This window comes from Saccopteryx bilineata, chromosome 6 (genome assembly GCF_036850765.1).
Source record: "Saccopteryx bilineata isolate mSacBil1 chromosome 6, mSacBil1_pri_phased_curated, whole genome shotgun sequence".
Taxonomy (NCBI): domain Eukaryota; kingdom Metazoa; phylum Chordata; class Mammalia; order Chiroptera; family Emballonuridae; genus Saccopteryx; species Saccopteryx bilineata.
The window spans coordinates 25,347,685-25,419,773 of NC_089495.1; positions in this window are offsets into that span (position 1 = coordinate 25,347,685).

Genomic DNA, 72,089 nt, shown 5'->3' on the forward strand with positions numbered 1-72,089 from the left:
TCTGAAGCTGGAAACGGGGAGGCAGTCAGACAGACTCCCGCATGTGCTCGACCAGGATCCCCCCCAGCATGCCCACCAGGGGGCGATGCTCTGCCCATCCGGGGCATTGCTCTGTTGCAACCAGAGCCACTCTAGCATCTGAGGCAGAGGCCATGGAACCATCCCCAGCCCCCGGGCCAACTTTGCTCCAATGGAGCCTTGGCTGCGGGAGGGGAAGAGAGAGACAGAGAGGAAGGAGAGGGGGAGGGGTGCAGAAGCAGATGGGTGCTTCTCCTGTGTGCCCTGGCCAGGAATCGAACCCAGGACTTCCACACACCAGGCTGACGCTCTACCACTGAGCCAACCGGCCAGGGCCTCTTTTAATTCTTTATAGTGTGTTCTCAAGCTTTAAGGTGCTCTCAAATGTAAATTCTTTTGTAAAGTCTTCTTTATCAAAACAGCTTGGTCTGGCATAAGAACAGGTATATAGATCAATGGAACAGGACAAAGAATCCAGAAATAAACCCACACTTTTATGGACAAATGATATTTGACAAGGGAGGTAATAGCATACAATGGAGTAAAGACAGCCTCTTCAACAAATGATGTTGGGAAAATTAAACTCCAAAAAAATAAAACTAGACCACCAACTTATACCATTCACAAAAATAAACTCAAAATGGATAAAACTCTTAAATGTAAGCTGTGAAACCATAAGCATCTTAGAAGAAAACATAGGCAGTAAGCTCTCTGACATCTCTCACAGCAATATATTTGCTGATTTATCTCCACGAGCAAGAGAAATAAAGGACAGGATAAACAAATGGGACTATATCAAACTAAAAAGCTTCTGCACAGCTAAAGACAATATGAGCAAAATTAAAAGACTGCACAGTGGGAGCACATATTCGACAATACATCTGATAAGGGGTTAATAACCAAAATTTATGAAGAACTTATAAAACTCAACACCAGGAAGATAAACAATTCAATCAAAAAATGAGCAAAAGAAATGAATAGACACTTCTCCAAAGAGGATATACAGATGGCCAATAGGCATATGAAAAAATGTTCAACATCACTAATCATTAGAGAAATGCAAATTAAACCACAATGAGATATCACCTCACACCAGTCAGAATGGCGCTCATCAACAAAACAACACAGTAAGTGCTGGCGAGGATGTGGAGAAAAGGAACCCTCCTGCATTGCTGGTGGGAATGCAGACTGGTACAGCCACTATGGAAAACAGTATGGAGATTCCTCAAAAAATTAAAAATAGAACTGCCTTTTGACCCAGCTATCCCACTTTTAGGAATATACCCCAATACCATAGCACTTTTTCAAAAGGAGAAATGAACACCCATGTTTATGGTAGCATTGTTCACAATAATGAAGACCTGGGAACAGCCCAAGTGTCCTTCAGTGGACGAGTGGATTAAAAAGCAGTGGCACATACACACAATGGAATACTATGGGGCCATGAAAAAGAAGGAAATCTTACCTTTTGCAACAACAAAGTGAAATAAGCCAGGTAGAAAAAGAAAAATATCATATGACCTCACTCATTTGAGGAATCCAATGAACAATATGAACTGAGGAAAGAAATTGAGACAGAGGAGAGATCAAAGGGACCAGAGGAAAAGAGCACAGAGAGAAAGGGGATGATAGGATGGGATAAACCTGAAGGGAAGTGGGGAGGGCTCTATGGAGAGGGGGGTAAAGGAGATGTTGAGGGGAATACGGGGGAGGGGGGATGCATTCGGGGCAACACTAGAATCTATGTAAACATAATAAATTAAAATCAATTAAAAATTTTTAAAAAAAGACTTCTTTAACTCTACCAAGTAGGTGGTTACTATCCTCAGACCTAGATGACTTTCTTATTACTGATATAACCTTTCTTACATGTGGGATTGTCATTTATTGGTGACTTTTGGAAGAATAAGCCCTTCAAGGGTTTCAGTCATGTCTTAATTCACCTGTGTCTCTCAACACTTGTTATCACATCTGGTACACAGCAACTGCCCAATAATAGTTGTTAATTGAGTAAGACATACATTCCCTTATGCTTTGTTATGATCTTCCCAATTTTCTGGCAAGGGGGATAGTCTCACAAGACTTGAGGCTTTATGTTTAAGGATTTTGGTATTGAAACTTTTGTTTTACTTAATGAAATAAAAAAGCAAGATAACATTTAATGGTGAACTGGCTGATAGCCAGTGTCTAAAATTAGGCAAGTATCAACTTTATACAGTGTCTCCTACTTTCTCCCTACTGTTCAGCCATCCCAGCAGTCAAACAGATGCTTGTGCAACAGTCTAGGTGTATGCATGGTCTTAACACTTCCTGAAGTTAAGCTAGACATCAGGAATGAGAATCTGTGTATCTTTCCTAAGGCCAGCCTTATCAATATATTGTCCTGCTTGTTATGTTTCCATCAACTCATACCAGTGGGAATTTAAAGGCAAACTCTCACTGAACTACCTCACCAGAGATGAAGACTGTCATGACAAAGACACGCCTGCACTGTGCAGAATATGTGTGGTGGAAACGTGTGGGTGAATAAAACTCTGAGACCGATCAGCCTTGCTACAATGCAAGCCATTGAACAGTCCCAAATGACTGAACCATAATACAGTCAGCACTGTCAGAGTGGCACATTTCCATTTGTGTCAAGGTAGCACCAAGGGTAAATTAGCTCCCACAAGAAAGAGAATAGAAATAACTTCTTAAACACTTTTCTTAAAACCCTGAACTTGACTGCTTCGATCACAGACATCTGTTTTATTTGCTGACTTTAGTACTGATAATTTTGCATTCATTCAGTAAGAAGTCAGAATTACTTTACAAATATTCTCTTTAAAACTGACACTGCTAGATAGAAAAGTGACGTCACGGAAATGGCGCCGTGAGCAGCGCGTCCGACAGCTCTCCCCTAAATCACAACAAATTTATCAACTAGAAACAGAAAAATTTATCCTCGGAGCATTCCGGAGTTCCACACAAACTGATAGCGAAAAAACTGTTATCACTTGAATCTGAGAGACGAGGGTGTGGAGGAATCTACCACAGGGACGTTCTTTCAAACCGCAAGGAAGTGCGCCTGTGGTGAGTCAGCCCATATACTTGGGAACCGCGAGCTGCCGCGAGCAGCCGACGCGAGCCGCCGCCGCGAGCCACCGCGAGCAGCCGCGCGCGCGCGCCCGGGTCCGGTTGAGCACCACTGACGTTCCCAGCGGCCCGCACACTGCGAGTGGGGGTCGCTGGCCACCGGTGCCCGGAGCGCCCCATTCGCGCGCGTGCCTTGGGCATTCCACACGCCCAGGGCACCCTGCTGGCCCGCACACCCAGGGGGCTCCATTATCCTGCGCCTGGTGTGGTCCAGCCGCCAGCGGCCGGGCGAGCGGGAGAGGCTTGGGAGATTCTCTCCGTGGGCGGGGCACCTCACCCAGCCATTCAAGCTAACAATCAAGCGTTGGGGGAGGGGCGCACACAGGCAGCCTAAAATACCTTCGGAAGCACAGCTGCGACCCAATCACTGAAATTAGCTTAACCCATGAAATCTGCGCACCCTCGGTTCTAATTGATAAGATCTCTCTCAATTCAGCGTTCCAAGACAAGAGGCGTGATATTTTTTAGTGCCTCTCGCTAAAGGGGCGGGGGCAACTTCTGATTAATAGAGCCTCCATATTTAGGGATAAACGCTAACAAGAAGGACTTGGCAGATAATAAGGTCTATACTACACTAGTCGTAAGCAGAGACTAGTGCCTCTTCTTCCCTGCAAAAACAGGCTACAAAGTGTGGAAAGCCTGGGTTGAGAGGTCCAACTAAATGATAGGCGCTGAACAGTCACCATGACAACAATTGACTCCCACCCCCGCCTGATTACACTGGAGGCCCTGTCAGAGCCTTTCCCAAAGCCTTGCACTGAGTGGGGATAGAGTGGGGATTTCCCAGCTCTTTGAGCCTCTTACTCCCCAGGCAGACGCAGTTGCAGCCTTATAGCTGGATCACCAGGCTGCTAATTCAGAAAGGGGGGACTAGGAGAGAGAATCCAGGAAAGCAAACTCTCTCATCGTTGGACCCTGCAAACGCCAACAAGCCTTTACTTCCAGCAAGACTAAAGCCAATTATATGACATTGCCATAGAATCCCATCAACTGCAAATCCCTACCTAAGAGTGACACAGGGGCAGAGCCTGGGGTACAGAGTCACCAACTAGGAAGAGGGAGAGAAAAGAAAAAGGAAGAAGTTAACCTCTCAAAATCAAGAAAAACCCACAGACTTTACAACTTGATCCACTAATTTTTTGTTGTTGTTGTTGTTGTTTGTTTCTTCTATCTTTTTGCTTTTATTTCCTCCACCTCGGTCCTTCTATTCTCTGCCCATCTTATGCTTCCCCTTTCTTGAACTACACTACCCATGAGTGTTGCATTTTATTTTTCTTCTTCATCCTCACCCTCCTTTAAGGTTATACTCCAAAACACTTAACTCTCACTCTCTCCTCTTTTGTTTTTTTTTTGTTTTTTGTTTTTGTCTTGTTTTATTTTGTTTTTTTCTCCTCCTATTTTATTTCTTCCTTCGTTTTTCTCTTTTTCTTATTTTTTCCTTTCTATTCGTTTTTTCTTTTCTCATTTTACTTTCCTCCCATATAATCCTCAATCACGAACAAATTAGTTAATTTGGGACTCAAGGCTTTTTTTTGGCTTTATTTCTCTTTTTTGCTTTTGTTTTTATTTTTTTTTCTTGTTTGTTTATTTTTGTGGCATTTTGGGTCCTCCCAACCCAAGGTCTCCATTGTATTTAGTCTTCGCTCCACTTAATACAACAGATTTTTACTTATTATTTTTATTTTTTCTTCTTTATTATTCTTTTTTGGTCCTTTTTTCTGGTTCCCTCTTATCCCTCTCATTATATCTCTTAGTTGACCATCACATACAAGCAAATCATCTTATGCTTGTCTAAGATTTTCTTCCTTTTTTTTTTTTTTTTGCATTTAGTAGGTCCCTACTCCCTTTTTTTTGCCCCTTGAACTCTTCACCCCAAATCAGGCCCTCCATTATAGGCACGATATTTCCCTGAGGAGGGGAGAGGAGGGAAAGAGAAGAGAGAAAAAAAGGGGGAAATAATAAATTATTACTGTTTTTTTTTTGTGGGGTGTTTTACCTTTTTTTTTTTTTTACTTTTTACTCTTTATTGATTCTAATTACTGCTATCAATAAGACCACCCTCAGATGCCGATAAGAAAGAGGAAATCGAATATTATGGATACAAAAGAAAGAGAGGTAACACAAATAGATGTGGAAAAATCTATGGAGAAAAGACTTAACATATTGGAAGCCTTGGAGCTAAATGACAGAGAATTTAAAATAGAAATCTTAAAAATACTCAGAGATATACAAGAAAACACAGAAAGGCAATATAGGGAGATCAGAAAACAACTCAATGAACACAAAGAATATATTACCAAGGAAATTGAAACTATAAAAACAAATCAAACAGAAATGAAAAACTCAATTCACGAGCTGAAAAACGAGGTAACAAGCTTAGCTAACAGAACAGCCCAGATTGAAGATAGGATTAGTGAAATAGAAGACAAACAACTTGAGGCACAACAGAGAGAAGAAGAAAGAGACTCAAAAATAATAAAAAACGAGAAAGCCCTACAGGAATTGTCTGACTCCATCAGAAAGAATAACATAAGAATAATAGGTATATCAGAGGGAGAAGAGAAAGAAAATGGAATGGAGAATATACTCAAACAAATAATAGATGAGAACTTCCCAAGCCTGTGGAAGGAACTAAAGCCTCAAATTCAAGAAGCAAACAGAACACCAAGTTTTCTTAACCCCAACAAACCCACTCCAAGGCACATCATAATAAAGATGACACAAACCAATGACAAAGAAAAAATTCTCAAGGCAGCCAGGGAAAAGAAGAGTACAACATATAAAGGAAGGCCTATTAGATTCTCATCAGATTTCTCAGCAGAAACTCTACAAGCTAGAAGAGAGTGGACCCCAATATTTAAAGCCCTGAAAGAGAGGAACTTTCAGCCAAGAATACTATACCCATCAAAGCTATCCTTCAAGTATGAAGGAGATATAAAAACATTCACAAATACAGAAAAGATGAGAGAATTTATCAACAGAAAGCCCCCACTCCAGGAAATACTAAAGGGGGTTTTCCAACCAGATTCAAAGAACAAAAGAAAACAACACCACAAGTAACAGCTCCACCAAGAACACAATAAAACGAAACTTAAACTGTGACAACAAAGGAAAAAAAGGGGGGAGAGGATGGAGATTAACAGTAGCAAAGGATGATGAAGTGCAGAAATACTTATAAGATAGGGTACTACAATGAATATGGTAGGTACCCTTTTCATTACTTAATGGTAACCACCCTTAAAAAAACCACCACAAAAACACTTGACTTAAAAAAGGTAGCAACAGAGGAAAGAAGTATGGAACACAAACAAACAAAAACAAATGATAGAAAAACAAAAGAGAAGAATCAAACTAGATACAAAACTAACAGAAAGCAATTTATAAAATGGCAGTAGGGAACCCACAAGTGTCAATAATTACACTAAATGTAAATGGATTAAACTTACCAATAAAAAGACACAGAGTAGCAGAATGGATTAAAAAAGAAAATCCAACTATATGCTGCCTACAAGAAACACATCTAAGCAACAAGGATAAAAACAAATTCAAAGTGAAAGGCTGGAAAACAATACTCCAAGCAATCAACACCCAAAAAAAAGAAGGTGTAGCAATACTCATATCTAATAATGCTGACTACAAGACAGAAAAAGTACTCAGAGACAAAAATGGTCATTTCATAATGATTAAGGGGAAGTTGAATCAAGAAGACATAACAATCCTTAATATATATGCACCAAATCAAGGAGCACCAAAATATATAAGACAGCTACTTATTGACCTTAAAACAAAAACTAACAAAAATACAATCATACTTGGAGACCTCAATACACCGCTGATGGCTCTAGATCGGTCATCCAAACAGAGAATCAATAAAGATATAGTGGCCTTAAACGAAATACTAGAACACCTGGATATGATAGACATCTACAGGACACTTCATCCCAAAGCGACAGAGTATACATTTTTCTCTAGTGTACATGGAACATTCTCAAGAATTGACCATATGTTGGGCCACAAAGACAATATCAGCAAATTTAGAAAAATTGAAATTGTACCAAGCATATTTTCTGATCATAAAGCCTTGAAACTAGAATTCAACTGCAAAAAAGAGGGGGAAAAACCCACAAAAATGTGGAAACTAAACAACATACTTCTAAAAAATGAATGGGTCAAAGAAGAAATAAGCGCAGAAATCAAAAGATATATACAGACAAATGAAAATGAAAATATGACATATCAGAATCTCTGGGATGCAGCAAAAGCAGTAATAAGAGGAAAGTTCATATCACTTCAGGCCTATATGAACAAACAAGAGAGAGCCGAAGTAAACCACTTAACTTCCCACCTTAAGGAACTAGAAAAAGAAGAACAAAGACAACCCAAAACCAGCCGAAGAAAGGAGATAATAAAAATCAGAGCAGAAATAAATGAAATAGAGAACAGAAAAACTATAGAAAAAATCAATAAAACAAGGAGCTGGTTCTTTGAAAAGATCAACAAAATTGACAAACCCTTGGCAAGACTCACCAAGGAAAAAAGACACAGGACTCAAATAAATAAAATCCAAAATGAAAGAGGAGAGATTACCACAGACATCATAGATATACAAAGAATTATTGTAGAATACTATGAAAAATTATATGCCACCTAATACAACAATCTAGAAGAAATGGATAAATTCCTAGAACAATACAACCTTCCTAGACTGAATCATGAAGAAGCAGAAAGCCTAAACAGACCAATCAGCAGGGAGGAAATAGAAAAAACTATTAAAAATCTCCCCAAAAATAAAAGTCCAGGCCCAGACGGTTATACTAGTGAATTCTATCAAACATTCAAAGAAGACTTGGTTCCTATTCTACTCAAAGTCTTCCAAAAAATTGAAGAAGAAGCAATACTTCCAAACACATTTTATGAGGCCAACATAACCCTCATACCAAAACCTGGCAAGGATGGCACAAAGAAAGAAAACTACAGACCAATATCTCTAATGAATACAGATGCTAAAATACTAAACAAAATACTGGCAAACCGAATACAACAACATATTAAAAAAATAATATATCATGATCAAGTGGGATTCATCCCAGAATCTCAAGGATGGTTCAACATACGCAAAACGGTTAACGTAATACACCATATCAACAAAACAAAGAACAAAAACCACATGATCTTATCAATAGATGCAGAAAAGGCTTTTGATAAAATACAACACAATTTTATGTTTAAGACTCTCAACAAAATGGGTATAGAAGGAAAATATCTCAACATGATAAAGGCCATATATGATAAACCATCAGCCAACATCCTATTAAACGGCATAAAACTGAGGACTTTCTACCTTAAATCAGGAACAAGACAGGGTTGTCCACTCTCTCCACTCTTATTCAACGTGGTGCTAGAAGTTCTGGCCAGAGCAATCAGACAAGACAAAGAAATAAAAGGCATCCATATCAGAAAAGAAGAAGTAAAGCTATCACTTTTTGCTGATGATATGATCCTATACATCGAAAACCCGAAGGACTCCACAAAAAGATTATTAGAAACAATAAACCAATACAGTAAGGTCGCAGGATACAAAATTAACATACAAAAGTCCATAGCCTTTCTATATGCCAACAATGAAATATTAGAAAACGAACTCAAAAAAATAATCCCCTTCACGATTGCAATAAAAAAAAATAAAATACCTAGGAATAAACATAACAAAGAACGTAAAGGACCTATATAATGAAAATTACAAAGCATTGTTAAGGGAAATCGAAAAAGATACAATGAGATGGGAAAATATTCCTTGTTCTTGGATAGGAAGAATAAATATAATCAAAATGGCCATATTACCCAAAGCAATATATAAATTTAATGCAATTCCCATCAAAACCCCTATGAGATTTTTTAAAGAAATGAAACAAAAAATCATCAGATTTATATGGAACTATAAAAAACCCCGAATAGCCAAAACAATCCTAAGGAAAAAGAATGAAGCTGGGGGCATTACAATACCTGACTTTAAACTATATTATAGGGCCACGATAATCAAAACAGCATGGTATTGGCAAAAAAATAGACACTCAGACCAATGGAACAGAATAGAAAGCCCAGAAATAAAACCACATATATATGGTCAAATAATCTTTGATAAAGGGGCCAACAACACACAATGGAGAAAAGAAAGCCTCTTCAACAAATGGTGTTGGGAAAACTGGAAAGCCACATGCAAAAGAATGAAACTCGACTACAGCCTGTCCCCGTGTACTAAAATTAATTCAAAATGGATCAAAGACCTAAATATAAGACCTGAAACAATAAAGTACATAGAAGAAGACATAGGTACTAAAATCATGGACCTGGGTTTTAAAGAACATTTTATGAACTTGACTCCAATGGCAAGAGAAGTGAAGGCAAAGATAAATGAATGGGACTACATCAGAATTAAAAGTTTTTGCTCAGCAAGAGAAACTGATATCAAAATAAACAGACAGCCAACTATATGGGAACTGATATTTTCAAACGACAGCTCAGATAAGGGCCTAATATCCAAAATTTACAAAGAACTCATAAAACTCAACAACAAACAAACAAGCAATCCAATAAAAAAATGGGAAGAGGACATGAACAGACACTTCTCCCAGGAAGAGATACAAATGGCCAACAGATATATGAAAAGATGCTCAGCTTCATTAGTTATTAGAGAAATGCAAATCAAAACTACAATGAGATACCACCTCACTCCTGTTAGATTAGCTATTATCAACAAGACGGGTAATAGCAAATGTTGGAGAGGCTGTGGAGAAAAAGGAACCCTCATTCACTGTTGGTGGGACTGTAAAGTAGTACAACCATTATGGAGGAAAGTATGGTGGTTCCTCAAAAAACTGCAAATAGAACTACCTTATGACCCAGCAATCCCTCTACTGGGTATATACCCCAAAACCTCAGAAACATTGATACGTGAAGACACATGTAGCCCCATGTTCATTGCAGCACTGTTCACAGTGGCCAAGACATGGAAACAACCAAAAAGCCCTTCAATAGAAGACTGGATAAAGAAGATGTGGCACATATACACTATGGAATACTACTCAGCCATAAGAAATGATGACATCAGATCATTTACAGCAAAATGGTGGGATCTTGATAACATTATAAGGAGTGAAATAAGTAAATCAGAAAAAAACAAGAACTACATGATTCCATACATTGGTGGAACATAAAAATGAGACTAAGAGACATGGACAAGAGTGTGGTGGTTACCAAGGGTGGGGGGGAGGGAGGACATGGGAGGGAGGGAGGGAGAGAGTTAGGGGGAGGGGGAGGGGCACAGAGAACTAGATGGAGGGTGACGGAGGACAATCTGACTTTGGGCGAGGGGTTTGCAACATAATTTGATGACAAAATAACCTAGACATGTTTTCTTTGAATATATGTACCCTGATTTATTAATGTCATCCCATTACCATTAATAAAAATTTATTTAAAAAAAAAAAACTGACACTGCTGTTGGAAAATAAATGCATGGTTAATTGCATTTTGTTCATTTTTTTTTCTAGTTGGGATCATAAGCCATTGAGTTTGATTTACCTAGAAAGTACAGTGATATAATAATATGATAAAATGACTGCAAACAAGGCAGTTAATTTTCTTCACAAACATTGTAGAAATTCTACATTACAGTCTACAATACAAATTAAATATCTCTATTCAAATGCTGCCACTCCCAGAACTGAGACTCGGATAGCCTCAGTGGTAGAAGGGCTTCATTCATTCTTTGGTTTTTTAGAAATAGCCAAGAGGCCTGCAGAGCCAGATCAGCCAGTGAATGCAGTGGACAGCCGCACTGCCAAACAGAGGTTGGGGGGAGGGAATTAAAAAGTGATTTCTTTTTATTCATACTTTCTAGTTTGGCAGTAAATTAGTTCTTCACATCAAGATTCTCACAGAAGTTTGTACACTTATGCCTAAGCCATCATTAGGCAAGAGAACATGGAAATGGAATTTATTGTTTGGAAGAGCCTGTCTTGCCTGCAATGAGGACCTTGACTCATGGGGAGTCTACTCCCAGATTTTTAGAGATGCACCATTAGAAATGTGCTGCTTGGGCTGTTTGCTGTCAATCCCTGCTCCTTCCAATTATCCTGCTTTTTGCACAAAGAACTGTTTCTCAGTGTTCTGTTTCTGTTTAGGAAATGATCGTGGATACCAGCTGACTCGTTAACATACCCGTTAACAATGGCTCACACTTCCAAGCTTCCATCAGATTCACCAACGTCCTTTCTTCCTTCCCAAGCTTAATTGCCATCTCTACCTAGTCCTACACAAATGTTTGTAGTTCCCATCAGGGCCAAGCTTCCAATTAGATGAGGTGACCCATTATGTAGTGTGGTGTCAGGCAGGTCCAGTGAGGGTTACAGTCCTCAGATATACACTTGGAGGCAGCCTACTACTTTTTCTTTTTCTGTTTTTTCAGGTGAGGGGAGAGGAGATAGTGAGGTGGACAAGCATCCTGATTGAGATTCACCCGGAAACCCCGTCTCGGACTGATGCTCAGTACTGAGGCATTTTAGTGCCTGAGGATGACACGCCAGACCAACCGAACTATATTCAATGCCCAGGGCCATGCTTGAACCAGTCCAGCCACTGGTTACAAGAGGGAAAGAGGGAGAGAAGGGGGAGAGGATAGCTGCTTCTCTTATGTGCCCTGACCAGGAATCAAACTTGGGACGTCCATATGCCAGGCCAACACTCTTATCCCCTGAACCACCAGCCAGGGCCCAACCTGCTATTTCATTATTACCATTTCTGTCTTCAGTTTCAGATTTTTGATGTTGTTAACGGCTGCTCCTTCCCTAAGGGATATGTCTGTCACACTGTTAGCAATTTGCATTTCAGTGTGAAGAATTTTTCCAAGAGCAGGTAAAATAGACCAAGATCCATGAAGGCCTTCAGGTAAATGAAGATGCCACCACTACATACAGGGTGTGTGTGTGTGTGTGTGTGTGTGTGTGTGTGTGTGTGTGTGTTTTCAGGTTTTCCAAAACAAAACCAACTTATTTTCCAACTTACACAAAAATCCAAAGATGATTAATTTCAGTAAAATAATTCATGTAAACCAGAGTTGCAGGGCACAGTCTGTAAACAAGATTGCTCTTTTATTTATGTCTAAAGGGAGGAGTATTTGACCACAGTGCTGTCATCTGTTAATCTGTGTGTGTCTAGTAATCAGCCTGGATTTTCAAATATTATACTGAATTTCAAATATTCTGTCACATTTTCCCTATGAATATACTCCTATCTTTGAAACTACTTGTCCAGGCTGTAGGTAGAGAATATGTGGAATATGCCAAGCCTACACTTAGGATAGCCCTTGGAGTTAGATTACCTCCTCAGGGAGGCACACCACATGGGGAAGTTTGCCAGGTTATTATAAAGTCCAAGTGAAAGAAGTATTCTTTACTAGAATGTGATACAATTGGTCTATCTTTTCTTCCCCGCTTCTTCTCCTAGAGAAGAGTTCTAGGAACCCTGTGCCATGTTGTTTCCTAAAATCAAACTTCTCTGTCCTTAAACTTTATTGAGAATCATGTTCCAAAAAGGTCTGAGAGTCATTTCTATGCTGCCATCGATCTCATTTCAATCATAAACAGTCTCTCCTTCCTGAAACTCTACTGGTTTCACTCTACTTATAATTCACAGTAGGTATAACACTTCACATTCACAAATGCAGGTGTGTAAATATGTGAGTTTTAACACCAAACTTAATGTAGCTTGTAAGTGCTCATTTCCACCAATTTGCAAAAACTTGATCATATCAATTCAAAGTCATTAACTCACTTCCAACTAAACACTGCATCTTTCTGTGCCCACTGAATCAATCCTGAAGTTTCTCTACTTTTCTGCCATTGTCCCTGGATGTTATATAAATTTCAAGGTGGCTAACTTATTCTGACTTCTTTTCCTGGGATCTTCTGAGGGCTCTCTGACCCACATGCCACACTGTGTTCTCTTTGACCATTACTGAGAGGTAGTTTTGTCACCTGGTCTTGGGCATCCATTTTTGATTCTGCAACATCTGTTGTGGTTGGTTACTTGAGGCCCTAGACCAGGGGTCCCCAAACTTTTTACACAGGGGGCCAGTTCTCTGTCCCTCAGACCGTTGAAGGGCCGGACTATAAAAAAAAAAAACTATGACCAAATCCCTATGAACACCGCACATACCTTATTTTAAAGTAAAAAAACAAAACAGGAACAAATACAATATTTAAAATAAAGAACAAGTAAATTTAAATCAACAAACTGACCAGTATTTCAATGGGAACTATGCTCCTCTCACTGACCACCAATGAAAGAGGTGCCCCTTCCAGAAATGCAGTGGGGGCCAGATAAATGGCCTCAGGGGGCCGCATGCAACCCGCGGGCCGTAGTTTGGGGACCCCTGCCCTAGACTATACCCCAAAAGACATTCTGCATCTCCTCAGCCCTACAGAAAGACACTTCTTGTTCCTCCTTGGGGGTTGTGGGATTATTAGCAACACCACTGACTTTTCCACCTCACATTGGGGGGCTCACATCGATGTTCTGCCTCCCAAAAGCCTCCCTCAACTTCCGTTAGACTTGGCTGTGTTCTCCAAGGCCAGTAGTTCCCCAGGCTACACCCTGAGAGGCCAGGCAATATGCCTTCTCTTCTAGGATCTAGGGTGTCTATCAATTTTTCTCTAACCCATCTTTGACTGTGGATTCATCCTAAGGCACCAACCAGTGATCCCCGACACCCTGATTGCTCCTTCCTACTTTGGATGAACCTTTGTGTCTCGGTGGCAGGAAACTGCTCCTCTTGGATCATTATTTATACATAGTTCCCTTCTCAATGGTTAATGACAGAAATGCTCTGCTATGAGTCTGCCCTGGCTGTCAGCCTTTCAGAGATTAATATACCTTGTTATTTTTCAATCAAAAATCCAACCCATATTGGAGGAAGACTTGCATTGGAGCCATTTCAGCTATTTCCAAAAATGCTGACCTGGTGTTGGAAACCCAGTAACAATTTCTTTGTTTCTGGCTCATTCTGGCCTCCCTTAGGGTGGCACAGAGGGAAGAGAGTTTTGGTTTTCCTGGGGGCTGCCAGAAGGCGAAACATTCCCTTCCCCTCCTCACTATTGTGCCTTTTTCCAGAGTTCACTTCCATAAAAGTCATCACAAAACGAATCACTTCCTCATCTTTTTTTATTTTTTAACATGCATTGCTTGCTACATTTATTAATTTATCAAGGTCACTTAATTTAAGGATTACAGCCCTGGGGGAGACAAAATGCTTTGGACGATTAGGAGATGATTTGATTCAGATGACTGCACTAGCAGACCATTCATTAGTGAAGATTGTCTCAAGAAGAAGAAGAAAACCAGGGACTTTATAGAGTCAGGTAAAATAGCAGAGTCATGAGATCAGAGAAGAGAGTGGAGGCTCTTATCTTAGAATATGTGAGGGCAGGGTCATCCTTCCTTCTTAGCCATATCCTAGAACATAAAGAACAGTGCCTTAAATTTTAACATTGTCAGTTCCCTTTTTTATTCAAGAAGAATAGCCTTCTTCTTCATTCTATCAGATTATTCAAAAAGTATGAAAAAACACCTTTCACAGTATTTTAGTAAAGCAGATTGATGTAAACACAAACTCTTCCTGAGAATCTTATAAACTCATCAAACCTTAGCTAGCTTTGACCATGGTAGTTACAGTATCCTTTCCTTGAGCTTTCTGTAGCCACTCAGGGTTTTATCCTGCTGGATTTGTCCTATCAGTCATTCTATCTTAGATCAAAATCACTGTCTTTTTCTTTCACAGAAACACGCCCTGCACATGCTGCATACAAAGTTGCACCGTCCTGCTATGACTGCTCCTGGTGTGTGAGTGACTCCCATTTCACAGAGGAAACTAGGAAGCAGCTTATTGTGGACTGTGACACACCAATACCTTTCCACAGATAAGCTGAGCTTATGAGTGTCCACTTCACAGCTTCCTGTAGCCATACCACCACCTGACAGAATAACTTCTCAAAGTGGTAAAAATGAGCATGTTCATGGACTCAAATATACAGTCTCCCTGTAACATAGAATATCAGAAGCAAAAGTACATAATCTTAAAATTATGGTTATATATTAATGTTTTGGTATTTCATCTTATTTTGAAATAATCAATGGATATGTTAACTTAATTTAGTGTAAATCTAAAGTTTTAAGTTTCTTAAACATCTTAGAAATTAACTTCCTGCTGACATACTATAAAACATAATTACTGTTGAAATAAAGTTTGTTATTATAATGACTTCACTTGGTTAAACACGAATTTATATTTTTTATAATTTTAAACATTAAGTCTTAAGCATTATTAATACTAGTTTAATCAATCAGTAAACCTGTATTAGTTCATGCAGAACATTCCAAGTAAAATAAAAACCTGTGTATATATTAGTCTTAACCCTAATAAATCAGAGACACATTGCTGTTTTTATTAAACCAAAAATATTAAACTAGTTTTACTGCCAAAGCTTTGACTAAATTATGTGAATTTGACTTTCTGAAACATACCCATGGTTTCTGTAAACATAATTTTTAAATCTAGCACACTGGAAAGTATTTAAGACTCAATTTTCTTAATTTCTGGGAATTATAGGAATATTCAATTTATGTAAGTGCTAATTTATCATTAAGCCATCAGAATAGAGTCCCTTTAAGAAACTGTATAATCTAATTTAGTAATACCATCTTGAAATAAAGAAATATTACACACTCATACAATGAAAGGTGAAAGCCTTTCTAAATTAGATTCATAATCATGCGGGCATAGATAGATCTTATATGTAGTTTCAGTTCTAAAATTTCAACCATGAGTCAAACATGAACACCTAATTACAAAACTCGCTGGTCCACTTCAGAAAGTTGTTCTTTTCACATTGGGTATGGCTCTTTAATTTATCTGAGCTCAATCTAGACAGGCAGACAAATAAACCAAAAAGACTGACAAGCCAGATTACCTGTCTCACACCCCCAAAATGACCTCTATATATCATTTATCCCTTTACAGAGGTCACCAAATGCTCAGACCATAAAATCAAAAGAAGCCAGAACCAGAATCCAAATGACTACTCAGGAAATAGCAAAGTCAAATCCTTGCCACTCTGCCAGTGGTAAGGTTATGAGCAGGCATAAGGGGTCGACTCACTGCTGGGCTCCAGACCACAGTCAGGACCGAAGCTTAAGGAGGTCCCAGATTCCTCTAGTCCTGGATAGTATAAATGAAGATATGAAAACAGGGGGTGAGCTTGTCTAAGACATGGCACCCACACTGTGCAAGATACATGTACTGTAAAATCAAGGAGATGGTTGTATTTAGACTATTGCCACAGGGATAACATTCATGAATGAGGAACATCTCAAAGATCAGCCCGAAAGTTCAGAGTTTATAGGAACAAGTAAATGAGAGAGTCAAGAAGGACAGGAAGGCTTGTGGGATTCACAGAAGATGCCCCGAAAATTCAGGGTTTATAGGGACAAGTAAATGAAAGAATCAAGACGGACAGGAAGGCTTGTGGGATTCACAGAAGATGCCATCCTTAGCTTGGAATATGCGAGGACGGTGTGGTCCCTTGTAGTTAGCCACTTCCCAGAACAGAAGGGAGTAGGGAGATTTCTTAACTGTCAAAGCCCAGGGCTCAGATAAAGTTCAGCACTGTCACCCTCTTACCTTCTAGTGGGTCTCAAGTGGTCTGGGGTTTAGGTGTTGGGGTACGGACAAGGAGGCAGAGCTGTATAATTTGGAAATGTTATTCAGGTGATTTTGATTACTTTATCTCCCAAATGAAAATCTATTACACTGTAAATTCCTTAAGGTCAGCAATTACATAGTATATCCCTTTGGAACATTGGGAAGAAGTTATTTAATTTCTCTCAGCAACTCTCTCCTACTCAGCAAAATTAAGAGGCTGTAGACAGGGACAGTGATGTTCATTGCATATTTACCCATAAAAAGCAAAACACTGGAAATGCATGCCAGTGGGGAAATGAATAAATAAAATGCTTCCTATTCACACATGGGATATAATAGGGCAGTTTAATATATTAATTTGATTTACATACATCATCACAAAGATATTTTAATTTATGAGGCTAAAAAAAGAAACATCGAGATTGATACCAGCAGTTCATCAATTATGTAAAATTAAACTCACAATACAGAAACAATACTATATATACTATATGCGTGTGCGTGTGCGTGTGTGTGTGTGTGTGTGTGAGTGTGTGAGTCCCTTGCCACGTGGCCATTGGGTATTTGGAATGCAGCTAATCCAAATTGAGATGTTCTATAAGTATGAACTACATACTGATTTTAAGACTTGATATTTAAAAAGGAAGTAAAACTAGCTCTTTTACACTGTTTTGATGTTGATTACTTGTCAAAATTATATTTTGGATATATTTGGTAATTTAGAATATATTATCAGTATGAATTTTTCACTTGTTTCTTTTTACTTTTTAAAATGTGGCTACTAGACATTTGAAATTCCATATGTAGCTCAACTATATTTCTAGGGAACAGTGCCTGGCTAGAGGTTTATATCTCAAACTCAGCCCATTGTTTACCTGCAGGAAAAAGGGAAGAAAGTGTAAAACTTGAGATATTTAACAGGGTCTTTGTTTCAGTAAGGATTAAGTGTATTGAAGAAACACAGACTAGAAACAAATATGAACAAAGTGTTGACAGTTGCTAATTCTGAAGTGTAAAAATAGAGATAATTGTTATATCATGTTGTATCTTTGTAATGTCTCAAAAGAAAAAAAATCAGTTTTTGGACTTAACAGTCTGCAAAAACTTGCATAGCTCCCACTTCCATATTTCACTAGATAAAATGAATAGTGCACTAGAGTTTATGGAAAGTTAGTTATATCGCCTTTAAAAAAGCGATAAAAGTCACCTGCTTTTTGTGTATCTCAGTTTTCTTTTTAATGAAGTGAGTGGTTGGGGAAACATGGTATGTTCTTTACATACATATCATGGGCTGAGTATAGCAAGTGTGTGATAAATTATTGCGAAGAAGCTTGTCTTTATCAAAACAAATACTTATAGTAGCCATAACATTGAACTACTGTACTCTGTGTAACTAATCTGATGGGCTTGTTTTGGAAATTTGTTAAATTTTTTACTTAATCATGAGGAAAATAATGGGTCCTTTTTCATTTGTTTTTCTATAAATAAATTTGCATTCAACTTGCACCAGGAAAACTCAGTACAACAATAGAGTATTGTGCAAAATTTGATGATCTGTGGTATTACAATCTACAATGCTTCTGATAGTACTTAGGTGTAAATATGTATGTAGTCTCTCAGAATGCTGGGAAGGGTCCTCTCTTTGTTCTCCATAAAGTATTATGGCATGGATAAATATTTGAAAAGACATGTTAAACTAACATACATTTGACTAAGAAATACAGGACTAAATAGTATTATTGTCTAGTATTGCTTAAACATTCTCTTTCAAAACATAAGTAGATTCTCTTCATATACAATAATTTCTTTTCTTTTTATTAAATTTATTGTGCTGACACTGGTTAACAAAATTATATGTTTTAGGTGCACAATCCTACAACACATCATCTGTATACTATATTGTATATTCACCCCACAAGTTAAGTCTTCATCCATCACCATTTATGTAATGGGAATACATTCCTCCACCTCACCACACCTCCAATTTATGTGGAACCACAAAAGACCCATATAATAGCATCAGCAATCTGAGAAAGAACAAAATTGGAGAAATGACATTACCTGATATTAAACTATACCACAAGGCGATGATAATAAAAAAAGCATGGTACTAATATAAAAACAGGCATATAGATCAATGGATCAGAATAGAGAGCCCAGAAATAAACCCACACTTTTAAAGGAGACAAGAACACACAGGGAGTAAAGACAATCTATTCAATAAAAGGTGTTGGTAATATTGGACAGATACATGCAAAAAACAAACAAACCCAAAATAAACCTAGACCACCTTCTTACACAATACAAAAGAATAATTAACTTTTACAATACATTTTTTTTTAAGCTACAGCTTCATACCTAAGTGAGAGAGAGAAAAATGACTCCTACTTCTGTTGCTTTTTTGACCTTATATTTCCTAACTCATTGGTTTCTCTTGTTTTTATTTCTTCCTTTCTCTTTAATGAGTATTGGTACTGAGTTACTACTCAAAGATATTCAAATATGAAAGCTAGACAAGAGTAAAACTTTAGATAAAACCCATATTCTAATAAGTTTTATCAACATATGTTCAAAGGAGATTATACAGTAAGATCTAGAATCTATGTTTTTTGAGCAGACCATGCAGACAGCAAAGAATAACCTCTTGTTCAGAGCTCTAAAAATAATTTATCATCTTAACAGAAAATCAAATTCTAGTAAATATAATATATGACAGTAAAGAATACACAGAAAATTTTTTTCTTATGGATAAACCCATCATAATTGATCCAACTTAATAGAAATTTTAGCACATTTTATTGTTTCTTTTAGACTCAGGTATTATAAATCAAGGGAAATAAGCATATTTTTTTCTGTAACTCTTCTATACCTTTCTGTATCCATGTATGGTTTGTTTTTCACTATCCTCTGAGATTTTAAATTCTGGAAAACTATTATTATTATTATTAATTATTATTATTATTATTATTGTATTTTTCTGAAGTGAGAAGCAAGGAGGTAGAAAGACAGACTACTACAAGTGCCTGACTGGTATCCACCTGGCATGCCCACCAGAGGGCAATGCTCTGCCCATCTGGGGGGTTGATTTCATTGCAACCAGAGCCATTTTAGTGCCTGAGACAGAGGCCATGGAGCCATCCTCAACCCCAGGTCCAACTTTGCTCCAATGGAGCCTTGGCTGTGGGAAGAAAAGAGAGAGAGAGAGAGGAAGGAGAGGGGGAAGGGTGAGGAAGCAGCTGGGCACTTCTCCTGTGTGCCCTGGCTGGGAATCAAACCCAAGACTTCCACATGCCAGGCCAATGCTCTACCACTGAGCCAACCGGCCAGGGCCAAACACTTTATAATCTTGATAAACAAAAACACAGTCTATGACTTTGCCTCTATATTCATACCTCTCTGCCTCCACTGTGTGCTCAGAATAGACTCAAATCTCATAGCAATTATAACTTTCTCAAAGTAACTAATGTCTATTTCACAGAGAAAACTGGGAGGTAAACAAGTAGGAACTATCTGTCATAACAAGCCTTGTAGTAGATTTAGAAAAGTTCATGCATACACATAAAACAATTTTCTACAGCCCACCTACTTCCCTTCTACAGATTCTTGCAATTTGTTTGTTAATGTGACCCAAAGAGAGAGGTGGCTCACCTCATGTAAAATAGAAGTAAAGGTATGAAAACTTAAAATTACACTAAATCATCCGTGTTTAAAAATTTAATCATCTTAAAACTCTATATATGTCCAGTGATTATTCATTAATTAACTCAATTTAATCTTAGTCCAAGGTTTTAAATTATGTAAAAGTCTTGTATTATGCTCAAATTGATACATTCTAAAATATGACTACTGGTGGTACAAAATGTTTTTCAGAATAAAGACTCAAATCAATTGAACACAAATTAATATATATTTTCATAGTCTTAACTACTATGTAGTGTATCATTGGTTTTTCTTGATAAATATTCCAATATAAAACATTTAGAAAGTTTAGATTAACTACTTTTTTGTGAGATACAAACTTTAATCAAAATTTTAAAATGTACTTTTGTATTCCAAGCTGATTAAATTTGAGGAAACACATAGCTGATTTGTTTATTTTTTATACTCAAATTATAAAACCAAAGACTTACCTTAACTATGTGAATTTGTATTATTATATCAGAATATTCTTGAGCTAATTGTATCTGTAAATTTGTTTTTCTTAAAAGTCTAACACATCTAAAATTTTACAAGTTCAATATTTTCATTTTTTTTTCTATTTTGGAAATATTATCTCTATCAATATGAGCAGAGCCCCTTTAATTTAAGATTCATTATAATCTAGTTTATTAAACCCTTTAAAGGTAAGGAAACAGTTGATACTAAACAATAAGAATTAAAGATCTTCCTGAATTACAGATGTACACACACAGAGCTTATTGTTTATGCCATAAGTCAAAGTAAACACAAATGCAGGAATTCACTGTCCAGATCTCTAAGAGCGTTTCTCTTCCTCAGTGGACACAAAATTCTTCATTGATTTGAGCTCCACTGTTAGATAAACGGACAAACTGCCAATGGGTTGGACTCCATGTTGTTTTTAACAGTGAAAAGATGTGTGTCACTCATCTAATTTGTACTACCAGGGTTTTGTTTAACATAATTCTTTGTCTCCCATATTTTCTGAAAACTAGTAGTCATGGCTAGATATTTGATTAGGTTCAGTTTTGATTTATTGGCAGGAATTCATCATAAGTTAAATTGTGTACTTCCATCAGGATGTACCATTTCTCTCTCTCTCTCTCTCTCTATTTGATGCTATAATTGATCAGTGGGTTCAGATGTTGTTAGCCTGAAACTTTCATTATTAAGCTCCCTTTCAGCTTTTAATCTAATGATTTTAGGTTGATGATCAATGCCTAGATACATTATTTCATTAAGGATTGCAAAGTGGTGACACTCTATCATACCTCCATGATTTATTAGCTGGGCTGCTTCTATTAGGGAAAGGGGTTTTTTGAATAAAGAGGTGACATAATCAAAATTGTGCTTTAGGAGGATAAATCTGATATTGATACAAAAAATGAGTAGGAAGGTGAGATACTGGGGAAGAAGATAGAATTCAAATTCCTGGATCATCTCAGTGAGAGGTAATGGGTGCTCTGAACAAAGTGATAATGGGAAAGAGGGAAATGGCAAAAAAAAAAAAAAAAAAAAAGAAAAGCACTGTGTGAAACTGGAGCTGCCTACTGCTGACCTGTGAGAAGGGGATCAAAGAACCTGGTGTCTGGGGAGATGTTGGTGCCACTAAGGGGGAAGGAGGACTAGAGGTTTGGAGGAGAGAAAGGAGAGGATGGATATTATTGTGTCTGTTTTCATCTCTTTGTTAATAGATGCATCCTCTCCCTGCTGCACTTTCTGTTGCTCTGGGAGTCTGGATTTTAAGAGCTTCACAGTGATTGTCAAGTCCCTTAGGGACCTCCTTTATGATCTAATATTTCTCACCATCTGGACGTGGAAAGATTTTTCCTGACATTTATCTAGAACTTTTATTCTCTACTTTTTCTTTTCTGAGCTGCAAATGCAATTATTTCAAGGGTTTACAGCAAAGGCATTTTGATCTTTTTAAGTTTGAGGGACCACTGTGATGACTCAGCTAATTTGGAATTCAGAAGGTTGTCTCTGAGGGTCTTTTAAATACATAAACAAGGGCATTTTATTCTATTTCATTGCCCCTACTTAACCTTTTTTTTCTACCCCTTTAAAAGATTCTTTTCCCTCCTGCATTCTTCAATTACTGAGCTGTCACTTCCAAGCCTGGCCTCCTGCTGGAGTAACCTATATGGACAGTGTGCTGTTCTCCGGGTCTCTGCTCATAAATCACTCTCCCAGTGTCTAATCATATATGTTCCTGTTCTTTTAACTTCCTTGAGTTAATCTATATTGTTCTGGTCTCAGTGTGCCCAGGCCTGTATTCAGGATTCCAGAGCAAACTTATCAAAAACACTGAAGAGAGAGAGAGAGAGTTTTCTCCCTTTTTGATGCATTTAGTCACCATTCCATGGACCTCTGTTGCTTTGCCTGCCAATCCACTGATTCCTCAGTGTTGATCAATGTTTTTCCCTGATTCTGGGAGAGTCACATTTAACCTTGGAGTACAGAATTCAGAAATAAAGAAACATTTTACTTCTGCTTTATTCTGGTTGTACTATTCCTGGCTTAAGCCAGTAAGTTCAGAAAAACATCATTTCAGTTCATATCACAACGTAAGTAATAGACTTTCTCTTAAACACTTTATAAAATTGAATTTTTAAGTGGAACTTTTAAAAATTACAATAAAGAAGCTGGATACATAAAACATGTAGAGACTTTCTTGAAAAACAAAAAACAATGAATAGTATCAATAACTTCCTAATTAATCTCCCAAATTTTGCATCCTGAATTTTCTTTCAATGTCATGGGAGTATGGGATGCCCAGCTTTCATTTCTAAATATGTTCAAAGAAAAGAAAAAAAAATCCAAAATGGAGTAAGAGTATCAAATTATGCCTGTGAGTGGGATTTTTAAAAACTAAAAGACAGAGCATGAGATGAATTGGTCACCTGCCTTCCCTGGGACATGCCTCTTTTCTGAGAAGAGAACGTATCAATAGCTTTGTGGATGCAGTTTACCTGGTAGTCCAGTCAGTGCAGGGACCCTGTCCTCCGGGCCTGACCACCAGCAGAGAAAGGCAGTCAATGAGAAAAAGGCTTTATATTTGGAGCTGGTCCAGGACTCTGAAGTGAGTGGGACTGATGCCACATATTTCACGATTCTTCAAACTCCAAAGAAGCAATTGGTAGATCACAATATCCATCCTTTGAGAAACTCTAAAATAGACTGAGTGACCTCTGAAAAAACTGCAGCCACCTCCTCTATCTAACGTGAGTGCTCTCTAAGAGAAGCTTGACCATCCATAGTAGTTTGCACAGGAAAGCTCAACCTGTGGGACCTCTCACATAGCAGCTAGCCCCACTTGGCTTCTGGGATGGAGATGCAGCCACTGTGTTCTCTCTTTCCTGTATGAGACAATGAACATGTTGGAATGTGTCAGACCATCCACTGAAAACGGAGTCAGGTTTTCTGCACCCCGGTCCCAGTGAGGTCACCACAGAGGTGACAGGGCTGATCGGCTGGCCATCACTCTGTGCAGTGCACTGGGTGTGAAGAGCCGGCACCCTTGCTGATGTGTGGCTTGGTCTGCTACAGCTGATGAGTTGTTAATATTTTGCATATCATCCCAGAGAAAGCACTCCTTGCCAAGCTCAGAAAAAGAAATAATTCTTAAAGTTAGAGCAGCCTCTGAACGCTTCATTTCCACTTACTCAAACAGCTACTCGAGCATTATTAAATTAGATCTCAGGACTCCCACCTGATCATGTATTTGCATGGAGTTCCCAGGTTAGCTAAGCCTCGGGTTGAGTGACCCAGTTAATGATAAGCAGCTTTTTGGTTGGTAGAGGATTCATTTTTTGGCCTGGTATTGCAAACACAAAGGTAATCTTTCTGAAATATGTTCTGGGTAGCTCATTTTATACTTGCGATATCTGAGATCAAACAGGGTCATATCTGGGTTGAGGAACTCCAAGCAAGTCAAATGATTGATACGTCTTACCGCATATTTAAACCTAATGAAATCTGGTTAAAATGAACATTCCAGGCAGCTGATAAGAAAAAAAATACATCTCTTGAGGACCATATATGGAAGAGGAGGTCATGTGTTGTACAACGGATCGTCTGAGCTCCGTGCTGTGGCTGGGAATTGTGGAGGTAAGGAAACAGAGTGTATCTGTTGGGGCCATTTTTCTCTCATCTATTTTGTGAATGTCACTTCAAGTCTTCACCAGACACTCCCACAGAAGCCACGGTTATCCCTGATTTGCCATTGAAAACCCATATGAAAGTATAGCCAAACTCATAAACTATGAGTAAGAAACCTGCAATAGCTCTGAATTTCTTTATCTTGAAATGAAATTTTCAATGGAATCACTGACTGATAATTTGTTATTTTGCTTCTTATCCCATTTGCTTTTCCTGAATCAATAAGCCCCAGGAGGTTGAGTCTTAAACTCACAAAATTTCCTCTTTCTTTATTCTCAACAATATAAGGAATTTTAAAAAATGAGATGATTATGTACATAATACGGAATACAGTCATTTGGTGAGTTTGGGCATGGTGGTGTGGGATTGATATCTTACAATCCTTAAAAATGGATTAATTAATTAATTTTGCCATTCAGACTGCCACTGGACAAAAAGTCCCATGATTAAGTGGAAGGCCACTCAGGACTTGTCATGACCTATTCAGCAAAGGAGCCTGAAAATATAGCCTGGCCCCAGTAGGTACCTGTTAAAAAGACAGCCTTGAGTCTGAAAACGCCAGGCTACGTGCTAAGTTTGTTACTCATCAGTAATGAACTGTAGAGACAACTAGCTAAATTCATCTAATTTGTTGAAATTCACAGCTAGGATTTTAATTTGCAAGTAGGGTGAGTGCAGCTGTTGTGCCTTTCGGCTTGCATAAAACCTCCAGCATGATATCTTCTCTGAAACAATTTTAATAGCATTGAGTTGAAGCGGGCTTTCTGTAACTTCAGTATGCCTACATGTCTCATGCTCAATACTGTACTCATAAAAGAGTAAAAGATCTAGAAAAAAAAAAGAATCTGCTAGACCACTGGAAATACCTTCAACCCCTCCAAGTGATCATGTCAGGCCATGTTGGATTCGAATGCAGACACTCGGTTGAGTTGCTAGTAAGTGACATTGCTATGTTGGGACATAACTAACTGTCCAGGGTAGAGAGTGACAAGTTCTCCAAGCTTCAGCCAATGAAACCTAAGAAGCAGCATTCTTTTTGAAAATTGGCTCACTTATTTTAGTGCCTGTTTTTGACTTTCTTCCTAATTCCTGTGGATGTTACAGAAATCAAGCAAGTAATCACTGTTTAAGAAAAGAGGCAAGGCAAGTTGCATCTTTTTATTGCATTAAATATAAGAGATCCTTTGTGTTATGAAAGATCAAGCTTTAATTATTGCTGTTGTTTGTTTGGAATCATTTTTGAAAAACTCTCAAAATTCTGCCTGAAGGCATTCTTGGAGTTTTCCTCCTTTTGCAAATTTTTATAAAATAAATGAAAGAGTTAAGGTTTTTATGGCCATAACTGCAAAATCATAAGATAACTCATGGTTGATGTTTGTGTATCATCTGCTTATACTCTTTGTTTATGGTGTGATATTTTTGCATTTTGTTTTTTAGGTTTATATTTGTATAATTACACAGGGACACAGATGACCAGACCAGTATGACATGAAAAATGTGTTCCCCATCAGTATCCATGTGTTTTATAGGCACCTAGATCAATTTGACCACAAAACTGTTAGGTTTTGAAAAAACAGGCAGTGGTGCACCATTAGGTACAGCTGAGCATGATATGATTTTCCACGATAAACACGGTAGCAGATAATTTATACAATTAAAGCAAGTATCAGACCAAATTCTAACCCACAGATCATCATTTATTATCAAGCAAGCACATAATAATTCATAGACTGCATAGTGAGCGTGGTGACCAACTGTTGCTGGGGACTGTCCCAATTTTAGAATTGAAATCCCAAGTCCAGGAAACCCCTCAGTCCTGAGCACATCAAAACCTTTGGTCGCCAGAGAGAGCCTCTCTTCTTTCAGCTCCTCTACCCATACTCTCAGTAAAAGATTTACATGAGGCTGATGAAAGTATTCTGAAGCAAGTCAAGCTTACAGCGGACATATTGTGGGCTCTACCAGCTGGACACAGAATGATGTAGAAATTCAACTTCAAGTTCCATAATTAAGAATAAATTTGAAGAATCTTCTAGATTCCTCTTTCCTTTTCATATAAAAGTGGAATGTCTCTAAGATGTTGTAGCCTGTTCATAAATCTTGACAGCTACTCATCTCACCATGGAGAACTTATTTCTGGTATCTGTTATGCTAATTGATCAGTCATTACTTTAACCAAAGAAACCTCATGTCTAAGACTCATTGTTCTAGTTAGAATAAGCCTCAACTGTTGATCACTAGAGCAGTTGTAGCAACCTCTGGGTTTCTGGTTACGTGTTTGCTGAGCACTAACAGCATGGGTAAAACTAACACCATGCATTTTTATGACACTGTATATGATCAAATATTTTAAAGTAAAGAATAGTTATCAAAATACTTCATGCCTGAAGAAAATTGAAGGAAACCCACGGACTGAGAAACTTGTGAAAGAATGCCTTCTAAAAACAGGAAATCTGAAGAACTATTTACTAACGCTATTTTTTAAAACATCAAGGTTGTCTCTATAACAACATCAAACTGCAACATAAAGAAAGCAGAAACTCAGACCTGGCTGGTGGCTCAGTAGATAAGAGTATTGGTCCAGCATATGGACATCCTGGGTTTGATTCCTGATCAGGGCACACAGAAGAAGCAACCATCTTCTTCTTCCTTCCCTCCCTCTTCCTCTCCCACAGCCAGTGGCTCAATTGGTTCGAGCATAGGTCCCAGGTGCTGAAGATAGGTTGGTTAGCCATCTTCAGGTGCTAAAAATAGCTCAGTACTCAAGCATCATCCCCAGACAGGGCTGCTGGGTGGATCCTGGTCAGAGCACATGTGAGAGTCTGTCTCACTATCTCCCCTCCTTTCACCTAAAAAAAAAAAATGGAATTCCCTTCCTGGAAATTATAGGACTAAAGTAAATCCATGCCATTCTAACAAAAAGTCAACCTACCAGAGAAATAATTTTGGAGAATAGGGCTTGAATTCTAGGCCTTTCCATTCCTTTTGGCAACATTTTGAAGTTGGCATGGGGCAGAGCTGAGCCAAACTGCCTCATTTTTTTTTGAATTGTGCCTCTTTTGTTGTAAAGAGTAAGTACTTGAACTTTAAGACTCTTCTAGCTCTTAAAAGTATATAAAGTCTAGATCAGTGGTATTCAACCTGGTCCCTACCACCCAGTAGTGGGTGTTCTAGCTTTCATGGTGGGCGGTAGCAGAGCAACCAAAGTATAAATAAAAAGATAGATTTAACTATAGTAGGTTGTTTTGTAAAGATTTATTCTGCCAAACTTAGTGAAAATCCACATAAAGTACTTGGTAAATAATTATTATTATATGCTTTAACTTGCTGTAACTCTACTTTATAAATTTTATAAAGTAAAGTTACTTCTCTACTTTATAAATCACCATTACTGTGGAACCAAAGGGTGGTTAGAAAATTTTACTATTAACAGAGATACAAAAGTGGGCGGTAGGTATGAAAAGGTTGACTACCCCCGGTCTAGATTATAAATCTAACTATTTGAAATTCTCACTTAAGTTCAAAGGTGATAATTAGCTTTTCTTGTGTTTTGCCAGCTATAAGTGGAAATTTGACCGACATTGATGCTGCTAGTCCTTCAGCCACCATCTCTGAGTCTCCCAGAAATGGTAGATGGTTTATCTGAGGCAGAAAATATAGCTATAGATGCAGTGGTGTTCTGTAGATGCCATGGTCAGCATCTTTAAGGTGTCTGAGTCCTCTGACTCCTAGAAACGGTGAGCATATCTTGGTCGCTGAAAGGCCTTCACACAAACATTCAGAGGGTGTGTTTGCTTCATATTCCAAGACAATGCCCGAAATAGTCATTCTCCAGGAATGTGGATCTTACAGCTTTGGCATTAAATTTCTCCAAATGGAATTTGCTATACAGATAAAGCACAAAACATAGCAAGCTTTGACTCTGAGGACATTTCCTTTGATAAAACACACTCAAAAAAGAAGTCTATGGAAATAATATTATTTAGCCCTTTGTTTATGTGAGCAATGATTTCTACAACGCAAGGTGAGGCTCTCCAGACCAATCCTCTAGAATGTTTCAGCTGCATTCTCAAATGGATGTGCTGGCTTAGTCTGACATCTAAATCAAGTGTGACTGTACACTCAGGGCACAAATGAGAGGACTGGCACCAGGCTACGGCGGTCAGACCATCGGAGAATCGATACAGGCCATTTAAGCAACAGAGCTATGTTTCATTTTAGACACTCACGTTTATGCTTATTGAGAAGGGGAGCTTTAACTCCACAGTGGCAATAAACTCATTAGGAAGTGTCACCTGGAATCGCAGCGCGTGTTAAATAAACACCACCAGTGCGGAGGCAGTCTTCCCTGACTCTTTAGTACAGTAGCTGACGGGAAAGCTGTCTGAGCAGCTTGGGCTCCAAGAACAGTTTCTCTCTCATATGGACGTGTCACAGCGATCAAAATCAGTACCAGGAAAGAATGTCTCTGAGTCTGGAAGACTTTCCTTTTCTTCAGAAACTTCTCACAAAATGCCAGCTAACATCTGTAAGTAGCTTTGCTCAATGTGGTCTGAAAGCTAGGACTTGAAATGACACTTTTCATTAGGCATTTGGGAAACTTACACTGGACAAATAGATGTATAAGGAGGTTGCTGTAAAAGAGTATAATCTCTCCTTCAGAGCACATTCTCCCAAAGCGATGCTTTACAACAAAACATCAAGCTAATAGGTTGCTATAAGCCCTGGTAAAACAATGACGAATGGAGTCCGAGGAAGCAAACTGCTGGAAAGCAGGACCTAGAAAAATGTGCTTGGGCTTCCTCTGATCAATGGCTCAGCTGCGCCTGTGACATGCACCCTATCCCAGCCCTTGCTTTTCCTAGGCCGCCCTTTAGATCCACAGGGGACCAGGATCACTGCAGTGGAACCTGGCAGAGATGAGCCCAGCCTGACATAGTTCCTGTTCTACTGTTGCTTATTTCCCCAAACGACGGCCCTGAGATTCACCTGAGAACCCAAAAGGCTTTGATTTCAGCTTCTCTTGGGGTCAAAGTAAGTGAAAATGCCCCCTTCTGAGTAGGAAATCTTCAAAAATGTGATCGGTTAACCTTTAATCAATAACTTTAAAATGTAACCCAGATTATCTTCTGTGCTCTATCCTTATGGGGTGGAATTTATTTATTTAATTAAATCTATTTCTTGATTTTAGTGAGAGAAGAAGGAAGAGAGAGACAGAAACATTGATCTGTTTCTGTATGTGCCCTGACAGGGGAGCGAACCAGCAACCTCTGCGTATTGGGATGACGCCACAACTGCTGAGCCACCCAGGCATGGCTGGATGGGATTCTTTACCTGCCCCTTTCCAGACAGTTGTTCTCTTCTGCTTGTTTTCTCACACTTCCTGTTTTCCCAGAACCGTTGCTAAGTATAAAAATATGTAGCTTACAACAGAGAACAAAGTTGGTCTTGTAAACTTTTTCATGCAGTTCATGTAATGGGTCTTAGTTCTCTGGTAAGATCTGCAATGTGGCGCTCACTATGCCTTTCTAGATCATGATTTCCTAAGACAAAACAGCAAGCTGGTTCATTAGGACAGAGGCACACAGTTCTCACCCAGACTGTATTCCTACAGCCACGTGATCAGCAAGGACACCAGATGTGCACCACTGGCCCACAGGACACGAGTGCTGAGCTCTGGGCTCTCAGCCTTACCACTGCACAACCACTGGAAGCACTCTCCTGGTAATGGTATGGCTGAAAACTTTGAAATATTTAACTGTCTCCAATAATTAATTGACCTGGAACAGATCTGTGTTCAACAACAACAAAAAAAGACTGGATTTTAATGAAGCACAATGGAGCCATTTAGTAAAGTGTGGATATACGTAAAGCACTTGGAGGCACACCGGGCCCCTCCTGAGCGCCAGCTGATTATTCCCCCTCTGACCCCTCAGCAACCTCCTTCCTGTCACTATTCCTTCCCCCATCTTTTTTTTCCTCCTGCTGTTTTCCCAGGAAACAGGATCTCTAAGAAAGGACTACATTACCCAGGTCCCCTTGCCAGCCAGCTTTGGGGCCAGCCACATGTCAGGGAACTGGAAGGTAGAAAGAGAGAGAGATAGGAAGTGTCTCCCTGCCTCCTTCTGCTTACTTCTCTCCATAGGGTGGCCCTTCCTCCATGGCCGCAGTGACTTTGCTCCTTCTGTCCCTCCAGTCCAGGAAGGTGAATGCCTTCCCTCTGCAGCTGGTCCCTGAGTGCTTCAATATCCTGCATTGGTTCCCTTTACTCTGTCCCAGTCTCTGTAGGGAGTCCCTTCGTTACAATCTATTCACTTACATCAGTGGTTCTTGACTCTTCTTGCACAATATCATCACCAAGGGAGCTTTCCAAAACTACCCATGCCTGGGTCCCTACTCCCGGAAATGGATGTATCAGGCTGGGGTCCTTACCCCTGAAGATGGATGTATTAGGCCTAGGTTCCTACCCCTGGAGATGGATTCATCAGGCCTGGGTCCTTATCCCCAGAGATGGATGCATCAGGCCTGGGTCCCTACCTGTGGAGATGGTTGCATCAGGACTGGGTCCCTACCCTCAGAGATGGATGCATCAGGCCTGGGTCCCTACCCTCAGAGATGGAGGCATCAGGCCTGGGTCCCTACACCTGGAGATGGATTCATCAGGCTTGGGTCCCTAACCCCAGATATGGATGCATCAGGCCTGGGTCCCTACTCTCAGAGATGGATGCATCAGGCGTGGGATGGTGCTGACACTCATGTTGTTCCAGAGCTCTGCAGGTAATGATGCCAGCATGGAGAACACTCATTGAAACCTTCTGAGTGCATTCTGTTTCCTGAAAAAACCCTGTTACCTATTGTTTACAGAACTGCCACCGCTGCCACCCTTATTTGTATTATGCTAATTTAATAGTTCTCCCCAATTTACTGCTGATGAACCTTTTACACAGAGGGTAAGTAATGTTCTGAATAAGTCCAAAGTAATGACTTCTGTCTATTCAAGAATGGGAGTAACTGATATGTGAGAAAGATTCTCTTCCCTAAGCTTTAACCTACTCCAATATCTCAATCAAAGTGAACAGCTATTATCTACTTTCTGTGCTAACAGATTTGCCAACATTTTATAGTACAAAAAAAAAAAATGTCTCGGGCATGGAATTTGGGCTGTTGACAGACCGAGTCAGGGCACCTGGAGGGTTTGGGGGAATGTTCAGTGTTTCGCTGCGGAGCCCTCAGGGTAATCTTCTCAAGAATCAATAATTGGAGGCCAGCTAAATAGCTTGGTTCCTTCAAATATGAACCAGGTTACTTTATCAAGAAAACAGATGCTTATTGCTTTTGGGCAGAAAATAATAAGTCAGGCAGGTTTACAAGCCCCCTTTTCCATCTTGAAAGCATTTCTGTCAGCTTTTTCACCCTCAGAGAAAATTGCCCAATCAAGCCCTGAAAGGTGGATGATGAGTGGGCGCCACGCTTGGCATCTCATTTCTTCTTCCTGGCCAGGGACAGAGGGATGCTATTGACCTCCCACTTCGGGAAAAAACATTTTTGACAGCAAGGTTGTCTCTGGGGCTTTTCTTATTTTAATTTTTTTTATTTATTTATTTTTATTTTTTATTTTTTGGAGCATAGAAATCATGTAACGATATTCTAATATGGGAAACCAAGGGAACCTGGCATGAGGCTCAGGACAGTTCTAATCATGGCTTAGAAACAATGATTTGATAGCTGGCATTTATTACAAGGGAGAGAAGAATCTTCTGTCCTCCCCTAAAAAGTAATTTGGAACAGGTTAAAGGGGTCACCTACAAAACATGTTTATCCTTTTTGATCATCTGAATGTTTTAGGATGATCTTCCATACCTTTCAGGAAAATTCAGGAGAGAACAACGATGGTTATAAGAAATGGACAGAGGCCCTGGCCGGTTGGCTCAGCAGTAGAGCGTTGGCCTGGCGTGCGGGGGACCCGGGTTCGATTCCTAGCCAGGGCACACAGGAGAAGCGCCCATTTGCTTCTCCACCCCCACCCCCTCCTTCCTCTCTGTCTCTCTCTTCCCCTCCCGCAGCCAAGGCTCCATTGGAGCAAAGATGGCCCGGGCGCTGGGGATGGCTCCTTGGCCTCTGCCCCAGGCGCTAGAGTGGCTCTGGTCGCGACATGGCAACACCCAGGAGGGGCAGAGCATCGCCCCCTGGTGGGCAGAGCGTCACCCCTGGTGGGCGTGCCGGGTGGATCCTGGTCGGGCGCATGCGGGAGTCTGTCTGACTGTCTCTCCCCGTTTCCAGCTTCAGAAAAATACAAAAAAAAAAAAAAGAAATGGACAGAGTCTCGGAAAGTCTACCTCCCAAGTTCAGAGAGCACTCAGTAGAGTTCTTCGAACATGGGAGCATTCCTTGGAATGCTCTCATTTTCAAGCTTTTAAATAACTTAAAAATACATGAGGTGACTACATGAGAAAGAGAGGGTTGGTTGTAAGGTTTTGTTCACCTTTTGGGGCAGAGAACGGTCAGAACCAAAGAAGGCTGAAGAATCTTTATCCTCACTGGGGTGCGTCTGTCAACAACAAATAGAATGGGAGTCCCAGCACTGCTTGCAGATTGAACCAATGTGTGTTTTACACACGTGTAATAGTATTATTCATACAGGTATGCCACAATATAAGGTCCATAAGAATCCTTCAAGCGAGTTTTAGAGTTGCTTCAGAGTTGACTACTAATTGTCAGATATGCCGCCTGGACCCACCAGCTTGACTTTGTCAGGAGAGTGAGGTGACTTACCCAGTGTTCCCTTTCTGTGCTATTTAATCCTCTATTGCTTCATGGGCGAGTCATGCCTCCCCCCAACATCAGTAACTTCAGAAGGTGGGGAACACACAGGATTTGGAGCGAGGCACCTGGGTTTATGTCCCATGTCTGGGCTTAGTAGCCATAAAGCAAAGAACCAGTAATTTACTCTTTCTTAGCTTATTCTATTTGAAACTTAGAAAACTGATCAAAATAGTACCGCCAGTATAAGAAGAATATAAAAATCCAGTGTTCAAGGTGATTTGCAAATTAAATGTTACACATATGTTGATTTGCCAAGTGACGTACCTCTCTGTGGCTCATGGTGTAGGTCAATTTTTTACAGTTGTTCACCTGATTTTTGTGCTTTTTGCTGAGCCATCTTGTCATTTCATCTTAAGAAATTGGTTTAGCTGGGGGAGGAGGGGACGAGGATGTGAGAAAATTAGATTTGCCCCTCCATAGCACAGACAGTATTGTGCTTCTGTTGCCTCTGCTTATCTAGCTATTTTAAATTCACAAGATGGTCCTCCTTTTCATACTTTTTTCCATAATAAACTCATAATTCATGAAGGTCATTTTTAATATAATATCCCCAGTTTGGGGGATCTGATATGTAGATTCATCCACAAAGTTCTACAGAACCACTTGCATTTCCTTCTTCTCCACACCCTCTAGCTATGTAAATGGTGCTTATGCACAATAGGAAGAGTGGGCATTTCACTTGGTTATTTTTCTCTAGAGAAATATACTCCTATAGATGTTTAAATGAGCTGCAGAATACTTCCATGGGCTCAACATATTGGGCTTCAAATAAGTATACCTTTGTTTTTATTTCTCTTGGTTCTCAGTTCATGTTCTTACTGAACAAAGCACTATTTGCCCCCCACAGAAAATACTGTGTAAGATAAATTTAAGGACATTTGTGGAATGTTTAAAAAGATGAATTTCAGGAAATATAAACTCACTTTATTTACCAACAGGATAGTAACAAAACTATAAGTAAAATGATGTTACAAATAGATAAATATTGCTACTGAAACAGAATAGGTGAAATGCAAAACAATAGACAGGGATGTGAAAAATAGGTAGAAAAGAAATCGGGTAATGTTTCCCAGCATACATTAACATAGACCAAACCATAAACTGCCTGGGTCATGGGTGGGGGATGAAATACCGAAATACATAGAGAGAGAGGGTAATGAACAGAAGGTAGGGTTTACAGGTCAATCAATATCTTTCTTTCTTTTGACAAGTTCCTTGTCAAGTTGTCACATCTTTTAAATATCTATTCTTCTCATACTTAGTACCGATTCTTTTAAGGAAAATAGTAATAGTTACAAAGTTAGAAATTTTTTGAAGTTTTCTTTAAAGATTAGTCTAGAAGACAATATTGGTGGTTATAACTTATCAGTAATAATGACTATATTAAGTGATCTTACAAGAGTTCTGGGAGGGGGAAGTCCTATGGTCAGCCAGAACCTGCCATCAATAACTAGCATGGGTTTTGGGCAGCTTCTCTAACACAAAATAAAAGACAGAATTTAAGAATGAAAATTTGAATCAGGAGAATGAGCCAGGGTTAGAACATATAAAATTTGTAAAATATTGCTAGTAGTTTATATAGGATTGTATTTCAGAGAACTATAGATTATTTTACCTAATCCTCATACCAAAAGTTGCATATAGTGGATATAAATTTTTTTTTCTAGTTTAAGAAACTTGGTTGACAGTGACCTCACTAAACCTTTGAAAGTCCATTCCTTACCTTGTCTACCTACCGTTGACATTTTCTTTAGTGTTTTTAGCATTGCCTTGATTAATTGAATTTATTGGGGTGACACTGGTTAAAATAATTATGCAAGTTTGTTGTAAGAAAAGAGGTCTTGATTATTTAACTTAATAAAATATTCTGAAGTTCCATGAATGTTGTTACAAATGGCATAGTTTTATTTCATTTTATGACCAAATAGTATTCCATTTTATAGATATACCACATCTTCTTAATCCATTTATCTATCAATAGACACTTAGGCTGTTTCCATAACTTGGCTATTGTAAATAAGAGTGAAGTAGCTACCAGCAGGGAAAGGGTTGTGGGGGAGGGGAGTGGAGTAAAGAGGGACGAATATAAGGTGACAGAAAATGATTTGACTTTGGGTGATGGGCATACAACATAATCCACAGTTCAAATGCTATAGAGATGTTTTACCTGAAACTCATGTACTCTTATTGATCAATATCACCCCATTAAATTTTAATTTTCCAAATAAAAAATGATAATAATAATAATGCTGCACTGAACACAGGGCTGTATATATCTTTTAAATTTGTGTTTTTATATTCTTCAGACAAATTCAGAAGAGGAATTGCTGGATCGTATGGTATTATGTTAAGTGAAGTAAGTAGGATGGAAAAGGAAAATAAACCATATGGTTTCAAGCAAACCAAACTCATAGGTACAGACAGCAGATTGGTGGTTACCAGAGAGAAAGGGTGGTGGGGTGAGGGCTCAATGGATCAAGGGTGTCAATTATATGGTGACTTTTGGTGATGAGCACACTATAATGTATACAGATGTGGTATTATAATGCTGTACTCCTGAAAATTATATAATGTTATGAATGAATGTTACCTCAGTTAGAAAAATAAAAAAGAAAGAAAAAGAATAGAGGTCTGCAGACAGGACTGATGAAGCAGCCTTTTCCATTCCATTTCCCCACAGCGTCCTTTCAGTAAACACCTGCTCACCCTACTATCACTGTCTTTCTCTCCTTCTTTCTCTTTTTCCTTTCTGATGTGAGGAAAAGGTTAGAGAGAAAATGGTACAGGGCACATTTTATTATAACCATGAATAATAGATACATCCTAAATTTTCTCAATTAAGAAATGACACTTTTAAGAAAAAACTAACATTACCAATATTGATTAAAGAGCATACAGAAAACCTAAATATACAATAAACATGACTGAAATAGAAAAATATTGCAGTTATTAAAAATTTCTGCAGAACAGACTTGCGGGTGAAGTCTTTAAATCTTTCAAGGATAGACAATTAAATAAATATATAGACTGTCTCAAAATGGGTGTATGATGTTAAAACTTGACCAACTACCAAGCCAAAGAGAACTTTAAACCTCACCGAAGAGCACAGGTGCAAGCGATCAAAGCAAAGAGCAATATAGAATTTTCAAACATTTGAAAAGTAACATTATATGGACACTGTCCCAAATTATGAAACAGAAAAGGAACTTATATTTCCATATGTGTTTCCTAAGTTTGACTTTATCAAGTTTATTATGCAGTCCATTCTTTACGGACAAGAAGGCTGCTTTGGTGAACAAGACACTGAGGTGGAGGATGGTGGGTCATAATCGTAGTCACGTAGCAGAAAATTGAAAAAACCATGGTTCCACAGGAATACCAGTTGCAAATGGACTAAATGTTTTATATAGTTTTGCCTTACAGTTCTTAAAATTAAACTAATCCAGAAGTCTACAAAAGAAAATGTAGATATGTTTTGTCTCAGTGCTCAACAAAACTCAGTGGTCAAAATCTCTAGCACAATAATTGTTTACTTTGGGAAGCTTTTATTTGTGACTTCATTCCAATAATGAGAGGGGCTTTGTGTCCATTCTATAGCCAGTCTTGGAGACATTGTGGGAGGGTTTTCCTTCACAGTGTTGCTCTGAGAACAAAGGATAGCATGTGTGCCAACTCGCTTAAGGATGAGATTAAAAACCGGTTAAAATACAACTTTTCCTTCGTTGTAATACTGAAGTTATATTGTCTTTACAAGACATTAGGAATTGTTCTCTCTCTTTTTTAATCACTGGAAGACTGTTTATCCCAGAGTTATAGAAAAATTAAACCATAGAGGACTAAACTACAGAGCTGCTCAGTGTATTTAATAAGTAGGTAAAAATACTGTTTGACTCTCTGAGTTGGGAACAGAACATGGCAGATTTTAAGCTTAGTTTATCATAAAAGTCTTTCTTCAAGGAGGGCAACTGTTCTATAAAATATACTTTGAGAGACACTCAAAATATTCCAGTTAAAGTTAAGAAAAATAGAAACATGTCAGGTACTTAATTGTGAACATTTCTGAAATGCTGATATAATACAAAAAATAAAGAGTTTAATGATTCATGTCAAAAAAAGAGAATGTAACATTTTCATTCATAGAGTATGTGATTTTCTCCTACAGAATACAAAAGAATTAACTTAAACTATCAAAATGGGTGAAATAAATGCAAAAGAGCACTATTATAACATAGAACCTTTTATTAAAGCACTACAAAGCAAAAGTAAAAATTGAAAAGTCCTTATCTAACCCTCAGATTAGCCATTTCTTAAAAACTGTAAAAAAAAGTGAAAAATAAATAAATGAAATTTTTTTTTTATTTTTTTTTATTTTATAATTTTATTTTTTTAATGGGGTGACATCAATAAATCAGGATACATATATTCAAAGATAACAAGTCCAGGTTATCTTGTCGTTCAATTATGTTGCATACCCACCACCCAAAGTCAGATTGTCCTCTGTCACCTTCTATCTTGTTTTCTTTGTGCCCCTCCCACCCCCTATCCCTCTCCCATTCCCCCCTCCCCCCCGTAACCACCACACTCTTATCAATGTCTCTTAGTTTCACTATTATGTCCCACCTACGTATGGAATAATACAGTTCCTGTTTTTTTCTGATTTACTTATTTTGCTTCGTATCATGTTATCAAGATCCCACCATTTTGCTGTAAATGTTCCGATGTCATCATTTCTTATGGCTGAGTAGTATTCCATAGTGTATATGTGCCACATCTTCTTTATCCAGTCATCTATTGATGGGCTTTTTGGTTGTTTCCATGTCCTGGCCACTGTGAACAATGCTGCAATAAACATGGGGCTGCATGTGTCTTTACGTATCAATGTTTCTGAGTTTTGGGGATATATACCCAGTAGAGGGATTGCTGGGTCATAAGGTAGTTCTATTTTCAGTTTTTTGAGGAACCACCATACTTTCTTCCATAATGGTTGTACTACTTTACATTCCCACCAACAGTGTATGAGGGTTCCTTTTTCTCCACAGCCTCTCCAACATTTGCTATTACCTGACTTGCTAATAACAGCTAATCGAACAGGTGTGAGGTGGTATCTCATTGCCGTTTTGATTTGCATTTCTCTAATAGCTAAAGAAGATGAGCATCTTTTCATATATCTGTTGGCCATTTGTATTTCTTCCTGGGAGAAGTGTCTATTCATATCCTCTTCCCATTTTTTTATTGGATTGTTTGTTTGTTTGTTGTTGAGTTTTATGAGTTCTTTGTATATTTTGGATATTAGGCCCTTATCTGAGCTGTTGTTTGAAAATATCATTTCCCATTTAGTTGGCTTTCTGTTTATTTTGTTATCAGTTTCCCTTGCTGAGCAAAAACTTCTTAGTCTGATGTAGTCCCATTCATTAATTTTTGCCTTCACTTCTCTTGCCATTGGAGTCAAATTCATAAAATGCTCTTTAAAACCCAGGTCCATGAGTTGAGTACCTATGTCTTCTTCTATGTACTTAATTGTTTCAGGTCTTATGTTTAGATCTTTGATCCATTTTGAGTTAATTTTTGTACAGGGGGAGAGACTGTAGTCCAGTTTCATTCTTTTGCATGTGGCTTTCCAGTTTTCCCAGCACCATTTATTGAAGAGGCTTTCTTTTCTCCATTGTGTGTTGTTGGCCCCTTTATCAAAAATTATTTGACTATATATATGTGGTTCTATTTCTGGACTTTCTATTCTGTTCCATTGGTCTGAGTGTCTATTTTTCTGCCAATACCATGCTGTTTTGATTGTCGTGGCCCTATAATAGAGTTTGAAGTCAGGTATTGTTATGCCCCCAGCTTCATTCTTTTTCTTTAGGATTGCTTTGGCTATTCGGGGTTTTTTATAATTCCATATAAATCTGATGATTTTTTGCTCTATTTCTTTAAAAAATGTCATTGGAATTTTGATGGGAATTGCATTAAATTTGTATATTGCTTTGGGTAATATAGCCATCTTGATTATATTTATTCTTCCTAGCCAAGAACAAGGTATATTCTTCCATCTCATTATATCTTTTTCGATTTCCCTTAACAATGGTTTATAGTTTTCATTATATAAGTCCTTTACATTCTTTGTTATGTTTATTCCTAAGTATTTTATTTTTTTTGTTGCAATTGTGAAGGGGATTATTCTTTTGAGTTCCTTCTCAGTTGTTTCATTGTTGGCATATAGAAAGGCTATTGACTTCTGTATGTTAATTTTGTATCCTGCGACCTTACTGTATTGGCTTATTGTTTCTAGTGGTCTTTTTGTGGATTCTTTGGGGTTTTCGATGTATAGGATCATATCATCTGCAAAAAGTGATACCTTTACTTCTTCTTTTCCGATATGGATGCCTTTTATTTCTTTGTCTTGTCTGATTGCTCTGGCTAGAACCTCTAGTACCACATTAAATAAGAGTGGACAACCCTGTCTTGTTCCTGATTTAAGGGGGAAAGCCTTCAGTTTAGTGCCATTTAATATGATGTTAGCTGATGGTTTATCATATATGGCCTTTATCATGTTGAGATATTTTCCTTCTATACCCATTTTGTTGAGAGTCTTAAACATAAAATTGTGTTGTATTTTATCGAAAGCCTTTTCTGCATCTATTGATAAGATCATGTGGTTTTTGTTCTTTGTTTTGTTGATATGGTGTATTACATTAACCGTTTTACGTATGTTGAACCATCCTTGAGATTCTGGGATGAATCCTACTTGATCATGATGTATTATTTTTTTAATATGTTGTTGTATTCGATTTGCTAGTATTTTGTTTAGTATTTTAGCATCTGTATTCATTAGAGATATTGGTCTGTAGTTTTCTTTTTTTGTGCCATCCTTGCCTGGTTTTGGTATGAGGGTTATGTTGGCCTCATAAAATGTGTTTGGAAGTATTGCTTCTTCTTCAATTTTTTGGAAGACTTTGAGTAGAATAGGAACCAAGTCTTCTTTGAATGTTTGATAAAATTCGCTGGTATAGCCGTCAGGGCCTGGACTTTTATTTTTGGGGAGGTTTTTAATGGTTTTTTCTATTTCTTCTCTACTGATAGGTCTGTTTAGGCTTTCTGCTTCTTCTTGACTCAGTCTAGGAAGGTTGTATTGTTCTAGGAATTTATCCATTTCTTCTAGGTTGTTGAATTTAGTGGCATAAAGTTTTTCATAGTATTCTACAATAATTCTTTGTATATCTACGGTGTCCGTGGTGATTTCTCCTCTTTCATTTTGGATTTTGTTTATATGAGTTCTTTCTCTTTTTTCCTTGGTAAATCTTGCCAAGGGTTTGTCAATTTTGTTGATCTTTTCAAAGAACCAGCTCCTTGTTCTATTAATTTTTTCTATAGTTTTTCTGTTCTCTAATTCATTTATTTCTGCTCTGATTTTTATTATCTCCTTTCTTCGGCTGGTTTTGGGTTGTCTTTGTTCTTCTTTTTCTAGTTCCTTAAGGTGGGAAGTTAAGTGGTTCACTTGGGCTCTCTCTTGTTTGTTCATATGTGCCTGAAGCGATATGAACTTCCCTCTTATCACTGCTTTTGCTGCATCCCATAGATTCTGATATGTCGTATTGTCATTTTCATTAGTCTGTATATATCTTTTGATCTCTGCACTTATTTCTTCTTTGACCCATTCATTTTTTAAAAGTATGTTGTTTAGTTTCCACATTTTTGTGGGATTTTTTTCCTCTTTTTTGCAGTTGAATTCTAGTTTCAAGGCTTTATGATCAGAAAATATGCTTGGTACAACTTCAATTTTTCTGAATTTGCTGATATTGTTTTTGTGGCCCAACATATGGTCAATTCTTGAGAATGATCCATGTACACTGGAGAAAAATGTATACTCAGTCACTTTGGGATGAAATGTCCTGTAGATGTCTATCATATCCAGGTGCTCTAGTGTTTTGTTTAAGGCCACTATGTCTTTGTTGATTCTCTGTTTGGATGACCGATCTAGAGCCGTCAGCGGTGTATTGAGGTCTCCAAGTATGATTGTATTTTTGTCAGTTTTTGTTTTAAGATCAATAAGTAGCTGTCTTATATATTTTGGTGCTCCTTGGTTTGGTGCATATATATTAAGAATTGTTATGTCTTCTTGATTCAGTGTCCCCTTAGCCATTATGAAATGGCCATTTTTGTCTCTAAGTACTTTTCCTGTCTTGTAGTCAGCATTATCTGATATGAGTATTGCTACACCTGCTTTTTTTTTGGATGTTATTTGCTTGGAGTATTGTTTTCCAGCCTTTCACTTTGAATTTGTTTTCATCCTTGTTACATAGATGAGTTTCCTGTAGGCAGCATACAGTTGGATTTTCTTTTTTAATCCATTCTGCTACTCTGTGCCTTTTTATTGGTGAGTTTAATCCGTTTACATTTAGTGTAATTATTGATACTTGTGAGTTCCCTATTGCCATTTTATATCTTGCTTTCTGTTAGTTTTGTGTCTTGTTTGATCCTTCTCTTTCGTTTTTCTATCTTTTGTTTTTATTTGGTTGTATTCCATACATCTTTCCTCTGTTGCTATCTTTTTTATCTCATGTGCTTCTGTGGTGGTTTTTTCAATGGTGGTTACCTTTGAGTAATGAAAAGGGTCCCTACCCTGTTCATTGTAGTGAACTATTTTGTGAGTACTTTTGCACTCCATCGTCCTTTGCTACTGTTAATCTCCGTCTTCTCCCCCTCTTTCTTTTTGTTGTTGTCACAGTTTAAATTTGGTTTTATTGTGTTCTTCTTGGAGCTTTTACTTGTGGCTCTGTTTTTTTTTTTTGTTCTTTGTATCTGATTGGAGAACAACCTTTAGTAATTCCTGGAGTGGGGGTTTTCTGATGATAAATTCCCTCATCTTTTCTGTATCTGTGAATGTTTTTATTTCTCCTTCGTATTTGAAGGATAGCTTTGATGGGTATAGTATTCGTGGCTGAAAGTTCCTCTCTTTCAGGAATTTAAATATTGGGGTCCACTCTCTTCTAGCTTGTAGAGTTTCTGCTGAGAAATCTGATGATAATCTAATGGGCCTTCCTTTATATGTTGTATTCTTCTTTTCCCTGGCTGCCTTGAGAATTTTTTCTTTGCTGTTGGTTTGTGTCAATTTCATTATGATATGCCTTGGAGTAGGTTTGTTGGGGTTAAGAAAACTTGGAGTTCTGTTTGCTTCTTGAACTTGAGGCTTTAGTTCTTTCCACAGGCTTGGGAAGTTCTCATCAATTATTTGTTTAAGTATGTTCTCCATTCCATTTTCTCTCTCTTCTCCCTCTGATATACCTATTATTCTTATGTTATTCTTTTTGATGGAGTCAGATAATTCTTGTAGGGCTATCTCATTTTTTTTAATTTTTGAGTCTCTTTCTTCTTCTCTCTGTTGTGCCTCAAGTTGCTTGTCTTCTATTTCACTAATCCTCTCTTCTATCTGACCTGTTCTATTAGCTAAGCTTGTTACTTCGTTTTTCAGCTCGTGAATTGAGTTTTTCATCTCTGTTTGATTTGTTTTTATAGTTTCAATTTCCTTGGACATATATTCTTTGTGTTCATGGAGTTGTTTTCTGAGCTCCCTATATTGCCTTTCTGTGTTTTCTTGTATATCTCGGAGGATTTTTAGGATTTCTATCTTGAATTCTCTGTCATTTAGCTCCAAGGTTTCCAATATATTAAATTTTTTCTCCATAGATTTTTCCTCATCTAGCTGTGTTACCTCTCTTTCTTTTGTATCCATGATATTCGATTTTCTCTTCCTTAATGGCATCTGAGGGTGGTTTTGTTGATAGTATTAATGAGATTTAATAAAGAATAAAAAGTTAAAAAAAATAAAAAAATAACAAATCGAAAAGAGTTGTTTTTTTTTAAAAAAAATTAATAATGAAATAAAGAAAAATAAAATAAAATAAAAATTTTTTAAAAAAGGAAATTATTCCCCCCCTCTTTTTTTCCTCTCCTCTCCTCTCCCCTCTTTCTTGAGAAAATCTTGTGGTGGACTGTGAGTTATTACAAACAATGCCTGTGATGGAGGGCCTGAATTGGGGAAAAGTAATAAAGGGGCAAAAAAGAGAGAAAGAGAAAAAAAAAAAAAAAAAGGAAAAAAAAGAAAAAAGAAAAAAAAAAGAGCGTATGGACCCACAAAAAGCAAATAAGGAAAAAATTTGGGTCAAGAATAAAATGATTTGCTTTTAGGTGTTGGTTTTCTAAGAGTTATGATGAGAGGAATAAGAGGAAAATGGAAAAATGGGGGGACAAATTAAAAAAACACTATTGTATTTAGTGGAACAAGAACTAGATAATATGGAGAGCCAGGGATGGGAGCACTGCTAGTGAGTTAAAAAGGTGAAGTAAAAACCCCCCAAAATGCCACAAACATAGGTTTGAGTCCCAGATAAGATAATTTGTTTGTTATTGAGGTTTGAATGAGAGGAGATGTAAAGGAGAAAGGAAGAAACTAATATAGAGGGAGAAAAGAAAGAGAGAAAGAGAAAAAAAGAGGGAACCACTAAAAGAAGAAAAAAGAAAGGAGAGAGAGAGAGAGAGTTAAGGGTTTTGGAGTGCAACCCTCATAGAGAGAAAGGAAGAGAAGAGAAATGATAATGGGAGATGTAACACTTATGGGTAGTGTAGTTCAGGGAGAGGAGAGAGTAAGACCGGTAGAGAGTTAATCGGCCAAATTGGAGGAGGAAAAAAAAGTCTCAAGAATGAACATAAGAGAAACAAACGAACAAATATAATAAAATGGGATAGGTTATAAAGTCTGCAGATTATTCTTGATTTTGAGAGGTTATCTTCTTGCTTTTTCTTTTCTCTCCCTCTTCCTGGTCGGTGACTCTGTACCCCGGGTTCTGCCCCTTTGGCACGCTCAGGTAGAGGTTTGCAGTTGATAAGTCTCTATGGCAATGTCATGTATTGTGCTTTATTCTCGTTGGGAGTCGAGGCTCATTAGCATTTATAGGCTCCGACAGTGAGAGAGTCCGTGTTCCTGGAGCCTTTCTCCTAGTCTTTCCTTCCTCAATTAGTAGCCTGATAGTCCAGGTATGGGGTTGCTGCTGCCTCTGCCTGGATAGTAAGAGGCTCAAATTGCTGGCAACTCCCCACTCTATTTCCACTCAGCACAGGGCTCTGGGTAAGGCTCAGTCAGTCAGAGCTGCTAGCATAATCAGGCGGGCTTTCCGCCCACTCGAAGACCTCTGGCTCTGCCACTCTATCCGGTAACACAAGCGGGCGCCCACTTCCGGGGCGCTTGGAGGAAACTCTCACTCACTGTCTGCAACCAGGATATCCGGCCAGCAGTCTCACGCTCTGAGTGAAACCCCCAACCGCAGGGAAAAGTTGCAGCGTTGGAATTGAGTCTCGCTCCGTCCCCGTGTGCGGCTTTTGCAAGGCGCTGGGGCGGCCCGAGATTCCGCTTTGGCCCACACAAAGGCCCCTGACTCTGCCCCTCTGTGCAATAACACGGGCGCGCACTGCCGAGGCACTCGGAGGAATCGCTCACTCCTTATCTGCGCGCGCAAACCAGGATATGAGGCCGGCCGCGGTTCCCTCTGAGTGAAACAGCCTCCAGCACGGAAAATCTCCACCGTTGGGATTAGTTCTCACTCCCTCCCGTGCGTGGCTTTCCCAGGGCGCTGGGGCTGCCCAGAGACTCTGCCCTCAGCCCACAGAAAGGCCTCTGACCCTGCCTCTCCGTGGGGCAACACAGGCACCCACTTCCGCGGCTTAGGAAGAAATCTCTCTTCCACTAACTGCGCACCGACCAGGAGACCGGGTAAAATGGCCGCTCCGCTTGTCTTTCTTTGTTTGGGTTTGCCGCGAGTGTTAGCTTGTATTGCCCGGGTTGCCACAGGATCAGATTTTCCTCGGCTTGGATCTCTGAGCCACAGCCTGGTTCGGCCGTTTTTGCTGCAGCGGCCTGGATCTATTCACCCCCTTTGCCCGCCTCAGTTTCTATATTCACAGTTACCAGAAAAAGCCGCCCTGTTTAGGTTAGTGAGGAAGGTGGAGCATTTCTTACTCCCTATTTCCTTCGGGGTTTGGTTATATATTTAGCCAATTTTTCACTCAATCATACCTTTGGGTGTATTGCGAAGAATCTGGAAGCTCCAAGTATAGGTTTTTCTGTTTCTGGTTGAAGATCTTGTTGAGTTTTGGGGGAGATTTATCGGTATCGCTTCCTACTCCGCCATTACTCTGACGTCCATAAATGAAATTTTGATATGGTGAGGACACTTGCTAAAATAATTTTATCATGTGATTTTTTCAGATTTCATACACTCATTCATTGGATTCCATCGTGTCATGGATTTAAATCTGCCAAGTTCAACATTTCACTCTAATTTATTAAAAATCTATCTTTTCTGGCTAAGAATAAGTACTTCTTAAACGTCTTCATTTTCATCACCAGCACTACCAGTGGTTTATTTCTCCCAGAAGAGTCGTTTTTCACAAATACACTAACGTTTTATCACTTAAGAACAGCTACTGCATGAAAGAGGACAGGGCTAAGGTGAGCCACGTGTGAGGAGAAGCCAGCCAGCTCTCTTGGTGCTGTTCTTACCGGCTCCCACAGGGCGGGCTCCCAGGGAACACAATTCAAATTCATGCCATCACAACACTGCAGATTACGCTGGGACATAAACCTCTAAGTGATTACAAAGGACACAAACTGTGATATTACATCCTTGAATGCCCAGGGTCTACTGAACTACAAATAAAGACCGCAATATTTACCATCCACCATCAGGTTAGGGTCATTGTTTTTATAGAGCTCTAAAACATTTCACTCTGGGTCACCTCGATTAACTCACTTTAGCTAAAATATATTCCACATAGTGTACCTTAGTGCCACCTATTAGAAAGAGAATGTAATATCTGAAATTTGGGAGAGACTGCATACTCTAATAATGTCAGATAAGTGCCTGCAGCAATGAATAATGTATGGGCCTCTTCAAAATAATATTCTATGGCAGATTATAGATATCAGACATTAAATAATTCATCGGCTTGGTGCCCTCACATCATAAGGGTTATGAATGCCATTTAACACACAAGGAAGCACAGACACTAAGAGGTTAACTGGCCTTTTCAGGCCTCATGGGAAAACTACTAGTACACAGAGGATAACGGATAAAAATCCTTAGCTTTTAGCCCTTTTCTCTGCTACTCGGATGCTGTTTTCTATGATTAGAACATTTTCTTATTTTAGCTGGTTAAATACCCCTGACCTACTATGAGATACTGAAATCTATTCATAAGCTCAAGCCTATAGCATGAACAACATCCAGACACACATACACAAAATAAGAAGGTAGAAAATCATTTAGGGCCAATCTAAGCAATTTGGGATTATATGGAATTATATTACATGTGGAAAGAGAATCGTCCTTAGCCTTAGAAATCTTAACTAAGAACCCAAATACTGAAGTTGATTCCCAAGCTCCAGTGTGTTTAAGACACATCTGGCTGGGAGTCTTCATTACTAAAAAAGTGATTATTCCATAAACCACATCCTAAGAGGCACTGCAGGATAGCACAGCCTCACGTTTCGGATTCAGGTGGACCTGGGTCAAGAATCTCCTCTTATATTGAGTTCCCTGAGAGCAGACCACGAATTGGATTTAAGTGCCAGTTCATTTGGGAGGCCATTCCAAAAGGAAGCCAATGAAGGCAACATAAGATATTAATAAGCAGCCCATCACTGTGAGCCATGAATTCTCAGGCCCACTGAGGACCTCTGGGTGACACGCCTGTCTCAAAGCTGCCCCACCAATAAGCAAGAACACTTACATATGTATTTACTAATTCCTTTGTGTCGTTTGTTGAAACTGCTCACAGAGCTCCTACCCCCAGTACCCCCAACAACCTCTGCCATGTGGGTTTAACACGTTCTGGTGGCCAAAAATAGCTCTCAGGCACTTGCAATGGCACAGGAGAAAGACAGGAAGTAATACCAGATGAAAACATGGCAGGAAAAAAGAGACCTGAACTGACACAGGTAAAGAAAATAGACATCCGGAGCTTCAAAAATAAGAGTGAACTTTCAGAGGAAAAGCCCCAAGCAGGAAACTGTGTAATGCTTACATGGAGGAATTAATAGGTATAAACTAGGAATGATAAAAGGTTACAATAAAAGGTTACTAGAGAAAATAAAACTTACAAACCTAACATTATAAGACTACTAATTTTTTTTTGGGGGGGGGGATGTTAAATACTGACAATTTATTTCAGTGCAAAACCCTAATATTACCATTTACCCAGTTTTCTTGAACTGAGAGAGCCCTGCCTTAAAAACAGATGATAGCTAAAGCATCTGGCTATCAGATACCTCATTGCCTCATCTATACTTGTTATATTAACCCCAACAGACTAAAGATCAAAAGATGGCAAGTGGGCCAACCAATGGGGAAAGTTATCCAGAGTAGTACCGTGAGGTTGATGAAGGCGCCATGATTTCTGCTTTGGAACCAACTGAACCAGCCTGGGCCATGAAGCCCAGTGGTTCTTTGGGTGTTCATCTTTTCCACCTAAATTGGGTTTACACCCTTCTCCCACCCTTTTTCTTATCTGAGGGGGAAACACCCACTGATAGCCTTATACTCTTAATCATTATCATTTACTTCTATTTCTTTTTCACTGCTCATAGCATGACCAACTAGCTACATAATTTGCACAGTCCAATACAAAATAAAAACATTAATCTTCTTGTTCAAAAAGCAGGAGAGAAAATTGTTATTCAAGGTGCTAAGTTCCCCCCCCCCTTTTTTTCTTGGTGTACCATAAAGTTTTTGACTTGCTCTTAATGTAGTTTTAAGTGAAAAATAATAAAACTTTTGAATTATTAACATGAATGTGATCATTGATTTTTATTTTACACAAAACAAATTTAAAATGGAATTAGAAGAGCATTTAACGTATATGGGGAATGCACAAATTTACACAATTTGTGTTTCACGGCTTACACACACATATGTACTTTATTCATACCAGGACAGTGACAATGCTGCACAATTAACTCAGTTTTTAAATTTTACTTCTTGACACACACAGTCTCTACATTTGGTTTACTGATGACAAAGGAAAAGGAAGCTGGGCTGTCCTGCCATTCCTTTTATGTCATCACTGTCATGCAGGTCATTGGCTGATACAGGAAGAAACACAAATAGGAATGGATGTAATAGGTTTCCTTGGTTATCAGTGTTTCTTAGATGGTACTGTCTCCCTTCTTAGTTCAAAGCAAGTTTCAGTTCTAATGAAATGTGGTTCTAGGGGCTGTCCTCACCCTTGCTTATTCAGTCATGGGCATGAGAAGCTTACCTTGCACTCACTTTTAGTAGCTGTGGAATCCCAGGTATTGTGGGTTCCCCAGGATTGTGTGCTCATGTTGAACACTGTATACAAAGAGGGGGACAAACATTGAGGGAGTGTATATCTCTTCTTCTCATGCTCATACTTCATTGCACATCAAACTTCAATTATAAAACCCATTTCTAAGATAAAATTATTAAACATTTCAAGAAGGTTATAACAGAGCCTTCGACCAAGCACAGGGACCTTCAGAACAAGGGGCCCTGTGAGACTACAGAAGTTGATGCCATGATGTCCCTGACCACAACCTTACACAGTATAGTTGTCAAGGGTGGTTATGGAACCAAGTATCATGAGAGGTCATACAGAAGTTTCCATAAAGTTTTATTCAGTGTGTTCCTAAAAACCACTGTGTTGCTAAAGGAACATCTTTTAGCAAATAAAAAATTCTTCGGGTATTTTTATGTGGCTTTTTTAAAGTAATTGCTCTGATTTAAATTAGTTAATTTTGTTTAGAGATATTTTGTTGCTAGGAGTTTTACCAAACTTTTGGGTTACAGCGGGACAAGAATTATACTTGAGCTGACTCCCAGTTCTAAAGATTGTGGACTCAATCCCAGAGGTCAAGATCAAGGGCTGGACACTAGCTTCTTAAAACTATTAGAATTGAGAAAGTGAACTCAGCATTGAAGAAAGAAACATTAGAGTTCATTGATTTATAGTACCTAATTTTCTACTACTTTGAGCTCTCATAAGGGGAATGCATTAGAATTTAGGATGGGAGGAAATCCATAGCATATTAAAGTTGATGTTTTTAAACTGCTGGTTAAATATGAAGAAGATAATGTCTGGATAAAGGAAAGATTAAACAATCTAGATCTACTTAAGGGAATCTGGCCATAGAATCATGAATGCAGGCAGAATAGAAGCTAATCACAAACTTGGGTGTTTTGCAAATGACCTTAGATCTACTGCTAGTTCCATGACTCTATGAGAGCCATACTATCTTGTATTTCACTAAGGTTTGTCACAGCCATAATCTCTCAAGTTATTTAGCCGCTCTCAGTCATTTGGCCTGGGAATATTACAAAAGAGACCATAATACTCCCAACATCTCTGGAAGATAATAGAAAACTATCACTCAACTATATGAAGGGGGAGACTAAAATTCAAGTAGATAAGAATGATTACAAAGAAGACACAGATTTGGGCAATGAAAAAGCCCAATGTAAGTCCTGGTCTTCCTGCCCTTCAAACCCATGTTCTTCATTCAAATGTATTTTGGTCTGTATTGTAGATTATTTTATCTCTGGTCTTAAATGGATTTTTCCAAGGTCTGGGGAGTTTATGCGTGCTGTCACACATGTTTTAGCAATGCTGGTGTTAAGTTTTACATGGGTTTTATTATATTCCTTTAGTAATCTTAAAAGTAGGACAAGAATTATTAAAAGGGAAAAAGAGATTATTATCTCAGTTTAAGAGTTCCAACAGAATGGGAAAAACTTGGAAAGTGTAAAGAGTTCTATATTCCTACTAAGTGTGACTCAAAAGCCACCCTTGTTCTACACTGTCTCTATCTATAATATGATTCTCCTGGTATTTCTTTTTTTTCAGGCTTGCACAGCAGCTAATCCTTATAAAGAAAAACCACACATGAAATTTAAATTCCAACACTTTTGCTAAAATCCCTATAGGAAAACATCTTTTCCTGCCCCCATGACTATATTAAATTGACTATTAATATATGAAATAGAGTCAAAAGTATCCCTTCAATATTCACCTCGGGATAAAATCTAAGCATTAACTAAGAAATGTATAGGAAATCAGGTGTGATCAGACGTAGATTATCTGGAATATACTTTTGTGGTCTCTGCAAGTAACTCTTCATGGATAGGAACATATTATTAGTGGGGATAAACCCCTGACAACACACATATCTAATATAGCTAGCTAATTCTAGTCGAGATCATGATATGTACAATGTGTACATCGCTACTTGTAAAATCTTTCAAAGAAACACCGTGAAGAAGGTCAATTTTTTTATTTTATGCAAAAAGGGGTCAGATATTAGAAGGCTTCCCAAGTTTCTCCCTCAAGTAAAAGTAAAAGAACAAATATACCAGTGGAAAGTATTTGCGTGTGTCTGTGTATACAGCGGAGGGATTCAAATAACTTAACAACCGGTTCTCTGCCCTAATGACTATTTTAAGTATTAAAAAACGATATGCTGAAAGGTAGTTTATTATTTCATGCATTTAATACTTAAATAAGAACAATAAAAGAGAAACACAAAACTAGAGTATGTTTTATGAGTTTTAAAATATTAATAAAAAATATTAAATAATACCTGACCCCTTAAAAAACCCCAATAAAACTGTTATTTGAGATATTTTCAATGACAGCTTATCGCCCCCTCATTGTTTGGCAGTTTTTCTCTTTACGTTATATTTTTGTTTATTGAAGTAACAAATGTGAGGGAATTAAAATGTAGTATTTCATCAAATGTATAATGACTTTCATAAAATGAGTAAATAAATATTACAAGCATAGTTCCATCAAATTTTTTTCACCTAGGGATGGGATGAACATTACTACAGGTGCTTAGAATACGCTGTTGCGCAGATGAACATTAAAAAAGAGTAAGGAATGTAAGTTTGTGATTTCCATGTTGGGTGGCTGCCCAGGCACCCACCTTAGAGAGAACCTGGATTACAAGTGCCATGTTCACAACCGGTTTGTGTTCTGCCAAACCTGTGCAAACCAGCTGAATCCCATCACCGTGTGTATAAGAGAGAGAGAGACATAGAGAGAAGGCAATATTTAGTGTAAAAATTGGAGAAGGAAATTTGGAAAGCAAATTTGGTATAAAAGATGTAAATCCTACCAATGATATGCTTCATCTCACTAGAAATCAGAGAAATGGGCACGCAAACCCATAACAAGATACCGCTAGATTAGCAAAACTTTTAAAAGGTTGACAATAGCAGGTGTTAGTGAGGGCGTCAAACAATAGGAACTCTAATACATCGCTCAGCTGAGTATGTACTAGCAGAACCACTTTCAAGAACCATTTTACAATACCTGGTAAAGTTGAAAGAATACAGAATACATTTTTTTTTCTTTTTTTTTTTTTTTTTTTTACAGAGACAGAGAGAGAGTCAGAGGGATAGACAGGGACAGACAGACAGGAACGGAGAGATGAGAAGCATCAATCATTAGTTTTTTGTTGCGCGTTGAGACTTCTTAATTGTTCATTGATTGCTTTTCTCATATATGCCTTGACTGCGGGCCTTCAGACTGAATAACCCCTTGCTGGAGCCAGCGACCCTGGGTCCAAGCTGGTGAGCTTTTTGCTCAAGCCAGATGAGCCCGCGCTCAAGCTGGCGACCTCGGGGTCTCGAACCTGGGTCCTTCCACATCCTGGTCCAATGCTCTATCCACTGCGCCACCACCTGGTCAGGCGAAAGTATACATTTTTAAGCAAAATAAAAACCACCCACATATCTCTCTGCAGAAAAATAAAAAAAATAAATTAAATGCTGATTATAAGTGAAACTGACTGAAGCTGTATTTATTAATATGGATGAATCTTATATCGGTGTGAAAGAAGTAAATTACAGAAAAAGATGTACAAATTGTCTTTTTTTTTTTTTTTTGTATTTTTCTGAAGCTGGAAACGGGCAGAGACAGTCGGACAGACTCCCGCATGCGCCCGACAGGGATCCACCCAGCACGCCCACCAGGGGGTGACGCTCTGCCCACCAGGGGGCGATGCTCTGCCCCTCCGGGGCGTCGCTCTGTTGTGACCAGAGCCACTCTAACGCCTGGGGCAGAGGCCAAGGAGCCATCCTCAGCGCCCGGGGCCATCTTTGCTCCAATGGAGCCTCGGCTGCAGGAGGGGAAAAGAAAGACAGAGAGGAAGGAGAGGGGGAGGGGTGGAGAAGCAGATGGGTGCTTCTCCTGTGTGCCCTGGCTGGGAATCGAACCAGGGTCCTCCACACGCCAGGCCGATGCTCTACCACTGAGCCAACCGGCCAGGGCCCAAATTGTCTTTTATATAAAGTTTATAAGTATTCAAGTCAATACGATGCACTAAGTTTATAAATACTTGCTTGAGAATAAAAGGCATGTGATTCAGAATAGAGATTATTCTCAAGGGCCTGGGGAGGTGAGATAGACTTGGAGTAGTATAGAGAGGCTTCAAATTTGTATGTCATTTTTCAGTTCTTATGCTGCATAATCAATCATAAGGTTTTACTATATATTTGTATTATTTGTATGTCTTTCTGTATATCTTAAAGGATTTCCTATAAATATTAAAAGCCCTACTCATAACATAACAAGCACAGCACAGACCTCCTACAGCAGCAGAATAGTGAGGGACTGGCAGGTAACACTGGTTTTCAGAGAATTTCTGCACTGCATGATAAATCTCCCTAGTCAAGAAAAATGGCTTTTTACTGGGCACTCTCACATTTCCAGGAATAACTAGAGTTATCAAATACTGCTACTCTAGAAGAAAATGATGCCTTTTTAAATGTAAGAATGTATTTGGGAAGTGTTTTAGAAACAGACTACTCTTTTGACCACATCCATATAATCAAGATTACCCAAGCAAGACATTGATCATGCAAGCTGATGTTCTGCCTATAAACTAGCAAAAATATTGCTAAACCTATTTAAGGACTTAACGTAGGCCCAATTTTCCTATTTCCTGACAAAATGATGATGATGAATGGGTCACAGGTTTCCCTGGAGTGCTTTAGATTCTCTAGAGGTAGGGCTTTCTATCAAGGAACATTCTTCCCTGCCCCCTCCAAGATCAATAGGAAAAGCCAGCCTTGGCTTTCACATTAGGTGGCTCCTGGTTGCCTGTTTCCGGCTCCCAGTCTTCCCCATTATGTCAACATGGCTGTGTCTTCTGGGTGGTGTCTCCCTCCAAGGACAGAGTCCTATTTCTCATTAGTTTGCCGAATAGCCTGGTATACTAACTGTGTTTTCAGCTGAAATTCCCAACACTGGGTGAGTCACACTGAAGATCCTGCTGAAGCCAGTCTGAGCTGCTTCCTCGTGTTTACAGCCACAAAAAAAGCAAGACCTTAACATTCAGAGTCAGACCTGCACTCGAGCTACATCCACAGGACCTGTGGGTACTTGATCGGCTTAGGGTTTCTTAGAGTGCTCTCTTCTTTTAATTATAAACTATTAAAATCCACCCTAGAATTATGACTGAAAACAAGAGCCTGAAGTTATAATAAAATCAGAAGTCTTGTGTTTTTCTGTGAGGGAAGCAAGGCAGGGACATTAGAGCCACTCAACAAGCACTAAATAAATCATGTTCTCTTGCTCTGGTGCAGAGGGACCCAGCGCTTCCTCAGCTAGGCTCAGCCGATTGACCTCTTTAAAAACCTTACCAGGCGCTTCTGTCCCAGCAGGAACTGGGCAGGGATGAAATCATGAAGTGCCTGAGGACAGATCCCCTTCTCCCCATTCCCATGGCAACTGTCATTCTCACAGGAACAGAAGAGTTGTCTGGGACTTATGATTTCTCTTGGAATGCCCTCTGGGATGGAAAAGCTTTATTACCTTTCAAAGCTTCTAGTACTGAGACTCAAGGGAGCTTTCCATTGTACAGGGGTAGGAAAGGGAGTCATTGTCTCCTTATTGAGAAACACACCTTGGCCAATTGGTGGAATTTATAGGTTGGTGTATTTTGGTCAAAATAATGCAGATTTATACACATAAGTCGTCCTGCTCAGTCATGAAGTGGCCTGTCTCAGAAATTCAAGCATTCTCTGACAAGGTAATAATTGAAGCAGAGAACAGATGTGTAATAATCAAAGATGATAAAGAAAGAATATTAACTGAGTGAGATCCCTGACAACACTGAGATTATATCTGAATTTCCCACAAAGGTTGAATTGGCTCTGTTAGGATTCATGACTTATGGTAGGAACCATTCATATTATACAAACTGAATACAGGGAAAGTATAAAGAATGGAAAGAAATAGCATAAGTGGGTGGAGAGCAGGGGATATAGAACAGAGATTGGGCAGAATCTGGTTTTGTCTTTGTTACTGTTTGAGTAACTTTGGACTAGTTATTGGAACACCAAAGCTTATGTTTTCTCATATTGTCAAAAATGAAGAGACTGAACCAAATGTTTTCAAATCCTCCTCTTTATTCTTGAAATCTTGGACTCACTTCCTTGATAATATTAAGGAGAGAGAGCTATGGGGCCATATTATGAAGATAAATTCAACATTCTTAATTTCTGAAGATAAGCCTCAACTAAAGGTTTCAGGAAGAGGTAAATACTAATCAAAGTGATGAATTTCTCTTCATTAAAAAAAGAATATGTGACAAGTCCAAACTTTTACTTTTTTGATTTGGACTTTAACCAAATGACTGGTTAAATGCCAATTAGTTCTTTCTTCTTGTATTTTCTTTTTCTTTTTATTCTTGACAGCAATTTAATATTTTCTGAAGAGGGATAAGGTCTAGATACATAAGTGAAAAACTTTCAGTTAGTGAAATTCTTTCCACCTTTATTTTAACCCATGCAACATAAAACAGATCAGAATATGGGATCCTGAGAACACATTACTTGACTATTGATTCTGATATTCTCTCCTCGTGTTTCCACAGTTCATTATAAGAATTCAAGAGCAGAGAATTCTGATACCAGTTCAATAGGGTCAGGATACCTGGTATTGTATGCAGGTGATCAAGCTGTGTTTCAGGTGGCAGGTAAAAGTGCCTTTCCTGCTGTTCTCCAAAGAGCAGGGGACTTTTTCAGAGTTCCTAGTTATTAGTTCTAGCAGGGATGAGCTCATCAAGTTAAGTAAGCTCTCTACAAAGGGGCTATATAAAAATACCCTAAAATGTTTATATTCGTAGTGTGATATTCAAAGTCACGAAATCTCAGAACTGAGTCAAGCTCAGAAAGAGTCACATTCTGGTCACATAGAATAAATATGAAAATGGCTTTACTTCATATCATGCAAACCTATGATAAGAAACTCAAAGATAAAACGTCTGAAGCATATGTGACAAATGAAAAGTAATTTTCCATTTTTATTTGGTACTGTCAAGACATTTTGTCTTCATTGTACTCAATACCATATGTGATATCTGGGATGGGAAATTAAGCCATTTTGATACTGTCATTTGTATTTTATAATTAGGAATGGCATGTAATATATAGACATTTGTGCTTTTTTTAAAAGACCTTATTATAATTTTGAGCCAGACAAAACCTCAACCAGTACAGAGTTAAGTTAACTCAGCAGCTTATGAGTTAAGAAGGAAACACTCAGTGTCACAGCCATTTCTTAATTTAACAAACCTGAAATGTTTCTCCCCTGCAGTAGTGATCTGTGGGATTTCCTGGTACTTATATTTCACCTCAAAGAATTCCCATACCCCACACAAATATCAGCATTACCTCTAATATTTCCAGAGTTATAAGCCTTCTCTCTGGCCAATCTAATAAGCTTTAGAAGTCTAGATTTCTTCCAACATAAAAGCCTCACTCTCCCCGTCATCAGAACAGAAGAGACTTCATTCACTGAAGACTGCTCTCTAGCAAGAATGATACAAAGAGAATGTTCCTCCCACTTTAGAGGTTAAATAGTGCATTGTTCTTCAGTAATGAAAGATTCCTTGTATAGGTAATCAGAAAACAAAACAAACACTAAAACATTGCTGAGTGAGCCAATCTAACAAACTTAAAGAGGTTTTTTTTTTCTTTTCTTCTTTCTTTTTCTTTGTGTGCGGGGGTGTTTTTGAAAACAGCCTTTTCAGTCAGAAAACTCACCCTCCAAGTGTCCCTTTGCTCTCTCAACTGTAAGTGTCTAGTGCCCTATGCTTTCTCTTAAGCCTCATTAAGAACCTAAAATAATATTTTGGATTCAACCTGAGTTGGAAATGGTAACATGAAGCATTTACTATCTGGGAGGCCATTTGTATTTCATGGGGGAAGATAAGCTTTGTGTTAGAGAAATGACTTTTTCTGAGAATATCTAGTACAGCCCCGGGTGGAGTGATTTGTCAGAGAATGGAGCCTTCTCATTGTTCTGACAACCATAAAAGCTACCTATGCATGAGGCCAGCCCAAAGCTGGACTTCTTTTCACCACTGATATAAGGTTCAAGGTCTGACCATTATTTACTCTATAATGCATTAATTTCATCAAAGTTGGAGGGAGTGAGAAGTTGGGAAAGACAGAGACTTTGAGCAGGCAGGCGTTCCCTTGGTGTGGCAGGATTCAAAGACCCTTCCAGCCAATATCCGAAAGATACCCAGTTTAGGTTGTGAACTACTATCCTATCCGGGTATAGTGTGACCCTATCCTGGTCTGTAAAAGCTGCCCTTAAGTTAATTTTGGAAGAAAGAGGATGACCTAGTGTATTATCTGATTTCTCCCATTCCTGTTCCACGTAGAGCTGGAAGCCCCTGGAGTGACCACGGGATTAGCAACTGTAACTTTCTGACTTCTTTGCTTTAGCACTGCATTTACAATCTCATAATGTTTCTAGTAATCAAGGAATACAATACACATGGCCAACAGTGACAAAGGATGGAAACTTGTGTTTTCTAAAAAGGCAGAGCAGGAAAATCCTTTGATTCTTCGGTGTTTCCTGAAGAAAATCATTTTCCATACCTCAACCTGCTGTCAAGCCCCAAGCAAATAGAAAGATCTGATATGTTAGCCTGGCCTAGCTCTTAGCTAATGTCATGTGCGCTGTGGTCGCTGATGTGTAACCTCTCTCCTGGGACTAATTTAGAGCTAGAGCTGCCCATAAGCTCTGCTCTCAGAAGCGGATAACCAAAGATTCAGTACTTTGTGATTTTATGTCAAGAGGAGACCTGTGACAAAGAGGTCACGGTAGGGATGGTTTGTCACTTGGAGGAATAAGTGTAAAGAAGGTGTGCATATCATTTTATCCCTCAGGGAGAAGAGGCCAAGAACACACGCCTTCTCTAACTAAGAGACGCAGGCCTAGCAGCAAACCAGGTTGCTTTGGAGTGGTTAATCTTGGGGAGCAAGGGACTTCTCCAACAGTCCAAGAAAACGACATGAAAGGCAGCAGACTGGCGCTTCCTAACAGGACCAAGGTTTCCGTCCATTTCAGCAGCGTTCCTAGAATCCCCCCGGCACCACTTCCTAATTTGACCTTTCATGATTTGAGGCCTTAAAGCCACAAAACCACTACTAAAATCCCTATAATACTTTGGCACAAGGGGGTGTGCTCGGGAGAATTTTTATCCTTAAGTCTACAGTTATCTGGCTTTTGCTAGCTTAGCGTTATCCATAAAATATCTGGAACACATTTTCGATCATTCAAACTCGACTCTAAAGGTCTGGGCCTAGCCCAACCGTGAGTGCTCTTTGGGGGATCATTTCATGTATTGGAGCCTGGAAAATTAAGAATCTCTTCTTCTAAACTGAAGTTAGTAAAACAAGGTGTCCAAAAGCAGTGGCTCTTGGGATGTTCTATGATTCTACAGTCTGTAGACTTGTGCAAAATCCAAATTATTATTACATATATAGCATGCAATTATAAATCTTACCCAAACTTTTCAAATCATTATCAGATGTCCACTTATCTTTTCCTCAAGGTGCATTTTGCCATCCAGTCCATACAACTCTACATTATAATTCTTGTCCCCACTATTTATCCTGCTCTCTACACTCCTGCAGCATCGCCGGTCTGCAAATACTTTTCAGTCAGCAAATATTTGCAGCTGGACACAGGAATTAGCTCAGCTATTTTGAGGAGAAAGGGATTTGATACAGAGATCAGGGTGCTCACAGAATTGTTACAAGGGTTAGCAGAATTGGCTTTAGGCTGGCATCTAGGAGTCCTTCAAGAGTGGCCTATCAGAGGTCAAATCTCTGCCACATTCACAACACAGGATGCCAGGAAAATTGCAAGGCCTGATACCGATTTGTAGAGCTGAAATTAAGATTTTTGGAAGGCACTGCTACTACCTCTGCAATGGACTCTTCCAACCCCAATGTTAGTGATTGAATGCTGCAATGTGGCTGCAAAAAAAACTCATCTCCATAACCGGGCTTCCAGCAAAACTAGTGAAGCAGCAATCAAAAGTCTCCTGTCTTGCCCTGCCTCCAAGGCTCATGTACTGCTTCTAATTGGAAGAATCTAATTTGCATCCACTCTAGTTTTAAAGTAATCTGGGAAATGTAGTTTTTAACCTTCTACACTCTGTAGCACAGAAAAGCAGACTAGAAGCAATTAGCAGTGTAGTGTAGATGAGTGTCAATTCACCATAGCAACCATAAACATATGTTACTAACAGTTACTATTTTGTTTCTTATTCTCACATTTCCTTTAAAAATAAAACATTTTGAGAATAAAAGACCATATTTCAAACTTCTAAATGCTTTGTAGTACCTTGAAAGATTCATGATTAATAAATATTTGCAGGTCAATAGCTTCACCAAATAATCCTTATTTTTTTTGGATGTGTTTGTTAAAATAGTCAATGACTTTTCTTCATAGGTAAGGTATTTTTAGCATAGTTTATTTAATTTAATTTTTGATACCTAAAGATCTTGCAGTAACTTGAGGTTATCATTCTGAACATTTGTGATCATTGTGCAGAAAGAATGATGGAGGAGGCAGTTGAAGGGAGATTACATCCAGTCCAATGTGTACTGACTCCACACCATGGCTATTTAAAAAAAAGCGAATTGATCTGAGTAGTCTTGCTATATTTCATCTTTCTACTAAAAGCTGAATGTAGAAAAAAATCTGGGTATTTTATGTAAATGAGTATAATTCTAGATAATCTAACCTGAAGCTTTAACAGCCTAATACTAACATATTACATCCTGATACTACCATATTAAACTTCAGTTTCAGTCTTGATTATCCATACAGCAAAAGTTTTCCCAAACTCTTTTCCTGTAGTGGTAAGGAGGTTGTCTGTGGCGGTCACTGGAAGAATCCATGAACAGAAAGTCTGAGTGCTATAGACACAAGAGAGAGTGTGACTTGCTTTGGGTCACACACCTGGTAAATAAAAAATATGGATCACAAACCTGTATCTTCTGATTAGTTTAATGCTCTTTTCACTGTACAGTGGACTATATGCTTGTTTTGTTGTTGTTGTTTTGTTTGTTTGCTTGTTTGTTTTTAAATACAGTTGAGTTTCACTCCTGGAAAAGAGAAAATGGTTGAAGTCTACATCTGTATACTAATCTTTGGAGAATTCAAGAATCTCCAAATCCATTGTTATGTATATGAAGAGGCTTAACTTTTTTCTTGGAAATTCTGCAAACACACACACATGCAAACACACATGAACACTACCATCTGGTCCAAGTGGTAGTTTCAATATAGACAATAAAAAAGATGCAAGGTGAAGCAGTTACAGAAGAAAAACTCTCAACCTCCCTTCAGCTGTGTGATTCTACTGATTCTAGCCTATTCATGCAATGATTCACTCAACAAACTAGTACTAATGTCCACATAATGGATTCCCAACATTTCCTTTAACTTAAATAATTGGGATAATTTTGGTGAATTCACTTCAGTGTATGGTGATATGAGCCTCAAGAAAGATTATCAGCACTGTTCACTCTGATGAGGAAATTGGAAAAATGAGTGTCTTAAATATCATGCGTTAGTAGTAAATGTTATGTTGACATGATGAATCATTTCCAGGAATTGAAACATCATAGACCCAGTACTTCTGGGAAGAAAGAACATACAGTAGACTTGGGGAGGGGGATGGATGAAAGAGGAGACAAATCAGTTAGTGGGAAACTCCCCAGGACCAGGAAAATGAGATATACAATAATCATCTTTCTAGTTCTTGGTGAGGCTCTTAATCTTATTTTCATTAAACTTAATAATTGTTCATATCTGCAAAGATAGAGTCCATACTGATCAATGAAACACAGAACAATAATCAGATGATTCAATGACCTATAGAAAAGCAATTCCTCCAAATGTTTTATCTGCTATTTCTCAGCATGTCTAAAGTAATGAATGTTAGTAGCATAATAAGGTCTTTCTTTCTCTATCAGGAGAAAATATGATAACATATCTATATTCTAAAACATTGTGCTTACTAAACAGTATAAGTCACTAACAACATTCTAATTATTCTTCCTTTATCAATGTAAGCCAACTTCCAGGATCCAAAAGACTAATCCATAATGAAAGAATACTAACAATCTCTTTTTAAAGAACTTGTTAAGTGTGAAGTCTCTTCTGGTGTTAACTTTCACAGTTGCACACAAACAACCTTTCATTAAAGAAACAACTGTGGCTCATTAGGAGAAAACTGGGTAATAAATTAGAGGAAGAAGAAAATAACTGGCCAACAACCATTAACCAGGAAGATTCCTGGGAAGAAGATGTTAGCTAAATCAATAAATAGCATAGAGGTGGGAAGTATTGTGCATTTTCATAAAGGCGATTTTAACAACATATTGTACACTAAAAGTAGAACACTATTTTCAGCAGCTTTCTGGGGCGGAGAAGCCAGTCTTGGAAATATAGAAACTAGGTCATCAGCTAAAATCAACTGAGCATTTATTATGTTAAGAAATTTACAGAGATTATTTTATTCACTCCTTGCACCAAATCTATAAGTACTATTAATAATAAAATACACTATTTAATATTTATAATCTGCTGAGAATTATTCTAATTGCTTTGTATATATTCATTCACTCCTTGAACCTTCATAATGGCCCCATAAAATAGGTGGTAGTTTATCCCCATTTTATAGAAGAGGAAATAAAATACCAAGGTGTTGAATCAGCTGTCCAAAGTATCACAGCACCAAGCAGAAGAGTCAAAGATTTGAGCCCTAATATACTGCGCTGTTCTTTTTTTCTTTTCTTTTTTCAAAAACAACAATACTGTCGCATCTTTTTGCATTCATTGGTTTAACTGTGTTTGTTGAAGGACAGTTGGCAAGCACCGCTCTAAGAGCCAGGAAGACCTAACTTAGAGAGTTTGCATTCAGGCTGCCTCTTCTTACTAGGCCTCCTCTGAGCAGAGGTGTGAAAGAAGTGGGGAGGCTGTCATGTAAGAATCCAGGGAAAGAGTGGTCAGGTGAAGGGACAGTTCATTCAAGTCCTAAGGTGGAAGCAGTGTTTCAGAAAAAGAATTCCAGAAAGAGCCAGCTTGAGCAAAGGCTCTAAGGTAGGGTCATGTGTGGCATGTTTGAGTGGAAACAAGGAGGACACGCAGCTGGAGCAGAGTAAGAGGAGCGTGGGGTGCTCACAGGGGGCCGCATCGCCTGAGGTCCAGGAGACCAGAGGAAGCATCTCAGTTTCCACCCTGAGTAAATGGAGAGAGCCGCTGCAAGGGTTTGAACTAAAATAATAATGATGTGGTTTGACTCATTTCTTAAAAGGGTCTGACTGCTGAGTCTACAACAGACTGTATGGGACAAAGGTAAAAGCAGCAAGTTCTTGATGGTAAAGGCTGTGGTGGAGCAAGAATGAGATGGAAAATCAGGAACTCGGATTTGAATATATACCGAGCGTGACATGCTCCTTGGCCCTCTGAGTGGAACCTCAAGTAGACAGTTGATAGGACTTTGGGAGAGAGATCTGAGCTGAAGGTATAACATTTTGGAATTCTCAGCACTCAGATGGAGTTGAAAAACAAGAGTCTTGATAAAATAAGCTACTGAATGTAGCTAGAGAGAAGGCCTATGGATTAGCTGTGGCTTCTCCAACAGGAAGAAGAGAAATCAACAAAGAAAATTCAGAAGGAACCAAGAAGTGAAGGAAGAAAACTAAGTGGGTGTCTGATGTTCTGCAAGGCCAGTAAAGAACATCTAGCAAAGAGGATTTTTTAAAATTAAGCCTTGGTAAACAGGTGTTACTGCCACCACTCACTCAATCGTTCTTTATTAATATCTGATCGTTATTGCTGCCATTACAGCTAAGCTCACTCATGAACCTGCAAGTCAGCTAGGGGCTGGCCGATTTGGCTCTGTTCCACATGGTCTCTCATGATCCATGGGGCAGCCCGGGCTTGTTCTCATAGCAAAAGGCAGGTGTCCAAGAAAGCATAAGAGGAACAGAAATAGAGAAGAAATACACAGGGACTTTGAGGCCTATGCTTGGAACTGGAGCACTGTCACACTACTACTTTATATTGGCCAAAGCAAGTCACAAAGCTAACCTATATTCACAATGTAGAACATAGAGTGAACCTCTTGATGGGATAGTTGCAAATCACATTGGCAAAGGCACGGATACAGGAAGGAGTGAAATTTGGAAATGTCATTGCAATTACCCTCTGCACCAGTCCTTATCACCCTGAAGCTCCAGGTTCCATCAGGAAGGTCCCATCAAAATTTCAGGGACTGTACCTGTGATTGTGATGCTCTCCTTGTCTTGCTCATACTGATCTATCCCTGTTTGAGTGCCCACAGCTCCTGTCATTGCAACCACATGAAGCCGGGGACTGCCACATGACAAGCATGTAGTAAATGATAGTGATCAGCTTTATCCTTCATTAGTATATTACTAAGTCACCTGAATGTTCTCTCATTATTTTTAGGCAATGGCCTTGTCCGTCTCCCTAACTAGGCCGGAATCCCCTTTAGGAAAGGGAGATGTCCTGTTTATGGTGTGTACCAGTGGCCAGCACAGCGGGAGGCACATGGCAAGTGCCCGGTAAAATTTTATTAATTATTTAGGATTGACAGAAAGTCTAAGGAGAGTCTTATAGTTAGGAAATTATCGCACAGTTAAAATGTCATCAAGCTTCATGCATCTTAGAAAAACTAAAAAAAGACGCACATCTTGGAGAGAACCCTGTTATTAGCGGAAGGATTATCCTCTCTGTGGAAATTATCTAAATGTTTTCTCACGTTTTCACATCACTTTTACTGTTTAACCACTTGGAATGAAAGGTGCGAACTCAGAAGTTCTGCACGACTGAGAAAAACAGGTATTCGTCATTTTTAAGCACGTCTTAAGTTTCATCAATATTTTGCCACATCCGTTGGAACTTCATGCTGCGTGGAACTTCAAAACAGACCGTGCCCTTGCCGGTGTGAGGCTTGAACGAGAGAAAAGGAATGCACGCTCTCTCGAAATTGAAGTGAGGGGCTGTGAAGGTAGCAAATGCAAACATGCAACAGAAGGAAAGTATTAGCGAACGTGTTAAAAATTACAATAACCTTAGGACCTTACTGATTCTTGGGCTCTGTGTCTGTGTTCGAATCATAGGCTATATTGTTTCAGTATCAGGTATCACAATGTAGGAGAAAAACTTAGTGGAGTAGTGCTTGGGGGTGGGGGGAAAGGACATTAGAGGTTAAATGAAGCATCCACTGAACCATTCCCATAGACCCAGAATAGCTTGCTTCATTGAGACATTAAATTATCCATAAATAATGTATCTGTCATGGATTTCAACCTCCCTGCCTTTTTTTAAGAAATCAAATCAAATCAAAATCAGATCGTCTCAACTGAATAAAAGTCAAAGTGAAGTGGCTGACTTTTAACCATTCAAAAATGTCTCCAAGCTTCAAATTATTCTCAGTCTCACAATGGCAAGTACATGGGTTATTAACTTTGTTCTTTGTGCAACCTACTCTGCAATAAAATTAGAGTTCACACTATAGAAATTGGAACATTAGCTGTGTCCAGGAACTTTTAAATATTTCTGTAGGTTTTCAGTTTCCACTGCATTGTAAAGGTGTGGACTTCTGGCCACTCTGTAGACATGGAACTGTGCTAACGGTGCTGAACATGAGAGCTTTTTTGTTGAGATTTTAGAATTTTTAATTGTACAGAACTATATTTGGAGATTTAGACTCTATAATAAAAAAATGAATTATAGTGGCTTAAAATGGAGTATGAATTTTGTGGCCAAGTAATCAGTTCTCCTTGCCCCCTGTCCACTTATTTTTCTTGCCACAACTTGAATTCAGGAATCATATCCTGAGGCCAGGGCAGGTTATATTTCAACATTTGGAGCTGTTGTCTCCTCTGCATCTCTCCATTCTCTTCCTTTTCCAAGTCACTCTGCTTCCTGCCAATTATTCTCCCTCAAGTAACAGGTTCATCATATGTGTGTCTTGCTTTAAAACCTTCAATAGTTCAATTAGGCTTTGAGAATAAAATCCAAGAACCTTAGTTTTGTACTTGAGGCCTCTCACGGAGTCGCCCCAAACTGCCTTTCCAGGCATCCGCTTGTTCTTTCACAAGACACCTCCATTCAGACAGTTGGGTAGTCATTCTTTTCTCAATATATGTTGTAATTCTCATTCATTACAGTGAGACTCTCTATCTTTGGACACACGTGAACTTTAAATTCCTGTTTTCTCTCCATATGCCTGATTCCAGTGCTGTTTTCATAGCTCAGCTCAAATCTTCATAAATAAAATTGTCTCTGACCAGTGGGACAGAAACTGGAAGGACCTACCCAATATCATTTCTCCTCTTCTTCCTTTTAACAGAAACCTATTTTTTTTTATCCTGGCACTACATCTAGCATACAAAATATTAAAACTTTCTTTTCCAGCTCTTTATGATTTAGTTCAGGCTGATGAAATAGATATAAGTGCAAGTTTCTGGGTAGGTCATCCAGTAAAAACATTTTAAAAGAGACCAATTCAGACAAGTTTGCTTTCCCCCAATGTCCTATTATAAACATTGTGCCACGCCTGTTTTCAGCTGAATGATTATAAACATTATTATTTTCTCAAGATACATGGGAGGAGAATGCACATTTTAAAGCTTCTTAAATCATATCAAAGTTCAAGTTAAATATCTTTCAAAAGGTAATACCAATTACACTTCCTCTTACAGTATACGAAAAGTGTTGACATAATTTTGCAAACATTGGCTAATTATTATTCTTTTATGTCTTGTCTAGTTCTTTCTGGTTATACACTTTTAAAGACACTGACCTTTCCAGCTAAACATTTTTAAAGAGATTGACATTAGTAAACTTTGTAACTAGGAAAGAAGCCTCAGACTTTAAAAATGTAATACATATTTTGCAACAAAATAGTTTCAATTGTTAATCATAAAGTACATTCCAAATACCTACTTTGTGTTCACGAAGAAACCATAAGAATTTAATTCCCACATTTACCAATTAATATTAACTAAATATTTACTATCTTGTGTTTGTTTTTGTTGTGGTGGAAATATATGCATTTTACCTTCATTTAGGAAAGATAGTTTTGCTGGTTATAGAATTATTCCATTCCATTGTTGCCCCATTGTCTTGGGGCTTCTGTAGTTTCTGTCGAGACTTCAGCTATAACTCTTATTGCTGTTTCCCTCAAAATAAAGTACCATTATTTTCTGGTTGGTTTTATGTTGTTCTTTTCATCTTTTGTCCTCAGTTGTGTGACTATAATATGTAGTTTTACTTGTATTTACTGTATTCAACTTGACATTCAAGTTGGGATTCAAGGAGCTTCATAAATTTGTGGTTTCCATCAGTTTGGGGAAATCCTTGTCCATTTTCTCTTCAAATATTGCTTCTGCCCTACTTTCTCTCTCCTTCTAGAATTCCTACTTTGATAGTATCCTATATGACTCTGATGCTTCATTCTGCTGTTATTATTAAAGTTTTTTTCACTCTGCATTTCAATTTGCACTATTTCTATAATCCTATCTTCTGGGTCACTGATTCTTGCTTCCACTGAGTATTGTTACGCCCATCCAATGTTGATCTTAATTTTGGATACCATGTTCTGAGTTCTACAGTGTATACGTAGCTCTTTTTGAAAGATTGAGTTTTTCTGTTGAAATTCATCTGCTGTCCTTTGTCCATTTTTCTATTTTCTTTGACATATTTATAATAGTACTTTAAGGACTTTGTTTACCAATTCTAATATCTGAGTCATTTGTGGGTCTTGCTTCTATTGGCTAATTATTCTTTTGAATATGTGTTATATTTTCCTGCTTTGCATTCTTTAACAATATGTATAATAAAACTCTAAGTCCTGAAGGTAATGTTATTTTGTTATTTCTCTCTCTCTCTCCCTCTCTCTTTCTCTCTCTCTCTCTCTCACACACACACACACACACACACACACACGTATGCTCTTTCCTTTAAGAAGCTGATCATTCTGTGCCAGTAAGAACTGGACTGCAGTTTTCATGAATTTTAGTTTGCTTTTGGTTTCAAGACAATGGCACCTATCTTGAAATTATTAAATGCTCTTTCCTCAAGCAGAACTTTGACTTCCAAGTATGGAAAGACTGAAGGATGTTTCTCTCTATCTTTCTAGCTCATCCCAGCCTCCTCTGATTCCCAATATTCAACGAAACTCCTATAGGAGAAAATCATCATGAGGTGGGAACCAGCTGTGTGGTTGAGGCATCTCCTGCTTCCAATCTGTCATTTCCATTCTGCGCAGCTGTTAAAAGCTACAGTAGTTTCTCTTGCCCCTAACAGAATCCATCAATTATGGCAAGCTCAATTTTCTGTTTGTATCCAGATATGGAAACTTCAGTTCCCCACTGAAGGAGAGAGGACAGTGGAGAATGGCAGCCAATCTGCTCACCTAAGGAGGGGTTCTCCCCCTCTGAAATTTAGTAATTTTGATTTGTTTATACCCACAACTCACCAAGTTATCTAGGTGTTTTGAATTGTTTTTATGGGAGCATTGTTTTGTCAGAAATTTCTATAACTTAACATGACATGGAACTCCTCTTTTTTTCCATTTTAGGAGCTTTCAGAAAGCATTGTTGACCAATTAAAGCTAGATATTTCCAGAGTAGATATTAAGATCTGAGCATGTTCTTGTCTACTAACATTAGAAAAAAAACGCACATTCCACACTGATAAACATGGTTGTGCTGTCTGTTACTGTGCCCTTTAGACCTGTGACATGTAACTACGGTGGCAGAAAACAAATTAGCCTGGTTAATAGCTTCTAACAAAGGCTGGGTTTTGTTATAACTGAAAAGTAGGTGCTGCATAGATCACCTTCAGATGTTGCAGTGATCTAATATGTCCTGATTTAATTCTGCATACATTCCACTGGAGCAAGTCAAGATATTATTAATATTCACTATTCATTTTTATTGGTATTAATTTTCTTTTCTAAATGTTCCATTTGGAATAGTAAAAGTTGCAGGACTTTATTTACTAACATTTTATAAAACTCCATGTAAGATGGCCCTTAGATACCTGCCCACTCATTTAATTCAATTGGGGGGGGGCAGGGAGAGCATATTCAAAGAATGTTCCACAGAATGCTGGTTCTCATAGATGATCTGTGGAAAAGGATTTCTTAGATAAATGCATCTGGAGATAATATACAGTGAATCCTCTTTCTTGATATTGTCCATGAACATTATTAGTATTCTAGGGGGTCTGAAGAATTATGTAACAATCCTTTATACTATGCTTAAATTGGCATTTCCTCACAGTCTGTTAAGAAATCTTTCTCTTTTTAAAGTAACATCTTTTAGTGTCCTTTGAATCTAGTGTTCTGTGGAATACACTTTGGAAAATGTCTAAGAGGGTAATGAAGTTAATAAAGACTATCAACAGGCCCTGGCCGGTTGGTTCAGCGGTAGAGCGTCGGCTTGACGTGCGGGGGACCGGGGTTCCATTCCCGGCCAGGGCACATAGAAGAAGCGTCCATTTGCTTCTCCACCTCCCCCCTCCTTCTTCTCTGTTCCTCTCTGTCTCTCTCTTCTCCTCCCGCAGCCAAGGCTCCATTGGAGCAAAGATGGCCCGGGTGCTGGGGATGGCTCCTTGGCCTCTGCCCCAGGTGCTAGAGTGGCTCTGGTTGTGGCAGAGCGACACCCTGGAGGGGCAGAGCATCGCCCCCTGGTGGGCAGAGCATTGCCCCTGGTGGGCGTGCCGGTGGATCCCGGTTGGGCGCATGCGGGAGTCTGTCTGACTGTCTCTCCCCGTTTCCAGCTTCAAAAAAATACAAAAAAAAAAAAAAAAAAAAAAAACTGTCAACAAATCCTTCATCTTAACTGAGGAAAAGTCAGTTCTATTGTTATATAATATATTAACACATACACTAGACCAATGGTTCTCAAACTTTTTGAAGTTGGGGCTCATTTAAAATCCTACAAATAATTGTAGGCACACTATATACAAATTTCTAGAGAAATATGTTATAATAATTAAGTCAAATATTAAAGAAAAAAAATAAAGTCCAAGTGTGCTTTTATGATAATTAAACAAAATAAATACAACAAAATTAAATTTATTCTGAAATTAAAAAAACATTTTTATGTTACATTTTTTGAGTTATGCTTTTAAGAATTCATAAAAAAGAGTGGTTAAAAAATAAAAGAATGGCAAAAAAGTTACCTTTTTTTTTTTTTTTGTATTTTTCTGAAGCTAGAAACGGGGAGAGACAGACTCCCGCATGTGCCCAACCGGGATCTACCCAGCATGCCCACCAGGGGCGATGCTCTGCCCACCAGGGGGCAATGCTCTGCCCCTCCGGGGCGTCGCTCTGCCGCAACCAGAGCCACTCTAGCGCCTGGGGCAGAAGCCAAGGAGCCATCCCCCGTGCCCGGGCCATCTTTGCTCCAATGGAGCCTCGGCTGCGGGAGGGAAAGAGCGAGACAGAGAGGAAGGAGGGGGTGGGGGTGGAGAAGCAAATGGGCGCTTCCCGGACCTGGCCGGGAATCGAACCCGGGTCCCCCATATGCCAGGCCGACACTCTACCACTGAGCCAACCGGCCAGGGCCAAAGTTATCTTTTTATACATATAAAATATATATAGATACATTCTTAGTAAGATTTAGTAAATTTGGCAGGTCCCGGCACGAATGTGTTGAGTTTTTTCATTTTTGTGTTTATGAGAAACATGAGCCTGATGAGTCCTAACAATTTCTTCAATGTTTGGGCATATATTTGAAAGATAAACTCTCATTTCCTCATCAATACATTGAAGAATTCCTCTCTTATACTCTTAATTGTGTTGAGGGTAGAAAATCCTAATTCACATAAACAGGATATTGAAAATTGTAGTAAAATGTTCAAAGCCTTTTTAGAACACATATTCTTCTTTTATAGAAATCCAAAAGGCTTCAAGAAAAAATTCCTTATGTTTAATCATCAATCCATGATAGGTGGATATAACTGCCAGTTCTTCTTCTGTTAATGTTAAACCAAAATCACTTGAAGCTTCCATGAATGGGTTTCTAATCCATTTGTATTGTTCAGTGTTAAGTGATGGAAAATGTTATAAATTAAATTCAGCCTGTCAGCCTTCAAGTCCTATTTTATTTACACTTAACTTTTGCTCACTTCCAGAATCAGATTCTTCAATATCATGCTTCTTTTTTAGAAATTTATCCATTTTATTTGGATGTATTTATCTAAAATAATATAATGATGTGTTAATAATAAATATAATAATGATGTGTTAATAAAAAGAGCTGTATGTCCATAATGAAATGGTATAATAGCGTAACTATATTTTTATATCTGGGTACATGCCGCGAACCAGCGCAGCTAGTAATTGCAGGTCCCAAGTGGGAACGGTGCAGAATTAAGAAATTACACAGAATTAGGAAAATACAGAGTCGAGAGGGCCCTGTAATTGCTGCTGGCAAGAACAAAGCCCGCCCCAAAACCATATCTTGCTTTATTTATAGGGCAAAGTGGGCCATTAGCAAATCAATAAGATCTTTGATCATGTTTCCAAGGCAACTCAAGAATTTTACCAAGTGCAGAAAATCCCTACCATACATATCATCTTAACTTTACACCAAATCAAGGATAGAAGAAACTTGCTTCCAGTCTTTCCGGGGAACCTGAGGGGTAGTGTCAACAATTCAGCACCACAGCTTAACAGCCCTTTGCAACTTAATCAGGCAAGTGAGGTGGGGGGTTGGGCAGACTGTCAGCTAACAACAAATTCCCCACACCTCTGTCCCTCAAAAATCTAAACTCCAAAGACCTGTTGGGTTTTTTTTTTTTTTTAGTTCCCAACAGGCACATATTTCTCTGGAATACCATAGGGCACACCTGAAAATCTTCTAGGGTGCACCAGTGTACCCTGGCATAAACTTTGAGAACCACTGCACTAGACTATAAATTTCTATATTTTTTGTAGAGATTTAAGATATAACTTCAGAGACTTTAGACCAGGGGTCAGGAACCTATGACTCACGAGCCAGATGTGGCTCTTTTGATGGCTGCATCTGGTTCACAGACAAATCTTTAATAAAAAAAAATAACGTTAAAAATATAAAACATTCTCATGTATTATAATCCATTCATTTCCTACCGCTCATGTTCATGGCTGTGGGTGGCTGAAGCCAATCACAGCTGTCCTCTGGGACAACACCAAATTTTTATTGGATAATGTGTAATGTACACGGGTCGTTATATGGCTCTCACGGAATTACATTTTAAAATATGTGGCGTTCATGGCTCTCTCAGCCAAAACGGTTCCCAACCCGCTTTAGACTATATTTGCATTCATCTGTAAACAGTGCAGTATTTCTGAATGATGTGAAACTTGTGAACATAGCATAATTACCAGAATAAGAAGTAACATATTCATTTAATGTCTTAGACTCTCTGAGCATTTTAAAATATATTTTGAATATCACAGTCATCCTCTTGCTAAAAAAAAAAAAAAAAAAAAAAAAAAAAAAAAAAAAAAAAAAAAGCATATCAGACTACATGGCTTTCCTTGCAACTGAAATCATCTATAGGTATGTAATTGCATAAATCCTAAGGTTGTCTAACCCTATTGGTAAGTTCTATGTGTCTGACAATATAATTTTAAATAGAAGCTGCTGCTTTAATTTCTGTGAAATTAAGTGGACAGTCTTACTAGCTAGAGTTTATTTTTAGCCATTATAAATGTCAAATTCTATCCAATCAAGAAAATCACTGCAGTGTTTCATTGCAGATTCCATACACAAGGATAAGCCAACCCCATGATGTCATCCAGGAAATTCCCAATTTTTAGAAACACAATACAGCAATTATTTCACCTCATGGTCAATTCTGTTGGTGAAACTTGAATCTCTGAACACTACTGGACACTGTTGATATTCCCTCTGCCTGAAACTCTTCCTTTGAATATTCCTTTTGATTGAACCCTACTCATCCTTGCGGTTTCAACTTAAATGTTTCTAAGAGAAAACTTATGTGACCTCCTTCCCTATCCTCAAAGCAACTGAAATTAGAGGACATTTGTTTTCTTTCACAGAAACATTTTCTTTTATTATTATATATTTGTTGGGGTTTT